This window comes from Phaenicophaeus curvirostris, chromosome Z, assembly GCF_032191515.1.
Source record: "Phaenicophaeus curvirostris isolate KB17595 chromosome Z, BPBGC_Pcur_1.0, whole genome shotgun sequence".
Classification (NCBI taxonomy): domain Eukaryota; kingdom Metazoa; phylum Chordata; class Aves; order Cuculiformes; family Cuculidae; genus Phaenicophaeus; species Phaenicophaeus curvirostris.
Window position 1 is genome coordinate 61,444,554 of NC_091431.1, and position 71,802 is coordinate 61,516,355.

Here is a 71,802-nt window from a genome sequence, read left to right on the forward strand (position 1 = left end):
TCTCACTTCCTCCCTATGGAGGCAGTGGAGAAACTCACAAGTTTCTTTATCACTTTTACTCTTCTAGTTCTCCTCCCTATCATACTGGGGCAGGGTGGTGGTAGTAGGAAGTGAACGTAGTTCTGTAGTGCTTAGTAGCTGGATGGGATTAAGACATGGCATCCATGTAATTGCTCTTAAATCTGTAGCAAGCCTTTATGCTGTGGGCTAGAATTCCTAAAAATTATGTCATGCCATACCCTTTGACAGGTGTTCTATTCTAGGCACACAAGACAGTCTTATTTTTTCTGCAGAATTGGGCAACACTAAGTATTTGATTCCTTATAGAGCTTTCCTTTTTCCCTCTTGTGCATACCAGCCCATGGATACAAGAGTAAAGGGATGCAGATTTAACACTTCCATAGCTTCCCTCAAATCTTATAAGTCCTGAAGAGTCAGATGGGGGTGTTTTGGATGAAAGCATGATAGGCAACTTGTTTGGTGTGGGGAGCATGTGACTTTAATGATCAAAAAATCCATGTCCAAACGTCCACCAAAAACATTATACAGCTTCAATATTTCTTAGTTTTGTAGTGTATTGTTGTGTGTACTTGGGGAGGGACAACTCAAATGGGTAGGGTAAGAATTTCAGTTGAAATTATCACAAAACAAATACAGTGGCAGTATAAAAAAAACCCACTTTATATAAAAATCTGGTTGATAGATTGTGCAAAGATATTTTTGGAGCTCAGATAGCTAAAACATTTAGAGGAAGATTCATTTTTTTCCAGTCTCCTGCAAAATATCTGGCAAAATTGTGTGAAGGAGGGGATTACTTATAATTTTGTACTGCTTCATTGTCTGTTCTGCACAGAAGGGGACTTGGTATGACAACTGTGATTCTTTTTGTGCAGACTAGAATTAATTCTATTTTAAAATAAGAATTTAATATTAAAAAGACTTGCTTTACATGCGTATACTCAGTCTTTGATTATTTTTAAATTTAGGGAACATGAATGGTTTAAGCAGGACCTTCCCAAGTACTTGTTTCCTGAAGACCCATCATATAGCTCTACCATGATAGATGATGAAGCCTTAAAAGAAGTGTGTGAGAAGTTTGAATGCACTGAAGAGGAAGTGCTCAGTTGTCTATACAGCCGGAATCATCAGGACCCTTTAGCGGTTGCTTATCACCTTATTATAGATAATAGAAGAATAATGAATGAGGCCAAAGACTTCTACTTGGCCACCAGTCCACCAGATTCTTTCCTTGATGATCACCACCTGTCTCGCCCTCACCCTGAGAGAGTGCCATTCTTAGTAGCTGAAGCACCACGTCCGCGCCATACTCTCGATGAGCTGAATCCACAGAAGTCAAAGCATCAAGGTGTAAGAAGAGCTAAGTGGCACTTGGGAATACGGAGTCAGAGTCGACCAAATGATATCATGGCTGAAGTTTGTCGAGCAATTAAACAACTGGATTATGAATGGAAGGTAAAAGAATAAAGGACCTTTGTAGCAGACAACAGTAAACTATTGTTTGAGCTGTGTTCTGCATAGCCTAGAAGTCTAGAACTATGTTCTCATGTGCTGGGCAGCTATCTCTTGTGCCTGTGCTGACTGCTTGTTTTACAGGAAGGGCTTCAGGAGAGGCTATTCATGCCGACAGTAATAAACTCTTGCTAATGTGTCTAATGTTTCTGTTGGGGCTGTAGGAATGTTTTTTGTTGGCTTAAAAAAACTCAGCAACACCAAACCCAAAAAGCGCAAATCTCTAATCTCTTAAGTCACTTACCTCGACTGAATTGAAATAACAAAACTGATATGCAGTGCTGCTATAGCAGTTTTGGTAACTTAACTCAAATCTCTTGTACTAGGTTGTAAATCCATACTATCTACGTGTTCGAAGGAAGAATCCAGTAACAAGTGCGTACTCCAAAATGAGTTTACAATTGTATCAGGTGGACAGCAGGACATACTTACTGGACTTCCGTAGCATTGACGGTATGTGAAAATGAATGGAGGGGCTAACAGAGGCTGGTTGTAATGCTGCTTGTTCGTGGGCATAGTAGGCTAAAACAGAATTACCTGCAGCCAGTGGTGTTAATGACAATGTGCTTAGGGAAGAATGTGGCATGGAAAAAGGGTTTACTGGAGCATGGCTGGGTTACAGTATAGAGTGGCTAAGGCTGTGTCTCATGACAGTTTAATCTGATGTGACTTGGCAGCGGCAGTGCAGTTCTTGCCTCATTCCTTCTGACAATACAAGTGCTTTCTTAGATCCTGTGGTACTTGATACAGGGGCCTAAACACCTTCCTGTACTGACCTACTGCACGATAGGGCAAATGCTGCCACTGTTGGAGGGGAGATGCCTTCTTTGGGCCGTGCAGCTTGGCGTGGGCAGCCTGCTGCAGTCCTGGCTTCAGTTCTTGAAGAAATACAACCCAAGGGTATGAATTTGCCATCTCTCTTCCAGTCGTGAATCTGATTTGACTTTCCTTTCTCTCCACCACAGTAAATTGTTCTCTGTTTTGTTACCAAACTGTAGTTTAAACTAGCTTTGATGGAGGAAGGGCAGTCTTTCTTCCTGTGTCCACTGATTTCTCCTGGAAATAACTTTGCTGATGCCAGGTGAAAGTCGAACTAATTTTCAGTATTTAAGAACAGAGATACTTTGGTAGAATATTACTTCTGAAATGAAAGTATTACCTCCTCATACTGAAGGTAAACTGAAGTGCTGAATGGGAAAAACTTCCAAAAGTGAAGGATAAAATAATGTAGGTGCTAGCAATTAAAGTAGCAATGTGTGATAATAAATTGTAAATGACCAAATATACAGAAAACATAGAATGAAAATAAAGTAGATCCTAGTAGAAAGCGTCTAAGAAATGTTTGAACTGTTGTTGGACTTAGGGTGCTATCCTGTTTTTGTTCTAGAGTAACCTAAGCTCAACTATTAGCTGCTGAGATTAGTTCATGAAAAATATGACAAGTGTTGATTAAACTAGATCTAAATGGTTCGGGAGCACAGTTCAGAGTACAGGAATAATTTGTGGAAGGGCACTTGCTTCTGTGTTACTATATATATATATAATCCTTTTTTTTTTGTATCAAATGTATACAGTTTGCAGAAGCTTTTTATTTATTTTAAAAACCAAGATTTTGAAGTGTGAGAAGAGGAAGAAGTCTGCTGTTCCTGTAACTGATTTGATACTGGTAACTAATATTCCTCCTCCCTGCCCTTGCCCCACAGATGAAATCACTGAAGCGAAGTCTGGGACTGCAACTCCACAGAGATCAGGTTCTGTGAGCAACTATAGATCCTGTCAAAAAGATTCAGATGCTGATGTGCAAGGAAAATCTGCAGATGCATCCCTTACCTCATCAGTGAGCTCTTCGCTTGATTCTTCTACAGCTGAATTAACTCCAAGACCAGGGAGTCATACAATAGAGTTTTTTGAGATGTGTGCAAATCTTATTAAAATACTCGCACAATGATTTTGAAGATGGGCTTATTTCTTCTGTAGCAATAAGCATGCCTAAATCATAGTCAGATGCTTCCAATTATAATCAAGTTTAAATTAAGGCACTGAAAAAGCTAGCCACAGAATGCCATTTGCATGGGGATTGAAATGATTATGGGCAGTTAACGTATACTATTTTGAAGCTGGAGTGAATTCTGATTGCTGTCCAATAGCATAATGCAGGTACAGGAAGACACGTGCCCTTGGGACAGTGTTCATAAATAACATTTGACATTGAATGCACGTTAGGCCGCATATAACATTTAGGTTAGGTGGACCTTGTTTTTTTCACTAGTAATGCATAGATCTGATGCACTATAAGTAATTGTACACTTAATAGTTAAGTGACCTAACTATGCTGTGTCGGTCACCATCTACAGTTGTGCCTCAGTTGGTCAGAGCTATCATCTAATAGTAAACTGCTGTGTTTCTTCCCCCTTATTTGACAGTAAATGATAAAGAATACTTTAATGTGTTGCAATGTGCTGCCTTTAACAACTGAAAATTTGATTAAACTCATGAAAATATAACCAGCTGGCAGTGTGCATAGGTACTCTGTAATGCAGCAAGGGTGGAATCTTGTGGGCTGCGAGTAGAACAATGGAGTCCACAACAATGGTGAGAGTCTTAATGCTGAGGGAGACTTGGCACCCCATGGGCTAAACCAAAATGTTGCTGTGTGAAGCAGAACTGTCAACAAGTCCTTGATCTGTGCATACAGCTTAGTGGGGTAGCAGCACAGCAGTTCCCTGCTGCTACTGCAGGATGAGAATCATTTTACTTGAACATGTGTATGTAGCTCTGAGAACAGCCTCAGGGCTGTTGCATGCTATTCCAGTCTGAAATTGACAGGTTTTTAAAAATGATGTTAATGCCTCAGTAGAGCTGATTATCAGGTGTTAAGTTAGCATATACTATATAGAATTCACTTTGCGGCTGAAACCACATAGATAGGTTCGGTATTCCAGGCCACCTCTGTAGCAAATACGGCTATTTAATTTAATTGTGAAATTAGATATTCTGGATTTTCATTTAAACAGTAAAAACTGACCATGACAACTTGAGTGCTAATAATCAAAAAGTTTTCAACTGTAGATCGCAATTACCAGTAACATAAATCCTTACGCATTTCTGTTTTTTGCAATGTTTCAGGAAGAAAACTGAATCTTGTATGTTAAAATCACAACTAGTACTTGCACAAAAACATTCAGTCTCTTGTAAGTTGAATATAATTAGCCACAGTTCAATTTTCATCTAGCACTAACAGACATAAGGAGTAAAGTGTATGCCATAAAATATTTAGTTTTTCATTCAAGAATTAATGTTCTCTTCAATGTAAGCTCATGACCTACTTGATTTCAAAGGTTGCTCTCCCAGGGAGAGACTGGAAATCAAGGCATTACTATGAACAGTGAAACATGAACTCTTAAAATTGATGGGGATACTTGCCAATGACCAACGAGTCTGAGCCTTTATCTGCAGAAAACTGCTAGCTACAGATAGATGAACAGTTTAATCCAGAAATTACTCTGTTACAAATATGCACAGAATCTGCAGAAACATAAAGCTGCTTTAAGCCCCAGAACTGCTGTAACTGCATCCTGAACTGGGCAATTGTGTGGTCCGTCTAGTATGTAGGCACAAGTTACAACTTCATTTGTTTATCCTCAAGTGTCGCACACGGTCCCTGTGATGCAAGTCTGTATTACTGTATCTCAGAGTTGAAGATTTTTCCTTAGGTAAAGCTTTGGGTTTAAACTCTTGAGATTAGATTGAGATGTTGACGTGAGGGACCAGCTGCAGATCCTATTTGTAAGTCCTGTTTTTAGTCGTGTAAGAATTGGTTCCGATGTACTAAATAAATTGGTGTGTTCATTTTTGCTACCCTTTTATTTTGAAATTGTTAAACATTGCACTTGTATGAATATAACAAACGCACAGTTTTTTTCTTTAATTGCAGTACTTCCTCATCAGGAATTTGTTTGGTATCACTCTTGTGTATGGTTAAAGTAAATATTTTAAATGATATCTGCTCCTGGCTTGCAAACTTGTAATGCTGACCACAAATGCAAATATATAATATATATGCCAGGTGCAGATAGCTTTAAAATTTTATATACTTTTTTGGCCCTCTTATGCATTAAGGCAGTTGTGTTTTTTTCCAGTGTCTTGGTAACTGGAGGTTAAAATAAGTTTCTGGCAGAACTGTACTGTATGTGTAGCTTTAAATAAAGTATATTTTTTTGGTAGGATAAATCAATTTTGATGGCCAAAAGTTTTCTGATTGAACTGAGGGGTTTTTTTTATGTGCCGGGGGAGGGAGAAAGAGGGATGACAACCTAGTTGAACCCGGAACAGCTGTCTATTTTGTGACTTCCCTATGCTTTGTTGATCTTGCAGCTGAAACAGCTTCTTCACATGTTGCTACTGACCTTGCAGACTTTTTTTTTTTAGCATCATCATAGTGTCTGCCAAGAGGCTGTGAAACAAAATTCACTGAGAGCTGCTAGGGCTGTAAGGAGGCAGCTTATGCAAATACACAGTTGTTTGAGTATGTTACCCTGTATTCCCAAGCTTACTCCTGTTGGAGTACATTGAATTATCTTGCCTTTCTATTGTAATTTTTTTCAAAACCATGGATGAACCTGATTGTCCATATGCAGTATAACTCACTCAGTAATGGATAAAAAATTCATTTTGGTGGTGCAATATTTAAAAAAAACAAAAACTTTCATGTTTGTCTTGATATGAGTGTTTAATACAAACTTGGAAATAAATTTTATTTTACCAGTTGATTACCAGTGTAAGATATGAAGTCCTGATCTAAACAAAGATGTGCCTATTTCCTATGTTAATTTCTTTTGACAAAGCTGAATGGCAAAAATGCTTGTTTATAACTGTGTAACTTTTTAAACTTTCAACACTTTAAGTAAACATAAAATACTGAACCATTGTGTGTGAAACTGTGTATGCTGTTTTCCAGTGTTACCTGTTATAAATTAACAGAGAAGGGCGATTACACTTGATAGGGAGCAACGTGACAACAAATCACTGCAGAATTTCCTGCTAGGCCGGCTGGGCCACCAGCTCTGGTAGCCTGTCCACTGACTGACTGACTTCCCCATGATCCTGTAAATCCTCTTGCTGCAAAAAGGAATTAAAGGGGGCACCCTTTCCACTGCCCTGTGCTGACACCCATTACCTCCTACCATCACCCTGCTCTTCTCATGTACCATGTATGGTTCAGTTCTTTTGACTTGGTATTTGCCCTTCTAACTAAGGAGTAATTTTAATTTTCCTTTTTCTTCCTTTTGGGAAAACCTCATTTTCAGCCTTAACATTAAGGTTGGGAAAAGACCTTTTAAGATCATCCAGTCCAACCATCAGCCTACTAAACCACGTCCTGAAGTGCCATGTCTATACAGTTTGTGAACACCACTGATGGTGACTCCACCACTTCCCTAGGCAGCCTGTTCCTATGCTTCACTGCTCTTTCAGTAAAGAAATTGTTCCTAATATCCAATGTAAACCTCCCCTGGCACAACTTGAAGACATTTCCTCTTGTCCTGTCACTTGGGAGAAGAGACTGACACCCACCTCACTGCTATGTCCTTTCAGGTAGGTGTAGACAGCAATAAGGTCTCCCCTCATTCTCCTCCAGCCTAAGCAACACCTGTTTCTTTGGCTGCTCCTCAAAAGACTTGTTCTCCAGCTCCTTCACCAGCTTCATAGCTCTTCTCTGGACATGCTGCAGGACCTTAATGTCCTTCTACTGAGGGGCCTTGAACTGAAAAGATTTGAGCTGCGGCCTCACCAGTGCTGAGTACAGGGGACAATCCTTTCCCTGGTCCTGCTGGCCACACTGATTCTGATACAAGCCAAGATCCCATTGGCCTTCTTGCCCCCTTGGGCACACTGCTGGCTCATGTTCAGTCGGCTGTCAATCAACACCCCCAGGTCTTTATCTGCCAGGCAGCTTTCCAGCCACTCTTCCCCAAGCCTGTAGCACTGCACGGGTTTTGTGTCCCAGGTGTGTGACCCGATGCTTGTCCTTGCTGAACTCCATCCCATTGGCCTCAGCCTATCTGTCCAGCTTGTCCAGATCCCTCTGCAGAGCTCCTGTACCCTCATGCAGATCCACACCCTCGCACAGCTCCGTGTCACCTGCACTTTTGGTGAGGGTGCATTCGATCCCCTCATCCAACTCGTTGAGAAAGACATTGAACGGGACTCGCGTGGCACTGCACGCCTTGAACCTGCTTCTCTGGGTGGAAGTGTTGATCTGCTGGAGGGTAGGGAGGCTCTGCAGAGGGATCTGAACAGGCTGGACCGCTGGGCTGAGACCAATGGCATGAGGTTTAACAAGGCCAAATGCCGGGTCCTGCACTTGGGGCACAACAACCCTATGCAGTGCTACAGACTAGGAGAAGTCTGTCTAGAAAGCTGCCTGGAGGAGAGGGACCTGGGGGTGTTGGTTGACAGTGACTGAACATGAGCCAGCAGTGTGCCCAGGTGGCCAAGAAGGCCAATGGCATCTTGGCTTGTGTCAGAATCAGTGTGACCAGCAGGTCCAGGGAGGTTCTTCTCCCTCTGTACTCGGCACTGGTGAGACCGCTCCTCGAATACTGTGTTCAGTTCTGGGCCCCTCACCACAAGAAGGATGTTGAGGCTCTGGAGAGAGTACAGAGAAGAGCAACAAAGCTGGTGAAGGGGCTGGAGAACAAATCTTACGAGGAGCAGCTGGAAGAGCTGGGGTTGTTTAACCTGGAGGAGGCTGAGGGGAGACCTCATTGCTCTTTACAACTAGCTGAAAGGAGGTTGTAGAGAGGAGGGTGGTGGCCTCTTTCTCCCAGGTGGCAGGGGACAGGACAAGAGGGAATGGCCTCAAGCTGCGCCAAAGGAAGTTCAGCCTGGACATCAGGAAAAAATTTTTCATGGGAAGGGTCACTGGGTCAGGAAGGGTCACTGGAACAGGCTGCCCAAGGAGGTGGTTGAGTCACCTTCCCTGGAGGTGATTAAAAGACGTGTGGATGAGGTGCTGAGGGGCTCGGTTTCGTGGCAGATTGGAGTGGTTGCACTCGATGATTCGGCGCCTCTTTTCTAACCCAGCGACTCTGTGTCTCTGTGGCTCCAGCCGCTCTCCCACGCCCCCTGCCGGCGCTCCCCGCGGACCCGCCCCGCCTCCCCGGCCCCGCGAGACCCGCTGCCGCCCGCCCTTCCGCTTCCGGCGGGGCGGGGAGCGCAGGTAACGCGGCGGCCTCGGTGAGCGGCTGGCGTCTGTCAGGCCCGAGGGGCTTCTCGGGGGTAGCGGGTCAGTCCCCTCGGCCGCGGGGAAGCCGATCAGCCCTCGGTGATGGACCGACATCCTTGGGGAAGCCGGGCAATCCCTTCCTGCGTGACTGACATCCCTGGTGAAGCTGGTCAGACCCTTCGGTGACCAGCTTGACGTCCCTGGTGTAGTTGGTGAGACCCCTCGGAGGCCGACTGGGAACCCTGGTGCAGCCAGTCAATCCCCTCGGCCACGGGCTGACATTGCTGGTGAATCTAGTCAGACCTCTGGGTGACTGACTGACATCCCTGGTATAGTTGGACAGACCTCTTAGTGACCGACTGACATTTCTAGTGAAGCCAATTGGTTCCCTTGTCGACTGACTGACATCCCTGGTGAAGCTGGTCAGTCCCCTCAGTGACCAGCTGACAACTCTAGTGAAGCTAGTTAATTCTTTTGGTGACCGACTGACATCCTTGGTGAAGCCAGTCAATCCCTCTGTGCCTGACTGGTCTTCCTTCAGTGACGGACTGATATACCTGGTGAAGCCAGTCAGTCTCTTTCTGACATCCTTCAATGACCAGCTGACATCCTTCAATGACCAGCTGACATCCCTGGTGAAGCCAGTCAGTTCTTTTAGTGACTGACTGACATCTCTGATGAAGCCAGCTAGCCCCTCTGTGCCTGACTGATAACCCTAGTGTCCTCATGGACCGTCCGATGTCCCTGATGAAGCTGGTCAGACCCCTCAGTGACTGACTGACATCTCTAGTGAAGATAGTCAGTTCCTTTGGTGACCAGCTGACACCCCTGGTGAAGCCAATGGGCAGATTTTGTGCAGTGTCTGTGTGTGACATACTATTGTCCTAGAATCTAGATAAGCTAGGTTTGTTTTTCCTTCTATTTCTTATAGCTAAATTACCTAACTGTGAAAATTCATTTTTCTCTAGTTCTCCAGATGGCTTCTTTTGGGTGGAAGAGAAAGATTGGTGAGAAAGTTTCCAAAGCTACCTCTCAGCAGTTTGAAGCGGAAGCTGCAGATGATAAGGATCTGTCTGATAGTGATGATGCTAACTGGGTGCACGCCACTAAGAGAAGAAAGGAAGTTCTCTTAGAAGACTGTGTAAAGAGAAGTAAGCAGCTGAAGGATGAAGGTGCCAGTTTGGCTGAAAACAGAAGGTATTAATATTATCTTCTTTTCACTGACTGCATAAGTGCTAAATGGTATTTTAATCCCTTTTCTTAGCAGTAGCTAATTTGCTAGCAGCTGCATTCATGTTTTTCCGTATTTGAAAAACTGATCATTCCTTTCATTCTAATCCTCTTGTCTGTTACTAAATAAGTTATGGCCTTTGCTGGTTTTGGTGGCTGTGAAATGAAGTCTGTATCTGTGATGGACTGATGAAGATGAGAAGCTGATTGGATCTGCAAGTTATGAGGGTAAATCAGATACAGTGAGATAAGCCACGCAGTAAGTCATGCTTTAGCTCCTCTGGTAGATTTCTTCTTTAAATGTGTCTTTTTGCTTATTAAGGGTAAACTTATTCGACTGTGTACAGTGTCTAGGGAAATACTGCAATTCAGGTAATGTGCTGGTAATCTGTCTAATGCTTTTGGGAAATCAGGTTCAGGTAAGTGCTCTTCTGATACGTCTGAACATCTTCTGGTAACAGCTCTGGGTCTTGAGAGTTCTGCAATTTTGGAAGGATACTGCAAAGATGGTTCCATTGTCCTGTTATGGTTCAAGCAGAAAGTACTCTTGGAGTAGGGGAGGGTTGTTAGAGGGGAAAAAGGGACTATAAGTTATGTGTTAACTACATAATTTGGCTGGATCTTCTCTGGAGGGGAACAAAACACTTGCAAGAATAGTCCCCTTAAAATCTTCAGACTACTTGACATCTGAATCTGTATCCTGACTTTACTGGTATGAGTGCCTCTGCTGCATTCATTGTTTCAGACTTGATATAACATCAGTTTCCTAGTAGAACCAATTCCATAGTAAGTCAATATGCGCTCCTGTGCTGTTAAAATATTTTGTGTTAAGAAATTTGATCCTAAAAAACAAGGTTCCTTGGACAATATGGGAAGAGAGAGCAACGTGGAGATAAAAGCAGCCAAGTTTCTGTATGATAATAAACACACTGTGTGGTCTGATCTGACTTAAAAATAATAAATAAATACAAAAAGTCTTTGAAGAAAGCCTTCTGGTGAAATATTCAAAACCGGTTTCCTCTTTTTACTGGTCAATCTAATGATGACACTGTTCAGGGGTGGAAGTGATTAATTTCTGTATATCCTTTTGTGTTCCTGAATTCTGTAGTCCTGAAGAAAATTTCAAAGCCTTTAAAGTTGACTTGTACTTTAAACCTGTCACAGTTTAGCTAATTTTTGGCAGCTAAAACCCATGTAGTTGAGCTTCTGAAATCCTTCCCCCCTGCTGCCCCTCAGTGAAAAGGGAGAGGGAAATGAGTGGAAAAAGACTTACAGGTTGGAAACTTTAAGTACAGCTTTAATGAAATGATAATGATAAAAACAACAACAATAATGATAATAATAACAACAACAACAATAATAATTGAAAAAAAAGTATAAAAATATATGAGATCGTGACCCCACTCCACCCCTTGATGATCATAACGTCACCACAAATGCTGCAGAGCAGACATGAGGGCATGGGTCCACAGCTAGGAGGGAGTTGGACTCAGGAACTGGATTCAGGAACACACAAATCTGGGGTCAGGAACAACCAGACAGGCAAGGTCCTCACTGGACATTGGCCGTTGCAGAAGAGTGAGACCCTTGTGATCTCTCAAGTTTAGACTGAGTATGACATATATGGGATGGAATACTCTGTTGTTCAGTTTAGGGTCACCTGCCCCATTCACCCCTCCTCACAGGTGCAGCTCCTTTTCTGCCAGCTTGAGGATAAACACTGGCCTCTTTGCATACCAGTGCCCTGTGTTATCACTTTGGAGAAGAACACTGTCTCAAAAACCGTGCAGCTAGTGTTAAGAAAAATGCAAGTGCAGCAACTGAGTTAGTCACAAAACTGACTCTAGTTTACCTCAAACTGCAACAAAACCAAATTAAGCTAAATAAATTTTAAGCGTATTGCCATTGTATTACTAAACACCTTTAAGGCAGGAGTCATTTATGTTAAAAACTAAAACCGCAGAATACAGAAATTAGGAGTCTACCGACATTTTTGTTTTTAACACTTCAAATAAATCATACAGTGATCTACAGAAAGGTAGGTCTGCTCTGTCCTTTTCAGGATATAGAGATTGTGGTTTTAAGCTTGAGAAAGCAGAAGTATTTTTAAGTATTTTCATTCTTCATCTGATAATTTAATAATCTGATAATATTTACTGTACTTATACAAATTAAATAGAGATTGTGTTTCATTTCTGTCTGATCTTCCATTCTGCTTTTGCCTTCCTTGTGTTTTGCTTTGGATGTTTTATATCATTTTGTATTTTGGTTTTCCTTTCTGATATTTTGGATTTTTTGTGTATTACGTGAAGTGCAATACATCTCTTTAACAGCAACAAATAATCTTGTGGTTTAGGACAGAGAGATGCAGACTGCTACATACTTACTTGGAGCAGAACGTAATTTTTGGTGCTTTTATTATCTTAAGTTGGTCTTAGAGATTGAATTTTCCTTCATCTGTCAGTTAGAAAGCAATACAAAAGCTTAACCTTTCCATAAGCAGCAAAAAGAGGTATTCTTGTGAATTTAGTGAGAGCTATCACTCATCAGAGAGTGATCATGAGAGCTACTGAGAAACGCTGAACAGCTTTTAAGAATATGAGAATCAAGTAACAAGAAATAAAATGCATCTTTTGGAAGGTTTGTCACACTCTTTCAGAAATATAGCAACCTTATATCCGAGATTTAACAGAAGTTCTAACTTGAAATTGTAATTTCCATCAAGTACTGTGACACACTGTGTACAGTTTGGGCAGTTATCATAGAATCACAGAATCATTTAGATTGGTAAAGACCTTTAAGATAATTGAACCCAACCTTAAACCTGGCACTTCCAAATTCATCACTAAACCATGTCCTTAAACACCACATCTGCTAAAAACCTCCAGTGGGCAGCCTATTCCAATGCTTGACAACCTTTGGGTGAAGAAATTTTTCCTAATATCTGATCTAAACCTCCTCTTGTACATCTTAAGGGCATGTTGTCTGATCCCATCCTTTGTTACTTGGGAGAAGGGACCGACACCCACCTTACTACAACCTCTTTTTAGATTTGTGTAGAGAGTGATAAGGTCTCCCTCCAGCCTCCTTTTCTCCAGGATAAATAATCCCAGTTCCCTTAGAAGCTCCGCGCAGGACTTTTGCTCCAGACTCCTTACCAGCTTCCTTGCCCTTCTCTGGACATGCAGCACCTCAGTGTCCTTTTACTGAGGGGTCCCAAACTGAGCTCAGCATTTGAGGTGCAGACTCACCAGTGCTGAGTACAAGGGGACGATCGCTTCCCTACTCCTGCTGGCCACACCGTTTCTGATACAATCCAGGATCCTGGGCTCACTGCTGGTTCATGCTTAGCCAGCTGTCCACCAACATCCCCAGATCCTCCTCTCCCAGGCAACTTTCCAGCCACTCCAAGCCTGTAGTGTTGCATGGAGTTGTGATCCAAGTGCAGGACCTGACAATTGTCCTTGTTGAACCCCATACCGTTGGCCTCTGCCCAATGATCCAGCCTGTCCAGGTCCCTCTGCAAGCCTTCCTACCCTCATGCAGAAAAACACTCCTGCCCAAGCTAGTCTCACCTGCAAACTTAATGAAGGTGCACTTGATCCCCTTATTGAGATCATTGATAAAGATATTAAATGGAACTGGTCCCAGCACTGAGCCTTGAGGAGCACCACTTGTGACTGGTGACCTGGTGGGTTTAAGTTCGTTCACCACAATTCTTTGAGCCCGCCCATCCATCCATCCATCCATCCATCCATCCATCCATCCATCCATCCATCCATCCATCCAAGTATTTCCCCAGCAAAGAGTTGTATGGAAGCTAGGGTGCTGTTGGGGCATGTAGCTTTGAGGCAGCTCTTTCTCGTAAAAAAAGATCTCACATAGATTAGAGTCTTATCTCACAGTTGGAGGCTTTTATTCCTTATACAGGTGGAATAGCTGACATGCCATTACAGGGAACTTGAGGCAGACTGAAAGGAATGTTGATTCTCTCTGGTGGAAAGCTGTTTCTGGAATTATGTTTCAGATTTTTGTTGTTTATTTCTTGAATGTACTTCTGTACAGCCTGGGCTGACTCAGGTAGATTGTTTCCTGAAATATCAAAGCACAATAACAGTTAAAAGAAGATCTGAATTGGATTGTGTTACCATTTAGGTAAAAAGTAGTATCTCTTCCATTGAAAAACCCAGAAGGAAAGTGAAGACAGATCATGAGGGGGTATGTAAGGTTGTATCTTATTTGGTGTTACTTGTGGAGTGGAGAGAAGGGGATACTGAAGGAAAACCTGTGTGAAGAAACAGGCTATTAAATAAAAGAGAGAATGGAAAGCAATACATTCAACTTTACTTCTTAAGGAAAACAGACTCTGAGGTAATGTGCATGGCAAAATTAATGTGATGAAAGATGAATTTTATAAGAGGATCCACTATTACTTGGTTAGAATAGTGATTTCCACCTTTATGCTTGGTGAGTCCATTAGCTTATTTTTCCAGTAAGGGAAGGTAGTGATGGTGTTACAGCCACACCATGGTTTTGTTAGTCTCTGCGTATATAGTAACTTGATTTCTGTGGATACGTGAGCTATGAGTGACATGTGCTTGTAAAGCGAGTCTCGGTGCTTCTTGAGGAGAAGGAATAATGAACCTCTTGGGGGTCAGATTTTGTACAGCTTGCTTTCTTTGTGCATTGACAAACTCAGGAGTGGCATGGGTGAATTGTTTTGGAGGTGGCAGCCCTTTGTGGGTTTTATGCTTTTGTGGGAGCTGTTTGAGGAGTATTTGTATGTACTGTAATGTGTATGTTAAGCAAAGTTCGAGACACACACAGAATAAAAATGGTGCTGAAGGCAGTTTCTGATCCTTGTTTTAATGTTTATGCGGGATGGGAAGAAAGGCAATGAGATTACCGGAAACAGGTGTTGGACTAGGTTGATTATCCCAGTGGGTCTGTTATTGTGAAAGACATGGCTTAGGACATTCTGGCCTAGAAGCTTGGTCAGTGGACAGTTATGAAGATGACTTGTGAATGAGTGATCTCACAGTTAAAATGAAATGAAAACACAGGTACATGGGAGAAGCATCACATTTGTGTGGTCTTTTGATGTGTGGGGAAGAGGAATTAAACAAACGTGCTAGCACACACACTGTCTTTTGGGAAACAGAATATTGTCTTTTGATGGAAAGAATGGAGAGTATTCTGGAAAAGAAGTTCATTTTGCTTGTATAAAACTTACCATGCTGGCAATTTATCCAACTCGAAATGCTAGTATGGATGTGCCCACATACACTGGAATTAAACAAAAAAACCGCAACAAACGAAAAACCAACAACCATAATCCAGATTAGGTTTTCTGTGTTGATAGTACTACACTGTTTTAAATCCAGCACAGTCCAAAAGGATAAACGCTTATGTGCTCAGCCTCTGTATTTGGAACATTGCAGTTTGCAGTTATAGTGTGTTTTGACTGGTAGGTAGGTAGTCAGTCCTTGGCTGTGGACACAAGCTTAAGAACATATTTAGGTGAGTTTAAACAGTGAAATAGAAAGTCCTTAAACATATGACACATAGAGAGCTAAAAGCAAGGAGAAGTCAGACTAGCATCTTCAATATAATTGCATTGCATATTGATATAGATAGCTTTGCAGTGGTTCTGTGCTGTTTTCAAACTGAAAACACCTTTTTAGCTGTTCCAGTAGGTGGAGATAGAATTCTTCTAAATGTACCCTGAAGGTGTGCAAGAAATGCTAATTGAAATACTTAAATATCTTTTGCAAGTAGACAGTGTTTGGTTTAAGTTCTTATTGATTTACATTTAATATTTCAATTTTGCTATGTTAAAGTTAGTACTGCTCTTGCTTCTGATGATGTTTATTGTTCCATATTACACTAAAAAATGTCCATCTCTAAAGCTGGTATTGGTTTGGGAAGATGAAGTTTTCGGCTGGAACACTCATATTTTGGCTGAGCTTGTAGAGATTCACCTATGTTAAAATATATAGTTGCATCACTTTGTCACTTGACGTCACTTTGTCACTTACTGCATAAATCGGACTGATTAAAAGGTTTTGCTGTTTCTTTCCTTTAGCTTTTGCAGCAGCAAATTAAATAAGCATGTGTCAAAGTGCTAGGAGCATACCACGTAATAGGTTGATTTTGTGAAAGTGTTTGATTTTCTAGAGGAAATCTTTGACAATAGCTTAATTTAATTTTTTAATCTATTAAAAAAAAAATACTTCTGTGTAGAGCTACTTATTCCACATTTTAGCAGTCGAGGCCTTTTTCCCCTGATGCTTATAGGCCGGTGTTACTTCAGCATGTGTAGTTTGTGAGACTTAGCTGTGTAAGCTGTAATTGAGTTTGTATTTCTCACTTGACATTGTAAGTTGTCAGTGTTAGATGATGAGTCACACTTCTTTAAAAAGTTTGTTTAGTGTAGTGGTAAGTCAAGGGTCAGTAAAAAAATAGTTGTTAGGAGATGGAGCCAAAGAATAATACTTATTTAATTGAATTGGAAAGCCTTTCTGTCATGTTCTAACAACATTTGTGTTTGTTTACCTGTGTTTTTCAGGTTTCAATTATAGTAAGCATTTCATTACGAATGAGTTGTGAAAGTGCTAAAGTAACAGAATTTGACTGTAGAGGTTGTTGTTATGGAACCTTTCTCTGTGGGTGAGGAACTTCTTTCTATTTCTAGAGTCTACTTTTCATTTTGTTTCACTAGTCCATGTGTCTTTGGTTGAATGCTTTGGGTACAGAAAAAGATGTGAAAAAATGAGCAGTCTTTGCTCTACCTTCTTGCCATCTCTGCTAATTGACTCCATTTGAAATAAAGATTTATTTTTAAAGTTAGAAAATTAAAAGGATTGATTCAGTAGATAATATGGGAATCTATAAATCTAGCTTTTATTTCTGTCTCCTAGAGTAAATTCTAAAATTCTGTTAGACTGCTGATTTATTGCATTGGGAATGTTGACTATTCCATAAGATTTATCTGAAAGCCTTACACAGTTTGATTTTGTAATTAAGTATAGAAGAAATCACTGGAAAATGTGTATGATGAAACTAGGACAATATAGTAAGCATTCACTCCTACTTTTCCTTGTAGATTGAAAATAGGTGTTCGATATGAGTTGTGGATGTAATCTGCATGCCAGGTATAATTAGCTGTTCCATATAGTGCTTACTTCTTTCAGAGTAAATGACCAGTACCAATATTCTCCAAATAAAATGAAAATTCTTACTCTTGGTAGTTATTAGATTTGATTATACCAAATGTTTTCTAAGGTAAATCATGCAAAATTGCAGAGAAAATAGGTAGCTTATCACTCTATGTAAGATTGTATAGTATGAATAGGGGTTTGATTAAAATGATCATGACTTCTAATCAAAATAACTGATTACTTTTAATATTTTTCACTGTTTAGCATTATTGTCTATTGTGTTCATATACAGAACTCCCTTGCTGGTCACTTCCTTGACAATGCCTTATGCATGATATGGTCACTAAAATGAGACCCAGGGTCCGTAAACTGTAACTCTTGAGTGCAGAAGAAGTAAGCTGAAATAGTAAAGACTCTGAACGACTATGGGCTTCTTACCTCCATTTTTTTTTTTTGGAAAAGCACATGTTGTAGTTTCTCTTTGATTAGTCAGGGCATATGGTTTTGCTGGCCTTGTAACCCTTCTATGGAATTGAAAAAAAAAAAATGCAGAGAGTTTTTTACAGTGTTTAGCACCCTGCTGTAAAATGCCCTATGTAGTACTGTTCATTTTTGTCTTGAATTTTTTTTTGCCAGCTTTATTGTTTTTCCTCATTTACTAATAGAGTCGTTTCTTCCTGGTGATACCTATACTTATCTTCTCTCATTGAGGAGTTCTTTGCAGAATGCTGTTTTTAAGTAGTTCCTGTTGTTTAAGATGCAATTTATCTTTAATTTAGCTGGTTTTCTTTTGTTCTGGCAAAGATTTTTTCCAACAACTGGTTATTATTTGTTAAAGTGGGAGTTCCGTTTTGAAATTGTTACTCATTTAATGCATATTTTTCTGAGTGTGTGCAAGAAGGATTGTACACTACTTAAACTGTATACAGAGTATCTTTTTGTTAAGATTATTCTTACTTCAGAATTCTGTTTTATGACGTTGTAGTGTCCTTCTGTATTTGAATGTGTACGTACTTATCTAGATATATGTTTGTAAGTGTAGACTGTGGAAGCATTTACATACGTGTTTATGTTTTCCTTAAGTAGAAAGCATAATTTAATTGATGGCTATATATCATCCTGTATAACTGTAGGCATTTAATGGAGGCAATGTAAGGAGGAACAGGTATCAACACAGTTCAGTCTTTGGATTTAAGGTTAAAAGGTCTGTTCCTTCTATTAATGAAATATAGTTTACAAAACTTTATAAGTGAAAGGCTAATTCATTCTCTGGAAATGTGCTATGTATTGTTTTCTTTTTAAATGAACTCTGTGAAAATGTGTCTGTTTACTTAGAACCCACATATACTTAAATATGTAGCATATGTTACTGGAACTGAAGAAGTTTAAAAAAAAAGGTACTTGAGAGTTTGATCAGTATATATTAATTTTTATGTATATATTAATATCTCTGTATAGAGGAGTCATGCGTAACAATCACTTTCTCCTATCCTTCTTAAGCATGTGCAGTTATTGCAAAATAATGAATTCTTGCCTCTGAAGGTTATGATAGTCTTTTTGTTGCTAGTTGCTTCTGTTACTTCATTTTAATTCCTAGCACATTTTCCAGACAGCTTTTTTAATGACAAAATAGAATATTTGTATTTATTCCAGAAAATTTGATAGTACTAGTTAAGGACCTATAAGGAACTATTAAAAAAAAGGACTTTAAATAAATAAGAAAAGTTATATTAATATTTTTTTTTTTGTTATTTTTGTTATTTATTATGACAATTTTACATTTAATTTTTATCACTTATTATCACAGCAGTGCTTTAAAAATTATTAAAAAAGCATGTGAAAGCACATATGCTGGCATATTTCTAGCCCCGTACATCATACACAAGTAGAGTTACTCTAGTTACTCAGCCTTTGAGATATTTTTCCTCAGCAACATTTACGACCTTTTGCTGCATGCAGGGGATAATAAATGAATACAGCAGAGTGCACGTGGTGCGTTTTCATTTCCTCTAAGTCTTGTGTCGACATGAAGTACCCCACTGTGAGTTTGTCTCACAGCTGGTTTGTTTGTTTCCAGAGCTGGTCTCTGAAACTGTTTTCATTCCTTTTTCTTGCTGCATATTATTGTTATAAACCGGCTTGGAAAGGGACCATCTTTTAAAATGTAGACAAAGTAGCAGCAAAACCAGCACCATCTCCATCCTGCGGAAACCAGTTTCTGCTGGCAGGTCTCTACTGGTAGATGGTGGCTAGAGGTTCATGTACATACTTTAATGCAGAAGTATGCCTAGCAAGTTAAAGAACGTGTGTCTTGCTTGAGCTAAGAGATTTTGCCCATAACTTCAGTGACACATTTTAGTCATGCAACTTTTAAATGTAGAGAATTCTATTATATACATACTGTAACACAGCTCAGCGAAAACAGCTCAGCTTAATAATCTAAGCATTTTTTACAGAGAAATCAAATCTGAGACCTTTTCCACATCCTTTGCTTGACAGGCACTGGCAAGAGTTGCTCTGCTGAAGTTCTGCTGTCATGGTATCCAGGATTCCCTGTATTAGTGACGTTATGTATTGTGGTTTGGATACTGTAAAAAAATACTGATGCTATTTAATTTTTTAAAATTACGGTTTTGTGGCTTTATTTATTGTCCACATCTACTGTTAAATACACAAAGTTGCTTGTACTTGAATAATAAAACCTTTGTGTTTAGAGTTGATCGTTTAATAATATTCTTTCTCTTCATAGGGGAAACTGCTGGGAAAAAAATAAAGCAGTTTCCTAATTTAGTAACTTTGTCCAGTTGCTCTTAAACAAGGCCCAGTTGTTGTTGCTGACAAAGATAATATTCTCCTTCCCCCCATTTGTTTTAACTATCTTTATGGTTCATGAAATTTAATTTTGAAACAGTAATTCAGTATCCCTTGCATGATCCTCACTGAGCATGATGTTTGCCTGTTTTCTGTATCTTCTGACATTAAAATGCACTGATTTTCAGGGATCACAATTGCCCATCATCATTTGTTTCAAGAGTTTTCTGAAGAAGTAGGATACAACAATGTGCTTTGTTGTGAAGATCTTAGTTTATATATGTCAGCTTAGTTTCTAGTTCTCTAAATAGCGTCTTCCACATCTTACAGTGTATCATGAAAGTATCCTTAAACTGGAAAGGAGATTTGGTGGTAAAGGCACAGAATAAAAACATTTTAGGAACAATGTCGTGTTCAGTCATGCCTTTTGAAGGTTTAATTGATATAGCTGGTGGGAAAAATCAAGAGTGGTACATACATAATCCAACCCAAACCAAGGTCTGATTCTATTTTCTTTTTCCTTTGTGGAAATATTTGATGTTATAGGACTGCTAATTTTTTAAGAATTGGCTTCACAACATAATGTACTACTGCAAGAAATATTACTTGTAAGGGCACTAACATATAGTCATCAAATTAAAAAAAATAATAGTTTATTGTGGATCTTGATTTTTTCCTGTTTTTTTTCCCCTGTTCATATGTTTACATGGGAGTTAACCATTTAGTAATTCTGTAGACCACTGTTAAATTATATCAAGGGTGAGTTAATTGAAAGCAAGGGCTGGTATTCATGCTCTCTAGCTTTGGTTGTTTACAAGCCAAATATCTAGTCAAAGGTTGCAGTTCCATCACTGGTTAAGCTGATTTCTTCCAGAGTCAATGTGTCCTCTTGTTTCCTCCCTTTTGCAATGATCTCATTTATTTGCTGTACCCTGGGGGTGTCAACTTAGAGTTGTCTGGACTGGGAAAGAAGCCTGGCTGAAAAAAAACATCTTTCAGTTGGCTGCCTCTGATCTGGTTCACGAATGCTTTTGCCAAAATAGGTACGAGAATGGGTATTAGAATAAAGGCCACACAGTGAGGGAATTGGAGACAAGCTCTTTCATTTATATGGTGTTGCCTATGTGTTGCTGTTACTGTATTGCACTTAAAGTTTGAAATGGATATCTGTGGATATATTTTCACTCAGAGGCCAGGCGTTATAGTTTTTATACTTCTTAAATGTTTGTCTCCTTCAGAATGAATCCAGTTCTTTTCTCACTTTGTCACTGGACGTTTAACAGAAGTACTTTTACTTAGCTTATAAAGAAGTGTGCTAATGTGTTAAATACAGAACAGTTATTTTTTTAGTGTAAGCAGTACATAACTGAAGTAACGGCGTTTTTACTGGGGTTAGGTGCAGAGAGAATCATAGCTCAACAGAACTGTTAACGCATTGCAAAATACTTCTGGTAAACAGTGTGACATACCTAAAATAGGTGATAGACATTGTACATTTTTCTTATTGCAATCATCTAGGTGACCAGTGCATATACTCCAATCTCAATAGAAGAATCTTGGTATTTATACTATCATGCTTGATTTTCTGTTATGGTGTTTAAATACTGTAAGTTAAGCATTTTAGACAGAGAAATATACCTTCCTACCTCTGGATGGTGCCTTGCACACCAAAGCCATATAGTGAGAGGTAACAAATCCCTTCCCTCTTTCTTACTTTCTGAAAAACGATCATAGATATTCTGTTTTCTTGTGAAGAACTGAAGTTTGCTATTTTGAAGCTGGTTCCAACATAACTTTTTCAGGCAGCCATTCTTAGTGTGTATTGCACATACTTTCAAACCACCTTCTGGAGTTTTACTGGTCCTGGCAACTAAATGGCAAATCTTAAAAAATAGTTTTTGTTTTGTCTATGACCTGTCAGCTAGTAATAGAAATGTAGTGTATTAGACCATGACTTAAGCTTTTGGTTTTGTGCAAAAATTAAGAAATGACAGTTAAGACAAAATGCAGTTAATTGCTGTACATTTTTTTGTATTTTTAAACTAGTTTCTTTGGGTAAGAGGTCTTGGTGATGAATAGTGTCTTGTACTCATCTGGCTCCATAATCCTATTTACTATTTGAAATGGAAGACACCTGTTAAATATGTTAAAGAGCATAAACTTGCTGAAGGAGTTATGCAGCTTAGGCTTCTCTGTAGGAAATTGTATTTGTCTGGAAGTTCTTTTCCTGGCAGTTGGCTCTTGTGATGATGATAAATTCACTCTCAGTAAATTTGGATGTGGGCAGAAGTGTTTTTAATTGTCTTTAATCTAGCCTGTCAGTGCAACTTTTCTGTTGTCAGAAGGTTAATTTTCTCTTGTATTGCTTAAGCATAACTTATTTTTCTGGACATATCATTTGGAGTATTGCATGTTCTAAAATAGAATTGTAGTTTAGAGAAGCAGTTCAACTTCAGTCTTCAAAGAGCATTTCTGATCTGAATTTTATTAATATTTCTTCAGACTTCAAAAAGGACTTAAGTGGAGGCTTAATAAAGAAGAGGTTTGTATAAAGCATTCTGGGAGGTAGGGTCACAGTTGAGATTGAAATAAAATTTTCCAATATAGAAAATAAATTTTGTCTTAGCCCGTATTAGACCATCTTTGTCTCACTGCCAGTTTGAAATATCTGTTTGTAGATCTCTCGGTACAAAGACGGTAGGAAGCTATTTGCTAAAGATGCCATTTCATGCATTCAGTTTCATGACTATCACATTTGTCTTGTTTAGTAAAGTAAGGACTGTGAACTTGTGCAGCATACAAACATGTACTTCGGATGTTAAAGTTTAGCTATCACGTGAAACCATTACAAGATAGTCATGTCATTGCTGCCTAAATAAAGCTCTGCTCTTTGTGTTCGTGTAGCCAAGTGGAGAGTTTACACTGAGAAGCTGCTTGCTGTTTTAAAACAAACTAATATTTGAACAGGTTATGTTGTTGACTTGGCTTAAAAAGCAAAAGCTTTTATATCGGTGCAAAGCAGGGGCAAGAAAGTAGACTGAGATGAGGATAGTGCGGAACGACATTTGAGACTCAGTTAGAGTGACCCCACACATTAATACTAAGACATTTGTATTTCCCTTTCAAAAATGTGGCAGAATTCCAGTATTTCTGTGTTGTGGGTGGAAATGAATGAACGAGGTTTCAGAAATTATTTATTTTCGTAGCTGATTTCGGAGTGAGAAAGGAATTCCAAGCAATACTAGAAAAAATTTAGAAGTGTTGTTGACCTACAGAACGGAAAAAAACCCCATGAAAATTGGAATTGTCAATATTAAAATGTCCTAATTATTTTACAGAATAAATAGCTGTCATAAAACTTAATGAAGTTTTATATGAATTGTAAGTATAAACAACCATTATGTGGAACATTGTGTAAGTATGAGGAGCATCTATAACCTGGCTTTTTTTTCAGAGTAATTTATAATTTTTGAATGTATTTTAACTGATTATGAGGGTTCCCAAATTATTTAGTTTTAGATATCATATTCTGGTAATAAATAGAGATAAGCAGAGAGAAACTTCTAGTTTGTAGACAGATAATAAGGCTTTTGCAAGTCAGACTTAATGTTTCTTTAATCAGTGGGACCAGCCTAATATTTAAGGAGAGGAGGTAGTAAGGATTATAAACTAAAAGGCTTATTTTTATAATTAATTAATAAAATAAGTTTTATAATTAATTCACATGAATCCTTTCTCCCCATGCAACACCAAAGCTATCAAGCTCTGATTACCTCCCTCTTTTTTCCCCAGAAGGGGTGTCTTCCGTTACACAGATGCATTACAGCTGGGTGCATTATTGCAACAAACTAGTGTCTGTTGTCTCATTTGCTTTTTCGAAATGTGTTGTAAATTTATGGGTAGTTTAATGGAGAGGGAGTACTTCCAGAGCTCAAAACATTCTTCGTAGATGTTCCCTGGTGGATAGAGCATAGGATTTGAGCCATAAGAGGAAGAATTACTTTTGTAAGTTAGAATTCAGAAGCATTGGATAGTGTGGACTAAATGGCTTACATATTCCTATGCAGTAATTAATGTCAATAAAAGCATCTGAATTATTAATGTTATGTTGAATCTTTAATGTTTTATGTTGCATCTTGTGCTATGCTGCGGAAAAAAAATGGAGGGAGATGGTTCAAACAGTTCTTCCTGTTCTCTTTTGATAGGCACTGTTAAATGTGTATGCAAAATTCCACTGCCAACAGAAATCTTCAGTTCGGATCTATTCGTTCTTGGAAGGTTCCTTATCAGTAGAAGCATAAAGTTATCACAAGTGACTAAATGGCTCTATCATGGAAACTGGAGCACAAAATTGATATTGCCTCATCTGTCCCTGTATAGAACATTTTTGCCTGGTGACACTGAGGCTCAACCACTCCTTGTCTTCTTAGTGCTGATAGTAAGAGGTCCTGTTCTTGCCACTTCTATGTGTATGATTTGCATGTTAGTCATTTGGGGATTTAGAAGTGCTTGATACATTCTTTTACTTCTGAATGGTGAAATACAGTCTTTATGCAATCTGTATACATCCATATCATGTCGTTGTAGGTAGGTCGTGCTGTTAATTACAGATCTGTATTTCTCTTATTTCAGGAGACTTGGTGGCTTTTGTTGGCTGGTATTTGCGTTGGTACTTTATAATCGTTTTGCATCAATAGTTTATAATCATTTCAGCTATGTAGGGAGGTTTATAGGGTGTCTGCCTACTTAGCTTATTGCTACTTCTATGAAAAAGAAATTAAAATTGCCCTTTAAGTCTCGAAATGCAATAGAGAATTACATGTTTCCTCTGTCTTTATCTCTTTCTCTCTGTTTTTACTTATAACTTCTGTCATTATTACTCTGTGATATTGACATCAGCAAACATTGTAAAGAGGCCAGAAGTAATGAAAATGGAGAGGAATTACATTATTTAGGACAGATAACAAAAGCATGTCAGCTAGATGAAATAGAACTGCTCAGAATAGAACGTAAGCGGGCTTTGTGTTCTGAGTGTTATCTCTCCCAAAATGTTTTGCCTTGTTAACACCTGACCCTGGAGCATCATATTTTGGCAATAATTGATACAGGTATCTAAATCCTAGGAAGACTTTTGGTGCTGTTGGCAGGTTTTAACTTCTTGCTCTGGTTTCTGTGACTGATATTTGAGAACCAGCAGGATCATAACATGAGGTAAGAGAGACAGAGCTGTCAGCAATCTGTGGACAAATAATTAAAATGTTAAAATTATTAAATGCCTTCTTAACAAAGAAGAAAACAGATGGTACTCATCATTCTAGCTCTACTTTCATATATTTAAATGCTATATGAACAAATAATTCTCAGGACTGGACTATGACCTCAAAATTGCTTGAAATGCAGCATAACAGTTTTTATTCCACATTTTTCTTTCTGCTGCCTTCATAGAAACTCCTGTTGCAACTATTTTGAGGAGCTAAATCTTTGTATTTAAAACTTCATTTCAGTAGTAAATACACATTACTTCTCTGTGGATACTTGACATATTGTAACGGTTCTAGTAGTTGAATTATGTTATTTGAGGCTATTGTTCAGAGTAGTAAAATAATGAATTGGTTTTACTGAAACTATACAATTCCTTCTCTTTTGAAGCTTGTTAGGTTATGTTGATCTGTTCTTATTGCTTAAATAATGAAATGACATGTTCAGAACTTGTATTCCTGTTCTTGAGTTGAATTTCCATGTGTAAACCTCAGTTCTGCTCCTATTTGCCACTGTTTATTTTGGCTTCCTACAGAGCTCTCACCCATAAAATGGCAGTCAATATCCAGTTTCAATTATATTATGTTAGATTACAGGGTTGGGATTTAACAAACTATTCCATGTGATTATAGGTGGTTGCTAAACAGCTTCTAGATCCTATTCGGGGTTACTTAGATGTTTTCTTTTTTTGCCAGTTGTTACTTTATCTGACAGTACTGTTGAAGATGAAAGCATTTGAAAATGGATATTTTGTTTTCAGTTGTATGTATGTAATTAATGTGTTTTTTACAGCTCATAAATGAGCAAAGTAGTTTTACGACATACTAAATGTTCTCCTGCGTGAGAATATTTCTTAGTGGTGTGGAAGGTCTTGACAATTTCATTTCTTAAGCACTCTAATACAACTTACAGTATTCCTGAATATGGCTGTTATTTCCTCTGTATCAATAATACTGTTGTTAGACTGCCTATAAAGAAATTATTGTTCTACTCTGTGTTTAAGACAAACCAGGTATGTTACTTGCAAATTTTCTTGTCTCCTTACAGGTAAGTATAATATCTGACTGGAGTAGACCACAAATCAGTTATTCACCAGAGTGTAAAGAATGGTTTAAGTCAAAGGCAGCAGCACAAAATGTATTTGTGAAGGACATCTTACAGCAAATTTTCAAGTGTAAGCACTGTTAACTCATTATGTAGTGCTGTATTGCATCAGCTCCTCTGTCATTTGTCATTAAAATTATTTACTGTATCTCTTCCATTCCTGTTCCTCAAAAAAAGAATTGTGAAGTATTGGTGAGTGACTTTTTTTATGAGATCATTTTTTCATATTGTATGAAAATTAAATGTAGGAAATTAAATGTTATTTCCATGTCAGAGAGGATGTCACTGTCGAAGGCAGTACAAGAATAACAGAACCCTGATGTTGTGGATTTTGTTTCTGGGTGTTAGTTATGAGATCATCTTTCTCCAGTGCTGGATTTCAAACCTTTTCTTTGACAAAGGTAATTTCAAAACTGCATTTGCCTAATAGATGTAAGGATAAACAGTGTTCATATTTACCTGTGTGGCTGAAATAAAAATTAGGAAAATGGCAGGTGGAACTTACGTTAAAATCTTGGTCTTATAGTTTAGTATGATGATAGGTGGTAATTGCTTTTGGCATGCGATGATATGGCATTTCCCATTTGTTCCTATGTGGAAGTGAGATAATTATCTTTGAAAAATTCATGTAGCTATTACTTTTATTATTCAATTGATTTATTTCTAGCAGAACTTTTGTATTTGCTGCATAGAAAAAGATTCTGCTGTATAAATGCAACTTTATAGGGTTTATAGGTTTTATAGGTTTATAGGGTGTCTGCCTACTTAGCTTATTGCTACTTCTATGAAAAAGAAATTAAAATTGCCCTTTAAGTCTCGAAATGCAATAGAGAATTACATGTTTCCTCTGTCTTTATCTCTTTGGAGATACTAGTGTCCAAGTGTCAATGGCATGATATTGAGGGGTCTAGTATGTGCAAGAATAATAACTCTGGTGGATACTTACACTTTGAAATCCTGTGCATTAGCTGTGTGCAGGCTGTTTTACCCCATGGTAAATTCGGTATAGTTTAGCTACTCAAAGGACAGTTAAGTAAGTTTGTTTGTGTTTCCCTCTCCTTTACTGTGGGGCAAGAACGTGTATCATTGGGTGCCACTGAAGAATTACCATGCACCTCTTTACCTGTGGTGATTAGTGTGGTTATACCTAGGTCAGCTTATTAAATTAAAATGTTTTATTGGAATTTTTAGTAGACTGAGCAGTTGGTTTTAACTTTCTCCCTCTATAATCAGAAGTAATACATGACACTTCGTATACTACAAAATAGCCATGCTTTTGAGCTACAGCAATGATAGTTTACCAAAAGTGTCAGAATTGTCTGCAATAAAAAAAAAAAATCCCCCAAATTGTAGACTTCAAATTGCTAAGGCTTCAAAAAAACCCCATTTACTATTGTACTTCATGTGTGTAAGCACCTAGCAATCTTGTGAAGGTTACCAGTGAAGTTACTTGTGCTGTCTGGCACTAACTCTGGACAAGGATTGTGTGCGTGCACTTAAGCAAACAATTTCCTTTTGCCTGTTCCTGCCCACTGTTCTCTAGGTGCCCACTGTTCTCTAGGTGCTTCTGTGAAGTGCCATGCACCTTCCTCTCCACCCACAGCAGAAGAAGTATTTTACTGTAAAAACCTAGCTGGGTGGCAGGAATCTGAAGGTTTTAAAGACAAAAGAGCCGTGTTACATTCATTCTTTTTCATGACCTCCTTCACCTGTTGTTTGAGTCTTTTCTCCCACAGTTCACCCAAGCTTGAAAAGGGAAGTCTGTTCCTGTAATCAGCCTCTGCTTTGCTTTTTATTTTCTTTGCCTTTTATGTACTCTGTATAATTACTGACTAGTGTTCTTTTTTCTAGCTTCCACCAAAGTCTGAATTTGTTGAAAATCTTCTAACTGGTGTTCTGGTGGCCACAGACCATTCTTGTTCATCCTCTATAATATATTTGACAATTAGCCATATTCTTTTTGAAATGTTTTTTTTTCCTCTCCCTTCCTTAGTTCTAACTGTTTTTCCTTATCCTCCTGTTACATGTAGTTGTATGAGTGTCCCTCTGAGTCCCTAAAAATTCCCAGGAATTATGTTGCTTCATCCCTTCTCTTTACAGTGTACTCCTGTGATCTGCCCCTCTCCTGCGGATCTGTCTCATTTTGTCTGAATTTGATAGCATCTCATCTTTTCAGTGTATCTCAGATACTGCAGTGTGACTCTGAGTATGCCTTGTCTTAATCTGTTTCTGAAGCATCAATTGTGGCAGCCTTCTCTTAGCAGAACTACAGGACTCTAGATCCTGCGTGATATATATATATGTATATGATTAAAAACCTTTTCACAATGTAACTGGAAGATTTGGTATTTTTTTGGAATTAAATGTTGTTATGGAAATACAAATTTGTTTTAATGATTTTGATCAAGAGATCCCGTTTTCCCAGAAATGGTGTTGAAAAAGTGAAGTGTAAGCATGAGATGTTTGTTTCAAAAGTTTAGCAAGCTGTAGTAAAATGTGCCAAGTCTGTATAGTTCCCAGATGGTCAATAGCACGTCTGAAGAGAGCAGTTTTAGTACTTTAAGGGGGTGATGGGATTTCATATGCTGTTAAATTAAGAATTGGCTAGATCCATCAAATATTCTACACTGAAGCTGTCCCAGATGTATCTAGTCCTCAATAATTCATTCTTTTTTATGACATTGCAATAAAGAAGAGAAAATGATAATTAAGTTCTGGTTATAATTGTATGTGTTTTTGCAGTGTGGTGTGCTATTTTACTGAAATCTCGGTAGGTAGATAAAATTAAGTATGCTGTATCTTTGTACTTACATAAAAAGTAATTCAGTACTTCAGAATATGATAATTTTTTTCTTAAAAATGCTTTCTATTTCTGGAGTTTAGATGCTTAGTTACAATGGATATATAGATTAGGGCTTCTTATTAATATTCTGAGACTTCTTTACTGCTACATTATGTAAGTTTTTATTGTAATCCCAGACATCTAAAAATTAATGGGTCTATTTATAAGACTGTGTTTTGCTTAAAATTTGTTTTCATCTAGCCAAGAGATAGTCATAGTCCATCTTAAATCCTGTATTACTGAGCTTGCTGATATCTTAATATCTTACAATCCTAAGGATGTCCTGGAGATTTTCTGCTCCAGCGTCTGCTCAGTTCAAAGCCAACTAGGAAAGTTGCTCAGGACATTGTCCAGTTGGGATTTGAGTACCTCCAACAATGGAGATACGCTTAAGCAGAACTTCCTGTGGTTTGAGTGTATTGCTTCTTGTCCTGTCACTGGGAACTATTGTGAAGAGCCTGGTTCCATCTTCTTTACTCCTTGTTCCCCTTTCATACTCCCATCTCTCTCACTCTCGCCTTAAATGACAGATGCTCCAAGCCTGTAATCGTCTTTGTGGCCCTTTGCTGGACTCATTCCAGTATATCCATGTCTCTGTTGTACTGGGCAACCCAGAACTGGATCCAGCGCTATAGATGTGCTCTCACCGGAGCTGAGGTAGATTACGTCTGTCTCCTGGTGACGCTAAGGCAGCCTAAGATGCTGTTGGGCTTCTTTGCTGCAGGGCACGTTTCTGGCTCAGCTTCATGTCCCCCAGGACCTCCATTTTTTTAATCTGTAAAGCTGCTTTCTAGTCCGTGGGCCCTGCCAAATGGTGCTTGGGATTAATCTCCATCTTGATAAATATCAGCAGTTTCTGAAGAATCATAGAATGGTTTGAGATGGATGGGATGTTAAAGATCATCTAATTCCAACCCCCTGCCATAGGCAGGGACACCTCCAGCTAGGTCAGGCTGCTCAAAAAGGTTTATAGCATTACCAGTGGATGTATCTGCGATTCTTTAGTCTGATTCTTATTTCTGAGATGTTACTTTTGATAAAACTTATTTCAGTTTTTGAAGTGCTAGGTTTCATAGCCCTTTCTTCTGAAGAGACACAAAATTCAGATGCGTCAGCAATGCCACAGCATGTTTTCTGAACATGTCTGCTCTCTTTCCATATCAGGTGTATCAGAAGAAGTTAAGGTAGGCCTCAGTGGAACAGCATTTAGCTAAAATCCATTACTTCACTTTTCCTAGCTGTGACGTGGCAGTTTATGCAGCTCAGCCAATGCATAAAGGCTTGTTACCTACTAGTGACTCAACTATATGTGAGCTTATTTACTTGCTAAGAAAATACATGGGAGTAGTGAATGGAATGACGATTAAATTTGTGTTAATTAGATCCAAAGCAGGTGACATTTTCCTTTTCAAAACTAGTTCTCTGTCCTTATAATGGTAAGTACAGTTCTGCTTAAAAGAGGTACTGAGAGACAGTAAAGTGATCTTATTTTTAATTATTTATTTTACAACACTACTTATGTGTGTTAGCTCACTTCTCATTTCAACCAAGGTTTATGGTTTTCATAAAACATTTACTGGAACATTGGCTTTACAACTGTACCTTATATCCACAGGCAGCGCTTTCAGAGAGGTGTTAGATACAGTATATAATCTTTTCCTTCCAAAGAGCTAGGCAGAAAATTCTTTGAACTATCTTTACAGAAAGGAATTTTTTACTAAATTTAAATTACTAGAGCAAGCAACGTGACTCAGATTCTAATAGTAAGAACAGTGTCCTTAGTTTTTCCAGGAACAGCAATGGTAACATCTGTTTTCCTGAGTATTTAGAAGAATAGAACTGTCATGTCTTACCAGACTTTCTTCTTAAGGAAATGTATGCGCTGAAAAGATCAGTATTTTACAGCCACCTGGGTATCTCCACAGTGTAACCTGTTAGACAACACTCAATCTTTTTGAACAGGTAGTTCAGCATGTAGCTGCAGACAAATCTTCCTTGTGCAGCTCTCTTCTATTGTGTTCTCCATCCTGGGAAGTGATTCCAGCATTCTGTCATCACTTTTCTTGGATCATGCACTCTGGACCACACACAGCACATTATTTATGTGAATGGACAACCTCTTTTCCCTTACCCATCTTTATGCTGTTAGACTGATGACAAATTAGCATTTAAAAAGGCCAAATGCTGGGTCCTGCACTTGGGGCACAACAACCCTGTGCAGCTACAGACTAGGGAAAGGGTAGCTAGAAAGCCGCCCAGAGGAGAAGGACCTGGGGGTGTTGGTTGACAGTGACTGAACATGAGCCAGCAGTGGCCCAGGTGGCCAAGAAGGCCAATGGCATCTTGGCTTGCATCAGAAACGGCGTGGCCAGCAGGTCCTGGGAGGTTATTCTCCCTCTCTACTTGGCACTGATGAGACTGCTCCTTGAATCTTGTGTTCAGTTCTGGGTCCCTCACCACAAGAAGGATGTTGAGGCTCTGGAGTGTGTCCAGAGAGGAGCAATGAAGCTGGTGAAGGGGCTGGAGAACAAGTCTTATGAGGAGCAGCTGAGAGAGCTGGGGTTGTTTAGCCTGGAGGAGGCTGAGGGGAGACCTCATTGCTCTCTACAAGTACCTGAAAGGAGGTTGTGGAGAGGAGGGTGCTGGCCTCTTCTCCCAAGTGACAGGGGACAGGACAAGAGGGAATGGCCTCAAGCTGTGCGGGGGGAGGTTCAGACTTGACATCGGAAAATAATTTTTCACGGAAAGGGTGATTAGACACTGGCAGAGGCTGCCCAGGGAGGTGGTTGAGTCGCTGTCCCCGGAGGTGTTTAAAAGACGTGTGGATGAGATGCTGAGGGGCATATTTTAATAGGAATGGTTGGACTCGATGATCCTGGGGGTCTTTTCCACCCTAGTGATTCTGTGTTTCTGTGAAACTGGCAGCAAAACCCAACAGGATATAGTGGAATATTTGCTTATATTTGATGCTCCCTTTCAGAAGTAGCATGTTTTTGCTCTGAGTTCTTATTCTGTTCAGATTGACACTTTGAGTAATGCTGCCTGCTGCACATAAGTAAAAATGAAGATTCCTGAAATGCCCTTTTGTGTCTTTCTATTTGCAGAATGCCAGTGTTGTTCCTTCCTTTCTAGTAACTGATGTTACTGTATTTGCACTGTTCTCCAAAATAATATTTTTCTTAACTCTGTAGCTACTTTCAAAATACTGTGACTTGCTGGGCACAGAGGGCACATTGCAGGGCGTGATCTGACTGAACTGAGGACTTCCTTTACTCATGTAGGATTTGTTGTGCTACATCTGCGCTAGGTCTTGAACAAAACGATAATCTTCTAATCAAAAAGTAGTTTTGCTAACTAAATCACAGCTGAAGGCTTCTACTGACATAGTTAGAAAATTTGATGTTTCCTTTAGTGCAGACATCTGCCCATGGAGAGTGAATGGAGGTGACAAATGTGCAGCTGGTAACTAAACTTTGAGGAAATGTGAAAATTTTTGAAACAACCTTTAATGTTTAATTTGAGTGCTAAACATAATTAGCAGTGTCATTTGTATGCTAGCAGTACCTGTATTACAATGAGAGTTTTACTTCAGTTGCCTTGCTTTTGCAATCTGTTCTCTTCCAAATTGTTTCAGAACTTTCTGAAGCCTTCATATGACCACTTTAGAAGACCTGGGGGTGTCATACAAGCAAGAGGACTAAAAAATGGGGAAGGGAGAGGAAAGGAAGAATGGGGGATATGGGAATATAAAATCTCCTTGCATATGAAGTGTGTATGAAAATTACACTTACCTGTACTATATTAAAATTGCAGAGTGTGTGTCCAGCAAGAGTAACTGTTTCCGTACCTTTGCAGTGAAATTAATATAAATATAGGAGTCCCTAAACAGTTCCATAACACTGGTGGATTTTGAAACAGATTCAGAGAACCTGTGGCACCCCACAGACTTCTTAATTTTACTTTGAGAACACCTTTAAGGCTGAAAGGCTACACCCCTGTAACTGCATCTTATTATGCCGATACATTTCTTCAGTATAGTTCAAAATCGTAGTATGTGTTTGTCCAACTTTTAGCTCTTTGTTCAAGACAAAGACCTGCTTTTTATTGGTTTTGGCCAACTCTTCTTTTTCTGTTTTCTATGGAGGGGCAGCATATTATGAAGCTAGTGTGTACCTTCCCAAAGCTGATTTCAGAATAGCTATTTACTTGCATCTTCCTTCTTATATTTATATACCAAAGTAACTCAGACATCTTCAGTTTCTTACAGTATAGAAATGCAGAAGGGGAACTCCTATGTTTCAGCCTTGTCAGAGTGAAAACAAATTATTAATCATGGCTGTAGCAAGGCATGTAGAGTTCAGAATGTATTTCTTTATGCCTGACTAAGGATTATTTTGGCAATGAGGGGAACTGGACTAATATTAAGATTTGTAATTTTAAGTCATTGCTTTTCTGTAGATTTCCTGTGTGACTTGTAAATTCACTTGAGGCCAGTTGTACAGTAGCACTTAGCATGCGTTTGGTCAGAAGAACAAATAGCCAGTTCCTGAAAACAGTTCAGCATGTCTTATAGGGAAGTGGTAAGAAGAGATGTTAATACTAATGAGATCCCATGGCACTTTATTTAGGATAGTGTCACGATATAAGTAGAAATATCCAATATCTTTAAATATAGTGAGACTGTAATATTGTTTTAACTACAGGTACAAAGAGGCTATTCACAAGTGGGATGAAGCACTTCAGTTAACTCCAGAAGATGCTACGCTTTATGAAATGAAATCGCAGGTAAAACATTGCAATTCTTTATCAGTTTAGAAATTAAAAAAGAAAACAATGTGTTTGTGAACAGATACTGTGCAACGTTGTGTTGTTATATGCATAAACTACTGCACAATTTAGGTTTTTCATTTTTCCCAGCACAACAGGGTATCTTTTAACAGGATTTAAAATAATATTATTATCACAACCAGTTGCCATAAATGCCTTTGTTAGGATGTGAATTAGGATGTTGCAGTGTGGAAGAGGCAACTGAAATATTTACGGGTTGTATTGGGAGGAGCAAGGAAAGCCTTACTGTGATAGATTAGCAAATTGACCATTAAAATCCTGCCTGGTCTTTCTGAAGAGTTGGCTTAATACTATCCACATTAAACTAGGACACTGTATGCAAAAGATACAGTCCAGTCTGTTTTCATATAAAGTATTATGTAGATAAATTAGTCTCGGAAAAGAGCATTAAGTGGAATATACTTTTGGTATTTGTTCATCTGAGCCTTTATTTTAAAGCTGTTCTGAGGAAAAAAGCATACAGCCATCAACGCCTCACTAAAGTTAAGAAATCAGCTTGTAATTTCAGTGTGTCTTTGTGTGGCTTAGAAGGCATAGGTGCCAGGATCCATTATTTAGTTTGGATTGGGAAGCTTTTGTCTTGATCTGTATGCAAAGGTGCAAAAATACATTTTTTTTCCTTTATTAAATAAAAATGGTCTTCTCCAAAAATGTATTTGATTTGGATTGAGGACGTGAACAAGAAGTATATGGCTTCTTTCAACCAGCTGGAAAGATGGGAATAGGAAAAAATATTTTTAGGATGGTAGCTACTCAAAATATGGCTGATAAAATAATTGTTTAAAGTTAGGAGAAAGGAAAAAAAGTAAAATCATTACTTGGTCAAGGTGTTATGTAACTTTTAGGAAACTTGCTATATTGTTTAGTTTTAAAATCTTTGTTGTTACTGTAAATCTTTTCTTGTACAAAAAACCAAAACAAGACACCCCTCTCAAGAAGCCCCCCACCCAGCAAAACTAAAGAACCAAAACTGGCTATTTTCCAAGGTGTGGTGGCAATGGTTACTCTTTTTTGTTTACTGAATGCTATCAGGTCTCCTCCCCACAGTCATGTTATTTGTGAAGTGAGTAAAGCTTGATTCTGCAGAAGAATTAATTCAATAATCATAATCTCATTTCAATACAGTAATGCTGAAGGAGGCTTTCTTTTTATGTAGCTGCAGAAGGTTTAGGTCTTATTTGGGTTATGCATTTGATTTGAGAATTAATTCATAGCTTTGAAGTTTTTTCTTCCTGATTTTTATTTTGAGGGAGTGTATTGTTGGGCTGCTTTCTCAACATATCATATGTGTACAAGGGATCCAGATAGACTGTGTTAAGAAGAACTTGGGGAGGGATGTGTATGAAGGGTTGATTTCTGACTTGGTTTGTAAATTTGAATAGTGTTAGTAATAAGATGAAGTAATTGTTTTTACTTTAAATCACTGAATTCTTCTAGAGCAGTTCTCTCCCTCTGTATCCTACATGATGCTGAAAAGTGAGCAATTAATTCTCCCAGACTTGTTAAGCATGTAAATCTCCATTGAATCTTTAGTTGTATTTGGATATCTTTACATCAAATGCTAGCTTAGGTCCAAGATGTGTCTAACCTAGCATCCTGACAAGTTCCAACAGTGAACGGCTGGGAAAAAGTACAAGTGTATAGCAGTACCTCTCCCATGATACTTTCCACAGCTTCCAGCAGGCATTAGCCTTGGGGCTGCTCTGTGCTTAGAAGTGCTTGAAAGATTTTTCTTCGACAAATTTGTCTCATTGCTTTCTGTTCTCATGTAAACTTCTGGCGTCTGCAGAGCTATGTACCCAGGAGTTCCAAATCTTAATTACGCATTATTGGAAAAGACAGAATAATGTAATTCTGCTTTAATTAGTAGCTTCCCAGGTTGCTGTAAAGGTTATTAGTTTAAATAGCTGTGCATTTATACTTTTAATTTTTAATTCCGCTACTAAAAAACAATCTGCTAAGATATGAAAATCGTTTTGGTCCCATCATTTTTTTTACTGTGGTTTAAAGATGTAACTATTTTGAATAAAATATTGTCTCCTTAACACAGGGTGTTTTTGAAGTAGCCTTTCTTTTGCACTTATAATTTTTTTTTTGATTTAAAGTAAAGAGAAAGCTATTGAAAAGGACAATTGAGCTCAAAGGCACAAGGGACGAATTAGTGAATATTGTTCTTGTAACAGTTCTTTGTTGTGGTCTTATGTGAATGCAGGAATTAAGCTAGCTCTCTGAAAATACTCTTATTTAATTGAAATAATACTGAAATTAAATATTTTCACTGTGGAGATAACAGGAGAACAGGGAATTATGTTAGCTGACCAGGATCCAAGCTATGATGCAGTGACTGGTGCAAATGGATGCATACTGCACCATCCTCAACCAGTGCCTCAGCTGCAATCCCTAACACTGAGGGGTGGTTGGCTTATTCAGCACCCCAGTCCCTGTATTTCAGGTAAGTGGGAAAGGTGTGTTGAAAGAATAAGGCGCACAGCTTTGCTGCTACCAGGATACTGTGTGACTCTGATTTGTCTTGTGAAATGTCTTTGCCTGTCTAATGAAATCATTGGACAGTAATGAAAGCTGAAAGAATAAAGGAACTCAAACATCTGCTTCCATTGTGCTGTTGCTTCCTTTCCTGAAGAGGAGAGCAGTGCTGGGCAGTTGCACTGTTTCTCTTCGGTTTCACTTTCTGACATTGCGTAATACCTCTGTTAAACTGTGAATGAGAACACAGAAAAGTTTATGTACAAAATATTATGCATTTATGAAGTTATTTCTTGAATCTTTTTAACAAAACCTCTGATCTTTAAATCGGTGACATCTCTTCAGTGCACATAAATAATTATTGCAGATGTTTTTTGCGGTATGACTTACACTTACTGGAAGCTGATTAGTCTAATGCGTAATCTGATGCCTTTCTACTTTTAAAGGCACTAATATGAGCTGTAAAATCCTGTTTTGGCAAAACAGGAATACGTAATTCATTCCAAAAATACTGTGGTTAATATTTAAATGATACTATCCTAGAGCTGACTGTGTTATTCCAGTCCAGAATACCAGCACAGCTATTGCAGCTGTTATTGAGTAGCTAAACAAGAAAGTTTTGGTAGCTCCTCATTTGGAAGAACTATACACCGACTTCAGTAAGGGCTTGACCCATACTGGGTCTATGAAAACCTACCTGTCTCGGTATGTGAGTCATGTACTAGAGAAGGTGATTCATATTTAGAATGGCTTTCTGCGAAATGCAAACATTCTTTATAGTCTGTATGAATTCTCTTTCAGTATGGAAAAGTCTCCTCATGAAGTAATTTCTTTTGAGAATTAACATTGGATGGAGTGTTTTGCACGGGCTTGAATATGTATATATCCTGTTACACTTATTGAGATAATCTTATGTTGGAATGTTGGATTATATGGCAGCTTCCCGATACATTAGTATTTTATTTTTCAGCAGCAAATGTAACGTTTTAATTACCCTGTTGTTTAATATGCAGCTCAGATAACTATGCTAATGATACAGTGGGAATCCGTAAATATTTATGGTAAGTTCTTAAAATTCTGTATTTTAACAGATGTAGGGCAAATGTCTTTTGGTAGTTCTGAAGAGCGGAAATAGTGTTTAAAGTTCCCATTTATCAATGACACTTGCAGTAAGTGTGTTTCCAGAAAAACATATGGGATTGTGGAATTGCTCAATTGCTTAAAAAACCAATAAAAATAGCTAAGAATTTTTTCCACTGTTCTCAGCTACTTTTTGATCCATTTAAAAACAGATTATTATGCTGTGTGCAGAGGTTAGGGGCACACTCAAACTGTTCTTTGCATGCAAGATCTGCAAGTACATATACTTGACATTTCATAACCACCTAAACTGCTCCCCCATCGTAAGAACAGTGAGAGGCAAGTGAATGCTTATGCGGACAATTCATTTCTATATTTTTCTTTAAAAAAAGACTTTAACCCCTGCCCACTCCCCCAACAACAGCGTAGTGTTGATTCTAGCATTAAATAAGTAGTATTGTAAGTATAATCAAAGGAGTGTATGAAGACTACCTATATTAATGCAGTCACTAGGACTTCTTGAAGTATATTGTTGGCCAAATTCATTAAACGTTGGCTGTTCATAAAACGTTCATTCATAAAACGTTATTTTGCTGTTGCTTTGAATTACAAAAATGGAGGAACAGACCTGAAGAAATTCTTTGAATTAGAGTCTGAACTGTGTGCTGGACCACGTGAGATTCCTTCTTGGGTGAAGAGACATATCAGAGGACTTACTACATCATGATATGTAGTAAACTCACTTGGGGGATCAGGCACTCTGCTAACCTACACATGTCCTGGGAATGTGCCTGGTTCATGTTCCTCAACCAGTGGTACTTCCAGCTCAGATCTCACGTAACATTGTCAAATACTGTGTTACTATGACAGGATTCCAAAAGTACATAGTACAATTGTTTATAGATGTTTATAGAAATAAGTAAAACAAATGTGAAGAAACAGTCAGGTTTATCTCCATTTAACAAGCTTTTTGACTCTCTCACTAGCTGTCTGAGGATCTATTTTCTGTACAACCCTGCATCCTCAGTTTTAATTCATTGAATGAAAACAGTGCCAGCATTTCAGATGTAGGTCTCTTTTTTCTTTTCTTTTTTTTTTAATAGGCCAAACCCATCATATTTGTATTCAAGTAGTTAATTTTTGCCTTTCCTGAAGTTTTTTTAATCTTGAACTCCATGAAGAAATATAAACTTCCACCCATCCCTCTTCCTGTTTAAGAAATGATAAGATTCCTAAGACATGACCAGGCTCACAATCCCAAGTTTAGGTTCTAACAAATCAGCTAATAATTGTAAATTATTTTTAAATGGGTTTTGTTCATTTGTTTGTTTTAAAACTGGGATGTAGGGAGAAGAGTTTGCCATAAAACGTTTAGATGAACTCCAGAAAGATCTCGAGCAAAAAGCATTGTTGTGTGGTGCAGTGGTAATTGCTTTACAGCACTGATAATTTTAAATTGCTTATGGGTAGGAAGAATTTTATTCATCAGTGTTTTGAAATGTTTCTGGATGGAAGAGGGAATTGGGTGAGTTTCACTGGACTTGGAATGTATCTATATATAGTGATTCAGCTTCAAGCCAGTGAGCTTGTCTAAAACCAGGACTTACTCAGATTCATAACACTTCCAAAATATTGTGGGTAGGACAGGATGGGTCATTGTACTGCTTAGGTTTCTAGTACTTGGACAGTCTCCTGATGACAGTTGCTATATTTAATTGGGTTTTTTTGCCACTGAGTTTTTCTAATTCCTCTAATGTCTCATTTTATTTTTTTTTTAAAGCTAGATCTGTTAAACTAAGTCATTGTGACTTGGATGTTCTTTGTTTTAATGCATGTGACAGTGCTAAATCTTTGATGGAATAATGTAAGTTCTGAAAATCCACCTACTGAACATCTTTATAAGACATTTCTGTGTAGTCATTTTTAATATATATGTGCATTGGAGTCTTGAATTTTTTTCTGCTTTGTAAAGGATTTTTTCTCTTAATTGTTTGATTAGTTCTAAAATGTTTTCTAATGAAGTGCTATTACTATTGGAAAATAAATACGCAATTAGATTACTTAAAACTTGACTGCCATCCTGCTAATGAAATTTACAGAAGGAAATTAATCTGAGAAATTAATTTGAGAGCAACAGGAAAAGAATAGAGTCTTAGTGTGTCGGCTCTTAAAAGGGTGTTCATAAGCACACACATCCTCTTCTTTACCTTAGGTGGTTGTGGCAAAATAACCCTTCTTGTCATCACTTGCTTCAAAATAAACTAAAGACCTGTTTTGCTGCTAGGATTGTCTCTTTTATGAAGCAAAAGCTTAATATATTCATACTTTCAAATGACAAAGTTAGGTCTTTGCCTTTTTCTTAATGTATGGCCATCTAAATAAGTTGATGCTAAAACATTGAGGACGGGAGATTTAAATGGAATTTTCAGTGATACATGGTTCCCCTGTGAAGCTTCATGCTATTGGTCTGATTGGTGAAAAATACTTTACTACAACTGAATTATTAATAGTTTCTTTAAGAAGTAAACATCTGTTTGAAAAAGAAGTGCTCCGAATACTGTATTAGAATGATTTGTGTACTTTTTAGAAGAAGGCTTGCTTGTTCCTGTTTTTACTAGTAATCTGAATGTTTTGCAAGAAGTAACTAGCAGAAGGTGACAGTAATCACTGCTGTCAAAAAAGCCCCACCAAAACCACATTGGAATTGGTGTGAATGTACTTTGAATGGAAAGAGACCACACAAGGTTACTGATGAAGTAATTTAATTGTATGCAGGTCTGAACTGATGCTGATGATGGCTTCAGTTTAGAGTCAGTTCTACTGAAGTAGGCCATAAAGGATTAAAAGAACGTCAAGAGTTTGTTGTATTAAGTACACCCAACATGAAACAACCCCCCCCCCGCCAGAATCCACTTTACTGTTTTGATAGGAATTCATCTGAATCAAAGAATGTGTTTATTACAGAGGGAACCCTCAGAGGCGTGTTCTATTCTATGTTCTATAGAACAACTATTTCAAAACAGTTAACAGAAGAGAAATGTCTAAGTATAAACAAATTTATAAAGAAAGAGACTGTGACAATGAAATAAAATTGAGCAAAGATAAAAGCAGCAGCCAGCATTCTTCTCAGATCGAGTGTAGGGACTTATGCTTGTTTCCAGATTCATCTTTCAGTCACCCGTCTGAGTGAAGAGATAACAGCTTTCTGATCAGCTCAAGTATTTCAAGCATATTGACTGAAATGAAAGAAGACCTGCAGGCCTCTTTGTAGGACGCCACATTGGAGCTGATAAAATAGGAGTAACTTTTTCAAATAAGGGTAAATAATAGGAAATAAATTCTTGAAACAAGAGGAGAAAATCCGGTTGTTTGCAGTAGAAAGTGCGAGCAAGACTTCGAACAAGACATTCGTTAAGTGTCCAAATTTTTATTAAGTCAAATGGATTTTGGTCCATTATGGTGTGATATGTAGGGAGCAAGGAAACATAACAATAAAGAGGATATAATCAAGACAATGAGAAAAGTTTTGCAGATAGCAACATAACCTTGCTCCTAAACAAGGCATAAATGTAAACTAAATTTATGTGAAGGAAGTAAAAAAAATGATAATGTTATAGTAATGACAGCACTACAGATTAAAGAAAGTAAGATGGTTTCTGAAGGAGGCAAAGAATTCAATTCTAGGTATGTTTAAGTTAGTGATGAGTTGTGCAAGAAGACCTGAAATGCAATGGAAGTAGTATTTCAGAGTAGTTGCCTTCATGTCACGTCATGTTGTATCATTCACATATGTATAAATATTCGAGTACATACTGTGCGTGAAATACTGTCTCTATAATGGGTAGTTTGATTGTGGGCTTTTGTTAGACTGCTATGTTAATTCAGGATGAGAAATCTATGTTTTGATAAAGGCCACAGGTATAATTCCCTTAATTTACGAGAATAATGGCTTCCCCCTATTTGGACACTCCGTAAGGGGCACATGTGTAAGGAGTGGCAATAACCCTTTAGATACTGAACAAAGTTAGTTAGACCACACTACGCTGGGTATTATCAAGGGATGATGTATATAAACAGAATTGGTGCTTGATGTGCCACATGTTGAGCATGTGACAGGCATGTTGTACAAGAGAGGGGGCTGCAGCACACATGGTTCCCGTGTGGCTTCTGCTAATCCATGTGGCCTACCTGAGTGAAAGGACTGAGCACTTCTTCTCAAATATCTGCAGAAGAAAGCTTTATGCTAGTGATGGGTTTTATTCCTTCACAGCATGACTTTCCAGATGTGAAATAACTGAGTGTGTCACAGAAACATAGAATCGCTAGGTTGGAAAAGACCCCCAGAATCATTGAGTCCAACCATTCCTATCAATCACTAAACCATGCCCCTCAGCACCTCATCCACATGTCTTTTAAATACCTCCAGGGGTGGAGCCTCAACCACCACACTGGGCAGCCTGTTCCAGTGTCCAATCACCTTTTCCATGAAAATTTTTTTTCTGATGTCCAGCCTGAACCTCCCCTGATGGAGCTTGAGGCCATTCCATCTTGTCCTGTCCCCTGTCACTTGGGAGAAGAGGCCACCACCCTCCTCTCCACAACCTCCTTTCAGGTAGTTGTGGAGAGCAATGAGGTCTCCCCTCAGCCTCCTCTTCTCAAAACTAAACAACCCCAGCTCCCTCAGGCACTCCTGTAAGATTTGTTCTCCAGCCCCTTCACCAACTTGGTTGCTCTTCTCTGGACTCGCTCCAGAGCCTCAACATCCTTCTTGTGGTGAGGGGCCCAGAACTGAACACAGGATTCGAGGAGTGATTTCACCAGTGCCGAGTACAGAGGGAGAATAACCTCCCTGGACCTGCTGGCCACGCCGTTTCTGATGCAAGCCAAGATGCCATTGGCCTTCTTGGCCACCTGGGCACACTGCTGGCTCATGTTCAGTCGCCGTCAACCAACACCCCCAGGTCCTTCTCCTCCAGGCAGCTTTCCAGCCACTCTTCTCCTAGTCTGTAGCACTGCACAGGGTTGCTGTGCCTCAGGTGCAGTACCTGGCATTTGGCCTTGTAAAACCTTGTGCCATTGATCTCTGCCCAGCGGTCCAGCCTGTCCAGATCCCTTTGCAGAGCCTCCCTACCCTCCAGCAGATCCACACTTCCACCCAGCTTAGTGTCATCCGCAGACTTGCTAAGGGTGCACTCAATGCCTTCATCCAGGTCATTGATAAAGACATTGAACAGGGCTGGACCCAGCACTGAGCCCTGGGGAACCCCACTTGTCACTGGCCTCCAGCTGGAGTTAACACCATTTCCCACCACTCTCTGGGCCCGGCCACCCAACCAGTTTCCACCCAGGAGAGTGTGTGCCTGTCCAGGCCAGAGGCTGACAGTTTCCTAAGCAGAATGCTGTGAGAAACTGTGTCAAAGGCTTTGCTGAAGTCCAAGAAGACACATCCACAGCCTTTCCCTCGTCCAGTAGGAAGATGACCTTGTCATAGAAGGCAGTCGGGTTACTTAGACCTGCCTTTCATGAGTCTGTGTCGACTGGGCCTGATCACCCAGTTCTCTTGCATGTGCTTCACGATAGCACTCAAGATCATCTATTCCATGACTTTCCCCAGCACTGAGATCAGACTGACTGGCCTGTAGTTCCCTGGATCCTCCCTGCGACCCTTCTTGTAGATGGGCACGACATCAGCCAGCCTCCAGCCCAGTGGAACTTTTCCCCCATTCAGCCAGGACTGCTGGAAGATGATGGAAAGGAGTTTGGCAAGCACATCCGTCAGCTTCCTCAGTACTCTTGGATAGATCCCATCTGGCCCCGTGGACTTGTGAGTGTCTAGCTGGGCAAGCAAGTCTCTCACCTCTTCCTCTTTGTTCATGAGAGATTTGTTCTGCTCCTCTAACTCCTGGGTGTGTACACACAGGGAACAACTTTCCTTACTATTAAAGACTGAGGCAAAGAAGGCATTAAGGACCTCAGCCTTGTCCTCATCCTTTGTCACAGTTGTTCCATTTGTATCTAATAAGGACTGAATATTCTCCCTGGTCCTCCTTTTATTGTTAATGTATTTATAAAAAGATTTTTTGTTTTCTTTCACCAACTTGGCCAATCTGAGCTCTAGTTGATCTTTAGCCCTCCTGAATTTTCCTCTGCACAATCTCACTTCCTCCCTGTAGTCCACCCAAGACGTCTGTCCCTTCTTCTGAAGTTCATAGACATTCCTCTTCTTTTTGATGTCCCTCAAGATCTCCCTGCTCACCCAAAATGTTTTTCTTCCCTGCCGGCTGCTTTTCTGGCACATGGGGACAGCTTGCTCCTGAGCTGCCAGGATTTCCTTTTTGAGGAGCACCCAGCCCTCTTGGGCTCCTTTGCCCTTAAGGACTGTCTCCCATGGGACTTTATCAACCAGCCTTCTGGACAGTTCCAAGTCTGCCTTCTGGAAGTTTAGCTTGACTGTTCTGCTAATTCCTCCTCCTCACCTCACCTAAACTGAAAATTCTACCATCTCATGATTACTTTGTCCCATGCATCCTCCAACCGTCACATCCCCCACAAGGCCTTCTCTGTTCACAAAACAGCAGGTCCAGGGCACCTTCTCCTGTTGGTTCACTCACCAGTTGTGTGAGGAACTTGGATCCACACACTCCAGGAACCTCCTAGACTGCTTCCTTTCTGCTGTATTGTACTTCCTGCAGACATCCAGAAGATTGAAGTTTTCTATTTGAGTTTACAAGTACCAGTGGTGTCTATCATGCGGAGGTATTTTATTGCAGTGATACTAATGTCATGGGTAGTGTAACCCAAGGCAAGGCTGCACATATTCTGCTCTGACATTGTATGTTCATTCTGAAGATTTTATTCACCTGAAAACAGAAGTGTAGGAGAATAGTTTATTATGACTGAAAAGTGTAGCTGAGTCAATTTTATTAATAATTGAAAAAAATACCTGTGCTGGACAAAATGCGTATAAATTCAGATTTGTATTTGTTTGAATGTGCCTTGAGAAGCTGATGCCGTAGTTATTAGGAGCAGAGTAATTACCACCCTGGTCCAGAAGAGCATTTCTAAAGCAGCTGTATAAATTAGTACGCACGACAGTCACAAATAGGTGAAAGTGGAATAATTACCTTTTATTAGTGAGGTCATAATTCAGTAAACAAAGCAGTTAAAATCTACAGAAGATTTGCCAAATACTTTTGCAGATGTTTGGGATTCTTCTGCCGTAGAAAGTACTGGTAGGAAATACTGAATGCTCAGGATGCATAAAAATGTTCAGGTGAGCATATACTTAGATTATTTTCTCTTATGAGAACAAACACACTAAGAGTTTAACGTAAAACCTAGCTGACAGGTGCAGAATCACTTGGTTTTGATAGGCTGTGTGCCTGTCCACTTATAACAGTTTGATTAAATTCACAGATCTATTGCAGGTGAGAGGAACAGCACACAAAAGTGCAGTTGAACTGAAACTTTTGGAAAAATACATAGTATTCATTGTAAACTTTGTGTGATTCAATCAGTGATTGAGACCCGTTGGTGGAAAAGGGAGGATAACATGACATACAGCTGTGCATTGTTTTTTAAAGATTTTTAGGTATTTGCAAATTCCAGTCTACAGCCTGGAATTGAATGGAATGTAAGAGAAGCCACAGGAGTAGTCCTTAGAAAAATTTGGCCTTATTAACACAGCAGGAGTGTGGATCAAAATGGTTTAGTGAAAGCTATGCTTCCTGGTTTGCTTAGGTACAGGATTATTTTTTTGAAGTAAAGCTGTTTTTTTTTTTATTTTGGGGTTTTTTTTAACTGAACTCACCCCAGTGTTGTGCAAGTACTTTACGCTAATTAAAGTAAATAGTCAAGATTATTGTGTTTGAATCCTCCTCTACTCCACACTCACATTTATGTGTTTAATATAGCATGGAACAGTAAGGTTAAATAAATGCCTTTTGCATGTCAGCAGTAGTCCTAATATGTTTTAATATTATTCATCATGTTTGCAGGTCAGTTGGGATGAAAGTGGTTGCCCACGCATGAGTCTTACTCTTGTGGTTGACATTCTCATCATAGCGTAAGAATGCAGTTGTCGTTTGTTCCTTACACTGGTATCTATCACCATAGCATGTGGGTGTTTGAAATCATGATCTCAGAGTGATGCAGGTCTTCAGGTAATGTGCCAGTCTCATGGTGGTCTTGGAAAAATACAGCAAACTTTGAACCGTGTTATGTACTGTTAACTATGATTTATAGGCTTAGGTATGGGGATTGAATGAAAGGAGTAGAATACTGTGGCAACAGGCTGACACTAACCTGTACTGCTGAGTGAAAGAGATTTCCACATTTGTAAACCACTTTTTTTTTTTTTAAATGTAGCTGATTTCATGTCTAAGTTAGGCTTTGCTATTGCAGAATACTTGCTCTCCAAATACAGCAGTCATTGTTAAGGGCAGTTTCCATGTCGAATTACAGGAATTGTTTCTATAATTATATCATGTGCACTGCAACTTCATTTGGTAGATTCCACTCTTCTATTAAAAAGAAAACATACAGTCCAGGAGTTTTTTAACAGTACTTGTTTATTTGTTGTGTTTCTTTCTCAGGGTGTTTGTCCCTCGGTTTATTGTATTATGCATTTACAGAATATGTAAGGAGGAAGAGCGATGGAGGGACATCTTCAGAGGCAATTAATCTACTTCTAGTAGAGTTGCTTAATTAATTCAGGTGAATCATCTAGCATACCTGTTTCTCTCCGTGGGCTATGCAATGTGTATGGTCACCATGTGAGATGAGTAACTTTTAAACTAGAAAAAGCTAGGTGAGACGAACCTGTCATTAGTTACTGAAGCAATGGTGGTTGCCTGGGAAATCGCAGAAAGCTTAAATCTGTTTTCAATTTTGCTTACTCTTATTTGTCTTATTTTTATTTTTCTGTCATAGGTCCTGATGTCTTTACATGAAATGTTTCCAGCAGTGCATGCAGCAGAAATGGCTGTCCAGAGAAACCCACGTTCCTGGGATGCCTGGCAGACACTGGGACGTGCGCAGCTTGGATTAGGAGAGATAGCACTGGTAGGAAAATGGACAGCACTGATGTGCTAAGCTTGTAAACCACATCCTCTGAACTGTGTATGAGAGAATGAAAGTAGAGAAATACCAGGGTAGCTGAATATTGTTATGTAACCTGAAAGCAATCAAGGAAGAAGTTGTTATTTACCTCCAGTATTCCCTCTACTTTGTTGTTTCTCAGAAATATTTCCTGTGTGGTTTTCTTGCTGGGCTTGTGGAAGACCTGCTTAGCTCAAAGGCTTTTGTGTTATGTACTGTATTTACCTGATAGCTTTATGAAATAGAATAATTAAGTTGACAAAGTTCACATACTGCATTCTGGGTACTATACTGCTACAACGCAGCTTACCGTAGTTTAAAGATGAGGATACTGTGAAGTCCTAGGTGATACTGTGAAGTCCCAGGTGATGTTCAGGCTCAGCTTTCTACATGCCTGCTAATAAAATTTTAGTATCTTGTTTGCCCTGACTCCTACTCTTCTGCACCAGGTGCAGCAAATCATGTGTGCTCATTCATGCTTTCCTCTGGCTCTTTGGCCCCAAATGGTGGCTGAGGTTGGTTCTTTAAGACAGTGAAAAGGCTGCTATCCTCTGCAGTAGCTGGAGTGCATCTCTCCTCTGGCTGTAGCTTTATGCCGTGGTGCTATCTTGGCTACACTGTGATGCAAAGGGAGACTTTTCCTTCATATCAGATCACTCTCTGCCTACAGGCTATACACCTGTAAATAAGGTCACATATACAGTGTACTAGTTTTCTGCTAGTACAGAAATGTAATGAGTGAACTTTTAAATACAGACACATTCACAAAAGCATGTGAAAAAAAATTCATCATGAGCTCTCAGATAAAAAATAATTCTCGTTTAATTTTATTTCTAATAGAAGTAGCTAGTGCTGCTTTGATTTTGTTGTTAATTTAGAGTGTTTTTTGAAAGTTACCATATATGGATAGAAAATTTTCAAGAATAAAAAGAATAATTATTATTTTTTTGAGGGAGGCTAACAGATCCTGAAAACTCAGTTTCTTTCTAAAGTGTAGTAACGAGCAGTATTAAAAACAAAACAAAACAAAAAAATCCAATAAATGAGAATAATGTAAGACAAAAGCTTTGTGTTGCAGATATGTAGTATGCTACCTTATGTTGTTGCGATGTCTTAATACAGAATCCATGCATATCTGCATCACATCACATAACTGGTGACATTCCATGGCTTTTATGGTGTAGAAAGTAAGTCTTTAGTCTAGGAATCTTTTTTTTTTCCCTTCTATGATGTGCCTGAAATTGTAGCTGTAAATTATGTCTGAGATTTTTAAATGCATTAATCTCAGGAGATTCAAATTTTTATTTCCTGAAAGAATCCTAAGTAACTGATGCTGCTTATTCTATAAAATAGTGTGGTTACTGTAATGTGAATTATAGATATAAATATACCAGTACTACTACAGTTATACCACCAGGTCTGCTCACCAGATTCTATAAGCATCATCTGTCTACATCAAGTCACATCACACCACCAGGAGTGGAAATCTTGAGTTAATAGTGCTGGAGACCCAACGTCTACGTTACGTTCAGTTTGTTTGACTTCAGACTAGCTCTGCTCTTTGGAGCACTTCATGTGCTCTCTTGGACTACATTGCTGAGCTTAATCAGAAAGGAATCTAGTTTATGTAGTCTCACACCATTCCATGATGCAAACAAAAGCATTTTAAGTGCGAACAATTGGAGATATGCATCAAAGCACATTATTCATCTGAAACAAAACACAGGTGCTCCTGTAATTGTTATGGTGACCTTACTGTCTGTGAATAGAAAGGGAAGAGTTATCACTGGGTAGTTTCCCCTCTGAATGTTTTTGTCTGTCTGTTTTGGTTTGAGCTAAAGTAGAGTCAATTTTTTGACTTTGAGTAAGAAACTGAGGCGTAGGTAAGCTTCTGTTGGTGTTTCCAGTGCTTTAGTAGTCTACTTTTTTGCCATTTACAACTTGGGGAGTTTTTCTAAAATTCAGATAACGTTCGCTGTATATTTTTGAACCAAGCAATTCATAAAAGGTTAAATGATTTAATAATCATTAAACCTATGGAGGCTTCTTGACCAGGTAATTGAAGTCATAATTATCCTTTACCTATTAGCCTTTAATCTTCTAGAAAAAGTAATAAAACTTTTATGTCAGGGCTTTTTTATAATGCTTGAGATTTGACAGTTGGAGCCCTTTCCTCAAAAGGAAACCAATGGTTGACTTTCCACTGGAAAGCAATTAAATCTGTGTCAATTTAAGGGGATAAATAGCTGAGATTTTATTTTTATACACTTACATGAGATTAAAATACTTGATTACACTGCTGTGGTAATCTTACTTCTAAGCACAACAAAATGTGTAGATTCTTTTATAGGGATAGAGTATGCAATACAGGCTGGGAAACAGTGTGATTGAGAGGAGCCCTGCAGAGAAGGACTTGGGGATGCTGATTGATGAGGTCGACATGAGCTGGCAGTGTGCACTCGCAGCCCAGAAGGCCAACCATGTCCTGGGCTGCATCAAAAAAGCGTGGTCATCAGGTCGAGGGAGGTGATTCTGCCCCTCTGTTCCTCTCTTGTGAGACCTCATCTGGAGTATGGTGTCCAGTTCTGGAATCCTCAGCCTGAGAAGGATATAGAACTGTTGGAACGGATCCAGAGGAGAGTCACGAAAATCATCAGGGGGCTGGAGCACCTCCTGTAGGAGGACAGGCTGAGAGAGTCGGAGTTGTTCAGCCTAGAGAAGAGAAGGCTCTAGGAAGAGCTTATAGCAGCCTTCCAGCACTTAAAAGCAGCCTACAGGAAAGCTGGGGAGGAGCTGTTTATCAGGGAGTGTAGAGGTAGGATGAGGGTAATGGTTTTAAGCTGAAAGAGGGCAGATATAAATTAGACAATAGGAAGAAATTCTTCATGATGAGGGTTGTGAGGCACTGGCACAGGTTGCCCAGGGAAGTTTTGGATGCATCTCCTGGGAAGTGTTCCACACTCGGCTGAATGGAGCCTTGAGCAGCCTGGTCTGATGGGAAGTGTACCTGCCTACGGCAGCAGGTTGGAATTGGATTTAACTATGTATTAGTGTAGTTGATAGTTATGTGCTTAAATGAAAAAAAGGCAATGTAATTTAAAAAAATTGTTATTTGGTTTATAATTTTGGCCTAGAATTTCTTGTTGCTCCATTTACAGTTTTTGTATCACACTAACTGGTACTGCTTTCCTTGTCAGGACTTGATAATAGACATTTCTTTAGAAAATAAAACGTGATAGGGCATATTTATGTCCTGGCAACTCCATCTTGAACTACACTCCAGCAACATGCACATTCTAGTGCATAGTGTTCAAGAAGTATTATGTCAGAGAGAAAATAAAATGCTTTATCTGTTGAAGTGGGGATCTGTTACATTCTTTTCAGTAGCTTTAAACAGTCCCAGTTATAGGTAATAGCCGGTAGTACTAGCTCCCCCAGAGGTCCTTTGTTAGTCCTGCAGTCTTCAGCTGCTATGGTGTATTCCCTTTTTTTTTAACCTCTATTGGTAGTCATAGGTATATTTCGATAACCCACTTAAGGATCTTTTTTTAATGAATGAAAATATCTCATACTCAGAGATAATTTATATTTCTAGTGAAGAAAGCAGAAGGGCAAGGGAGTCTCCAAATGTTTAAATGCCATTTTTGCTACATTTCTAGCAGAGGTGCTCAGTTCTTGTGAGATGTTTGGCAGTTTTGAGGCTTTAACTGTGATGATGAAGTCCTCTTCTCAACATTTAGACCTTGTAATCAAAAGTGTTAGCAGAAACAGATGCAGAGCATATGACAAACTGGGATTGGGGAAAAAGTTGTTTTGCCATTATTTTAAAGTTCCTTGTCATAATTTTAGCAGTATAAGTCGATAGTAAGGAAATAAATGTTTTCTGTCCTGCTGTATTTTCCTAATTTGCAAGTTAAGAGCACACATATCACTTCAGGCTTTTTTTTTTTTTTTGCTAAATACGTAAATTTTTATGATGGGATAGATTTTTTTCATTCCTTCAATCATCATGGATTATGCCCATGTCTATAATAGAGTATAGTGTACAGACCTATGGGTAGGGACAGCCTGAAGCAGTGACTTCTGCAGAACATGCTGCAGTGTCTTGCAGGGATGCTTGCTGAAGTGTAAAGGCAGTGAGGCATTAAGTGTTCTTGAGGAAGGAGGGTTGGGAAGAAGTGAGTTTGTGCAAAAGGAGATCTGGGATATGAAGCAGAAGAATATACAAGAGGAGGATAGAAACTTCTTCAAAATAAGAGGAAGAAGGAAGCTGTGGAAGTGAGGAAGATGCACCTTGAAGAGAAACTTGAAGTGGACGCAGTGGCTGCTCAGCTCTTTGAGGACGTCCAGGAAGCAGTAGCAGCGCACAGCCGTGCCATATCTGATCTGTGTTACTTTGGCCCACATGAGAAGGCTTATGATCCAGCTGCTGCCGGCCTCCCTGGGCGGGTGCATAGGGGACTTTGTCCACCAGCTCTCTTACACCATCATGTACTGATGACTCATCAAGGCAACTTCTAAGCTTATTAAACGTTACCTTATATTTGATTACTGTGTTTAATGTTGTGCATGAGTATAACTATATAGACAGGTTTTAATTAGGGGGCCTCTTTCTTGGAAAACTTAAAAGCAGATGGCATTTGTTCATATTTTGTTTTCAACAGAAATACAAAAAAGAGCATTTAGTCTTCTCTTGTAGCTCATCCATCCCTGGAAATTAAGAGCTGGAAAGCTGAAAAAAATGACACTGTTTTGCAAGAATTAAACTGTACTCCTCCTTCTGTTTTAAGTTCAGCATGCTCCTACACTTCAGAGTTGGCTATGGACCAATAATAAGTTTTGGGTTTTTTTTTTCCTGGAACTGAAAGGCTTCCCATTGCAACAGCAGTAATACTGATAGCATAATCAGCATTTATTAAATCTTATTTGTATCTCCTTGTCTGCTGAGTTTGCGTCACATGGAGTTTGTATATTAATCTTTGCCAGCAGAAGGATGAATAGGTAGTTTCTATTAATGCAGATGAAAAGTTGTGATTTTTCAAATTAATTTGCATGGTTTAAGTATTTATAAATTACAGCAGAATATGGAATTTGATGTTTTTTTCATATGTCTTTGAAGTCTTTATATGCAAGTTGCTGGAACTCTTCCCAAATATAATCCAAATCTATATCATCACTGTTTTCCTACCCTACAGGGCAGCTTCTATACATCATCACACAAGAGTCTGGCCACTCAGATGGTCATTTCCATAACAGACCATACAGTCATAAATGTGAAACACACACGTGCCTGAATGTACATACACGAGTCTGAGTAGGTAAGGTCAGTCTTGACCTTTTCACTGTTAATGTACCTATAAACCAAGTTCAGTTGTAGTTCTTGGTCTAGCACTTTCCCAGTACTGTAGCAATCTCTTCATATTGTCAAATAACACATCTACTGTATTAGATGGTCAGCTTTGTTATATTTAACAACTTCTGTCTTGATTATTTGTATTTTTGGGACTTCCCAGTTGAGCTGAAAGACAGGAGACATAGTATCAACTAGCCTTACTTATATTAATATCACATCGTTTGTAAGATTACAGGAGTTCTTTCTTAGAGCAACTCTCCAAGTTGGGAGTTCATTTGTCTACTTCTGCCTGTTTAGGTAAGTGTGTTTGCAACCATAAACCTGTTCTGGAAACTGCTTATCATGCAGCTAGAATTACTGTAGTGTTAGGTCTGTATGTGAAATGACTACATGCTAATTTAAAAGCAGCAATATTAGTGATACTGCAAATCCCAGTCATCCCTTTTCTGTATTTGTTTAAACCATATCTATCTGCTTTTGCCTTCCTTTACATTCTCCTCTCAGGAGAAAAGTGGGGTAGAAAATTATCAAAACAAAAAAAATTATTTTTGCTTTTCCATTTTTAATTGCGATATTATTTTTGACACGTCTTATGTTTTGATATTATAGCAGTATTATTAAGACATGTGTCTTATTTGTGCCCTTGTTGCCAGGTGCTTGATCTGTTCATGAGTTCTTAGTACTTTCATACGCCTGGACACACAGTTGTTTGGGAATAATGCTGCTGTTGAACTTAGAGCTGAGGGAGGATTGTTCCACTGAAGACAGACTGGAGTAAAATCAGTTTTGTCTTTGATTGAATGATGTACATTTATGTTTCTTTGTTAATTTCTATGTTGAGATATGTGAAATATATAAGCGTTAAAATTTCCAATCCTTATTTCTTCCCTATTTTGTTAATAGGCAATCCGAAGTTTCCAGGTATCCTTACACATCTTTCCAATGAACCCTGAAGTATGGAAAGAGGACCTTTCCTGGGCAAGAAAACTACATGAACAGCAGAAGGCAACAAAAACTGAGGCACTGCAAGCACTGGCAAAAGGAAAAGAGCTTGGACAAGAACCAATCCCAGACTATGACTTCGAAAGTGATGAAATTGTGGCAGTCTGTGCTGCCATTGCAGAGAAGGAGAAAGCTCTTTCAGCAGCTAAAACGGTAGTGATTGTTTCTGCTTCAGGGACAGTGGAGACTGTTACTGAGGAGAGTTGTCCTACAACTCCTGATGAAACCCTTTTCATCAGAGCCCGATAGGGCAGCTTTATAGGTTGCCACACTGTTTTAAGAAGTAGCGTAATTTATTGTATTGGGCTTGCCTTTTTTTTTGTTTCTTAAGCAATGGGAGAGCTTACCAAAGTTAGAGAATTTATGTTATTTTACTTTTGTAAATTGAAAAAGCAATGACCTGAGTTGTTGTTCCATCTGTATTTTTCAAGAGGAAACCCAAGAGTTTATTCTAAAAATCTTAAGAGCGAATGTAATGCTAAAATACTTAACTAATTTCTAACAACTGCTTTCATCTTTATATATTTCATAATTTTACAAGTTATCGTCTATGTTTTCCCAGTAATTAATAAGCTTTCCTTTAAACTGTAAAAGGGATCTTTTAAAAATATATTTCAATCCTTATTTGTTATTTATCTTCCAGAACTGTTGTCTGTTATCAGAATTCTTTATTTTTCCTTAAGATTACTTTTCTGTGATGAAGTTTCCTATGAAGCGCAGATGGATTATTATTTTTCTTGTTTGTGTGTGTGTCTGTGTGTGTGTGTGATAGGTCGGGCATCTGATTTGTGGTCAAATTAAATTGGTAGAAACCCTTATGTTACTTTTATAGGTGATGGGTTAAACACTTTCTGATTAGATGAATGGAAACGCTCTCCAAAACAAGCACTTGAATGCTTAGTTATTACTGATGTTTTGCTGGAAGAAAGATCAGCTGAGACTGAAACTGGCCTTTCCTTATCTTGAGTGCTGTGCTACAGACATCACCAAAAGTAAAATTGTCAGAGTTAGAAATCTGTGGTCTGAAGTGTATTACATCTAGCCTTTTCTTTCCTGGTGAGAGTAATCTGATAAAGGGAGTCCATTTGTTTTTCCTAATTCTTACAACCTTCCTTTTAAAGAACGTTCTTAGTGGACCAGGTTTTCAGGACAGCATTACCTGAGTCTCCTGTTTTTATCTTTTTTTTTTTTTTTGTGGTCTTGGGTGCTGTATTCATATTGTATTAACTTAAGAGGCATAACATAGGAGATTTGTTTGATGTTCATCTTTCCTTAGGGGAAGGTAGCTGTTGTTACCTTACACGAGCAGATTAGAAAAACAAACTCAGGCTGATTCTTTGTGCACTGTGCTGAAACTGCTCTCTCTTCATTGTCTTGGAGACATGGTAGAGATGGTCACCTCATAACTGAACTGGACAAAATAGTCAACACAAGCATTCCTGGGGAATTCAGAATTAGGAACATATAGTTTCTACTTGGTTTTGATAATATTTTACAGAATAAAAATGTTTGAATAATGGTTTTGTAGACAAGTGAAACCTTTTAAAATCAGTCATCTTTGCATTTTTCATATCTGATTTCTGTTTTCAAATTGACTCATGTTAAAAGGAAATAATGTTGCTCAAGAAGTATAGTGATTTTTGCAATAGAAAATGTATTGTAGAAAAACTATTTTGATCTCAGATCACGCGTCCAGCTGAATAGCTTTAACAGGACACTTACAGTCTGTGCAGAAATTAATTGTCCTTTTCAAAAACTTATTTGTCATGTTTTATTTACTAAGTTTTCATTAATTTTTGCAAGACTCTTCCTGAATATATTTTTGTATATATGTAAGTTTTTAGATCTGTGCTTGCACACGCACACACAAAACATTTACAGTTTTTAACATCTCCTGACTATTCAAAATAATTCCAATTACAGCAACTAAAATATATTAGGAAAAGTAAAACAGCATCATGCTACTTTTTTATCTTTTCATTCAGTTCAGAAATAGATCTTAAATGCTTACTGAACAGGCATTGAATAAGATATGGTTTGATAGGGAGTTTAAATTATCCTAGCTGAAGAATTTTTTAATCTTATTTTTCCTAACAACTTAAATAATACAATCTTTTCAGCCATAGGAAAAGCTAGTATGAGAAGGATTTGGTCAGATTTCTTCAAAAAGGAGACATTCTCTGTTTAGAAAAGGAAATGTCCTAGTGGCTTTAAAGAATGTTTTAATTTTGAAGGAGCTCGGCTCTAGTCCAACACATCTTTTCTTTCTTTGCGCTTTATACTTGTGTCAGTGTTCTGTATTTACTGATGCAGGAAGGACTGCGTCCCTCCTTTCATACGTTCATGTTATCACGAAGTCTGTTTCCACTGAAATGATCTAAAAAATTCCTATTAACTTCAGCACTGCTGGGCCAAACTGATGGACCGGTGTACATCTACAGCAACTGGCAGTACACCCATGCCAGGTTTGAGAGGTGGTTGTTTCCATCCTCTGTACTAAATGTGTTTTTTTTCTGATTAGATTAGGTTATAAATTCTAGTTATTGTCAGGGCTGTAGTGTTTTGTAGAGCAGATAAGTTCTTGTGACACTATTATTGTCAAACTGGGAAGAAGTTAAAAAAATGATGATTTCAACATGGTTTTTTTGTACAGCATGCCATGTTTTGCATGTGTGGGGCTTTTTGGATCTGTTTGAATAAAATATTGACTTCTCTGCTGATGAGTAATGCCTCTTTATTCTTTTGGCTTTAACAAGAAAAAACATTATCATTGACTGTTTTAGGCTGCTACTCATTAAATTAGTTGGCTTCTCTCTTTGCCGAACATACTAATGTGTTAGCATAAAAAAAAAAGAAAAGCCATCTCAGGAGAAGTCTTTCATAAAAGATAGTGCTCAGTGATTTTAAAACTCTCAGGAGTATGTATACAAATGTGAGGAACTCAAAGGAGAAAGCCTGTGTTACCCACTATAGGATATGTGTGAAGCACACTGTCACTTTGCTACTGGTAATTTATTTTTATTCTTCTTCATCACTAATGGGAGTGGCTGCTGTAGCTTCTGTGTTTTTGCCTTCCATATGAATCGTGTTAAAATGCTGAAGTGTTGCAGCATTGCTAAACAGGAAATCTCAACAACAACAATAGATTAGGGGGAGAGTAGCTTTGAAGAGAAGGACTTGGAAGTGCTGGTGGACGAGAAGCTTAACATGAGCTGGCAGTGTGTGCTGGCAGCCCAGAAAGCCAAATGTATCCTGGGATGCATCAAAAAAGTATCCTGGGATGCATTATGGCCTCAAGCTCTGCCAGGGGAAGTTTAGGCTGGACATTAGGAAAAAATTCTTCACAGAAAGGGTCATTGGGAACTGGAACAGGCTGCCCAGGGAGGGGGTTGAGTCACCTTCCCTGGAGGTGTTTAAGGCACGGGTGGACGACGTGCTAAGGGGCATCGTTTAGTGTTTGATAGGAATGGTTGGACTCGATGATCCGGTGGGTCTCTTCCAACCTGGTTATTCTATGATTCTATGATTCTATGAAAAGAATTGTGACCAGCAGGTCGAGGAAGATGATCCTGGCCCTTTGCTTTCATGAAACTTCATATGGTGTTTTGTGTTCAGTTCGGGAGCCCTTGGCACAGGAAGGACATGGATCTGTTAGAGCGAGTCCAAAGGAGGGCCGCAAGGATGATCAGAGGCATGGAACATAGGCATGGGACACCTGCCCTGTAAGGACAGGCTGAGAGAGTTGGGGTTGTTCATCCTGGAGAAGAGAAGTCTCCAGGGAGACCTTACAGCAGCCTTAAAAGGGGCCTACAGGACAGCTGGGGAGGGGCTCTTTGTTAGGGAGTGCAGTGATAGGACAAGGCATAATGGTTTTAAGCTGAAAGAGGGCAGATTTAGATTAGATATTAGGAAGAAATTTTTTACTGTGAGGGTGGTGAGGTACTGGCACAGGTTGTGTGGGAAGTTGAGGATGTCCCATCCCTGGAGGTGTTCAAGGCCAGGCTGGATGGAGCTTTGAACAACCTGATCTGGTGGAAGGTGTCCCTGCCTGTGGCAGAGAGGTTGGAACTGGATGCTCTTCAAGGTCCATTCCAAACCAAACCACTCTATGATTCCATAATTTAAATATATTTTTTTTCCTTTGAATCCCTTTATATCCAGTGAAAAGAAGTACACAGACTCAGCCATTCATATGCCTTGTGTTAGGTAAGTATCTTAGAATGAGTTGAATCAGCCTCACAAGGTGCCATATTATTTCCATTGTTTACAAATAAAGTTCAAGGTTACTGACTGGCAGTTAAATTCAGATGCTGAAACAGGACAGATTAATTCCACGCTAATAGACAGAGATAAGTATCTTTAAAGACTTAGATTATACTGAGAGAGAACAAATAATTTTTGACAACACTAGTGGGTAAAAATGTATGGATCAGATAACACAACAGTGACTTTAATTTGATGATAATGTAAGAGATCGGCTGTTAAAAGTAGTTACAAAGGGGGAAAAAAGCAAATGTAACAGTTCCCTCTACTCTCTTAGTTAGTGAAACGTGTATTGAATATATGTTGTTGTTGGTTACCAAGATTATAGAGGTAGCATTGGAAACCTACCTGGTCATCAAGGTAGGTGCCCCCTAAATTCCAAAACCAAGGGGAAGGAGGTAAAAACTAATGTTGAGAGCTGGCAGTCTCTTAACTTATTTTGAAGTTATGTAATAGCTAGAAATGTATACCAAGTGTAGTTAGGACTGGGGCACAGGAAAGCAGGTGGTTATGGGCTTGGTTTATTGGCAGGTTACAGCACCGTGTATTTATTGTAGGCTGGTATTGTTAACATTATGTTTTTGAGTGGGTTGGAGTTCTTGGATTGTGGTATCTCCAAAAAGGTCTAGTTCAGAGGTGGGAGGAGCTTATAAATGTGGATGATTGCTAGATCCTTCCAGTTGTGCTGGCCTAGTGTTGAGAGCTGATTTTTCAAGAGCCACAGCTCTAGGAGACCTAAAGGTTCTAGAGGGTAAATGATCAAGGGGGAAGATTAGAGGTGGAGAATGAGTTGACTATTTGGGTTCAGAAAGGACGTGATGTAGGCTTCAGTTGGTTTCCAGATCTGGTAAAGCTGGCACGTCTAGAACAAGGCCTAGGAGTGGAAAGGCCTGGTAGTATTTAACTTTGTAGAAAGCTTCTTGGTTAGGATGATGGCTAATGCCATTTCAAGGCAGTGGGTGACACTGGTTTTGTTAGCACTTTGTCATTGCATCTATCGCACTGGTTTGGGTCAGGCAGCGTTACCATTGCAGACAGCAGGGATGTATAAGCTTGATTTAAAATGGCATCCTACAACCCACCAATAGTCTAAGCCCACTGTCAGTATATCCTACACCCTAAACCTCGGCCAAATCATAATGCTAACTTGTATTATTGATCAGAGATTCAAATAAAAATACAAATTTTCACAGAAATCACTGCCTCCTACAGATACTGGCTGTCATCCTGCCTGTGATGAGTAGATTCTCTAGACCATGGCACAGGACAGGGGCTTAAATTGAGTTAAGGCTGGATTTTTGGGGTGTGGTTAATGGGGTGTGAGGTCCAGTGGTGTCTCTGGATGCAAAGGATTCTGTGTAGTGGTGGAGTGGGACATGTGGGCAGGACAAACTGCTAGAAGTGAGAGGATTGCCAGTCACAGGGCTAGCAGAGCGAGTCGAGGAGATACAATTTTCGTATGGCAAATTTTTGAATGGCAGAGTGCATTTTCTGTGAACACAGAGGACAAGGGAAAGTGGATACAGATGTGGAAGACAGGCTGTTTTGGGTTATATGGATCTCTGGGATCTGGGAGTGGAAGGGAGCTGTTATGTGTGAGAAGGGAAGCCCTTTGGAATGTATGGAAGCTGCTCATAGTACCTAGCAGGAAAAAAAACCTTTTTAACTTCCATGTGGCAAATTAACCTCTGTAAACTTGTAGCTTTATTTTATGAGACTTGTTATACCTGGGGAGGCTGATGAAGATAATTCAGTAACATGTTTGTGGGAGGGTGCCAAAGCTGAGTGGGACTGTCAGGCATGTGATGGGGACAAGTCTGTCACCCTAACCAAAGGCACGCGTACCCAGTCCTTTTAGCCAGGACTGCCCATCTCTGTTTGCACCTAGGCAGTAGAGATGCTTCCTTTTTGTCTTTGTGCACTGCCATTGAGTCGTGGCAGGCAATTCCAGTACTGCTCAGGAGACACTGGGAGCAATAGCCTGCTTGGGACTTCTCAGCTTCATTACTGAGGTGCTGATGATGTGTGCTGTGAGTCCAGTCCACTACGGACACACCAGCAGTGCTGTGGGCAGGAAGAACACCTCAGGCTTATTGTACGTGTTTGCTAAGGGGAGCTAGAAGGTCAGCTACTTAAGATGGTCTATTCTTGCTTAAAGCTCCTCCAGACCAAGTGTATTTCTCATCAGTAATGCTGAAAAGTAATAACAATATTAGTAAAGAATAAAATAACTTCCACTTATAATAAGCCTTCACTTATCTAAATACTTATTATACACTTAATATATCTAATTCCGTTATTGCATACAGTACCAACAACACCGGTGTGCTGCTTCAGGCCAGCTGCGATGGTGCAGTCCAGCATTGGGGCAGGTGGCAGCCCTGCCTTCCTGCGCTGCCAGGTACTGTCTCATGTCTTGGGAAGTACGATGAGTGTTTTCTATTTGTTGGTCACTGGTAAGCAGCAGACAAAGTTAAGTGAAGTGGTTTAATTACAAAGAATTCAGGCAGATCTTTATCTATAGCTGCTGTAGGAATTTAAGTAATACTGTTCCCCAGCTTAACTGGTCAAAAAGTGGCTACTGCTGCACATATTTGTGTAGAGATTTAGCTTCAGTTTCTATGCTGCTCCCCTGTTAAAGGAAAATAATGGAGCCAGCCTGAGGTTTAACTAAGTATAGTCTTTTCACTTTTTTACTTGCTTGCATAAAGAATTTCCGTGACTCTACCTTGGTGCTCTTGGGGACATTTTTGAAGACAGCTGCCTCTGGCTGATAGCGATCATTCTGCGGTGTTTTGGAAACTTACAAAGTATGTTTTGTCAGCAGGTGAGTGCAAACCATTCCAAGAAGGGAGGTGTGTTAAGGAGAGGAGTTAGCACTGTCTGGCAGACTCATACAACCTTCTGAGATCAAGCAGAACATTTCCATTTAATTGTGATCTCCAAAATTACTCTGGTCAGTACAACTGCTTAAACATATCAACTTAAGGCTCAAGATTACAATAAAGCATTTCACATGAAAACACTTCAAGCAGCATAACATGCTTAGTATTTGACAAACACCCTCCAAACATCTGTACAGGATTGTTTTGATAAACAGTGTTTCTGGAACAAGACTTAACCCTTACAACATAAAACATAGAACTCCTTTTTGTCAGTGGTTAACAGCTGGTTTTGGTGATGTGTTTACTGTTAAAACTCTAGGAACAAATGATTTGCAAGGGCTGCAAAATCAGGAGACGCTTCTATATAATCTATACCTTTTAAATGAAGATTCTGCTTCCATGGGTTTGTACATTTATTTGATGGAGTATCAGATTACACAGTCATAAAATTCTATTTACTATTTAAAGTAAAATGATAAATGTTATGAAAAAATACCTTTATTACATCAGTGATGCTTTAACTAAAGTGACTATTAAGACTATTAACCAAGGGTTGAAAGTTTTAGGCCCTGATACTGAAAGCACTTCTATATGTCCTTAACTTTACATGTAAGGAGTCTCCCTGGCAGCAGAGGGACTACTTTGATGGGTGATGTTAAGTGTGTGCCTAAGTGTGTGCAGACTGTGGGCCAAAGTACTCAGAGAGGCACAGATGCGGTACACAGAGAAACATCCTCAGCACATGAATAAAATCTGACTTTTTGGTATGTACATATACTGAAAATGGATATTCTTAACTGAAAGGATGTGTTTTCTTTTTCTCTCTTAATAGCACAAATATTCCCATTTCACTCAGAAAGTGCTTATGTGTTCTTAGCTAGAGATTCACCTCATCAGCTGTGAACCTAGTATGGACAACAAAACTAAACCAAGAATGTCTTATCAGCAGGAAATACTGGGGGAAAAGAAGGCTGGAAATTGTTTCTATATACCTTGTATTAGTAAAAAACCTTCTCATAGAGAAGAATAGACTTTTAAATATTTTCAATCCTGATATATATACAATGGTAAAAATTCACATTTTCATGCTTTAGTGAGACACTTTAAAATCCCGCCCCAGGCAGCTCTCAGAATAGCTCTGTCCAGTTCCTAGCAGCTGCCTCACATTCAGCTCTAGTACCAGAAGCTTAAACTCTTTTAGCTGAGCAACCATGGGGAAAGAAAGCACAGTTCTACCAGATTTAGAAATGAAAAGAACGAAAAGAAGAAAAAAAAAAAAAGTGATGGGTCTTTCTATTTCTAGAGGCCCAGTAGGTCTCCTGTGTCACCAAACAAGACAAGGCAGTTCATATTTCCAGTCCCATTAGACCTGCCTTGCACCATTTCTGACGGCAGAACCCAGGTGCAGTGTCTGTTTCACACAGTCCTCAGTAGTCTAAGAAAAATGTACCCATCACACGGCAAGAGGAAAATAGCCCTTTGGAGCACAGCTGAACCCCTCTCCCCTCAAATAGGCAAAACACCTAACTATTGCACCAGTTTTTCCAATGTACCAGGAAGTATCCCCAATGTTGACGCCTTAAATGGCGATCTATATACACTTTTCTGATAAATTCAATGTCTCTGTTGGGAAGGTGACCTGGAGAGGGCTGCCCTTGGATGCAGAGCTGGCCCCGCAACCAGACCTGATCTCATTCACCAGCAAGATGCTTTCGGAGTCCTGGCCCTGAGAAGAGTCCGAGGCCTCCGAGCTCCGCAGTGTCCTTACTGATGTGGTGTCAGACTGAGCCAAGCTGGCACTGGGGCCTGGAAGCAGCACACGACCACCGATGCTGCTTTCGCTTAACTCTGGAGGATAGAGCAGCGTTTGCGAGGTGCTGCTAATCTCCCTCAGCTCGCGGGAGATGAAGGAGGGTGACTGACTTGACATGCCAGAGGAGATCCTGCGGCCATCCACGCAGTTAAAATTCCCCCCCGAATGCTGCCTCCGAGCCCCTCCAATGCGGCAGAAGAGGCATTTGATCTTCTCAATGGCTTTGCTGAGCACAGTCTTGCGAAGAAGGATGTAGACCCATGGGTCCAGAATGGGGTTCACTGAGGCAATGCGGATGGCTTGCAGGTCAGGGTTTTGCCTCACATCCTGCACTGATTCTGGCTGGTACAGCTGGTTCACAAAAACACGAACCTACACAAGGAAATGGGGGAAGAAAAACACCTAATTATACAACTATATCAGGAAATCAAAGTTTACATTTCAAAGCAGAGATCTAGATTTGCTACTGCAAGCTATAACAAGAGAAGAGGCTGGCAAAGCCAGGCATCTCAGACTGGCAGTGTTGTTTATTTTTGGAAATAGCAAAAAACCCAGAGATGAATCTCTATGTAAATTTGCCTTCTTTGTTACAGGTGGGAAAGGAATGGCTCTTTCTCTCTCCTTCCCCTCATAATTAATCCTTGAGCCTCCAACTTCTGGCTGATGTGTTGTAAAACTCCTTTTTCTAGATAGAACCTAGGAGCAAAGATTTAGACCTGCATCATTCTTTCTTATATACCTTAACTCCTATGCTACCTGCAAAGAGATATCTGACTCCACAGAGGAAACCTGGCCAATCAGTTTCTCTAGCAAAAGTCTAATAATTGTTTAGAAACAAATTGAAATAGATTATAATCCAAATACGCTAGACGCTGGAAACAAGTACAGCTGTCGATTCCCAAATTTAGAAATGCATTTTCCTGGCACCTGTCCTTACTGAAATTGTTTGTATATCTTCAACTGTTTGCTTGCTGTGGCATGATTTGGAAAACAGAAATGTTATAAAAAAAAAAAATTAAAAAAAGGAAGGCCCTCCTATTAGGAGATTTTTAATAGGACATGATAATGAGAAGACTGCATCACTGGACTCTCTGGAGTGCTCTGCTCCTCCTACATGAGCCAGCATTTTGTTTCTACTCAGAAAGGATAAAAATACTGATGAAGTGGTCAAGAATTTAAGATGTTAAAGCTGCTCCATAATATTTATTTAATTAATTTATTTAAATTAAATATTAAATTTATTTAATTAATATTTAATACTATTTAATTAGCAATTTTTGTTTATTATCCACAAAACTGAAGACTAAAATTTCTGTTTAGAAGACAGGATCCGTCTTCTTCAGCTTCTTCCTCTGAATCTGAGAAAAGTCACATCAATGACTGCCTGTATTTTCTTTCTCAGCATGTTCTTCTAGGTTTATGAGCAACAAAACCTGCCCGTGGAATTAAAAAGATGGAAAAAATCAAATGTATACAGCAAAATAATGGTGCAAGTTTTATTCTTCGTTACTTTCCTGATGATTTCTAACACCACAGATGTCTGTGTGATGGCTGAGTTACTGCCCTCACTATTCTGTCAATCCAATCATGACATTCAAGCACCCCAAAGAGAATCCCTACACATACTGAATTTATTTTTATGGGTTTTTCTTTTATTAAGCTTTATGTTTTTGTGTCATTATTTATTTTACAGCAGCCCCCTGTCCCACACCCGCGGCCCCGTGAGCCCCGGTTCCCCCGGCCCGGAGCAGAGCCGCCAGCCCCGTCCCGGGGCCCCGCCCGGGCGGAGCTCGGTGCCGCCTGTCCCGGCAGCGCCGCTGGGTGGCGCGGCGGCCCCTTCGGAGACTCCGTCCGACCGCCCCTGTCCCCCGCCAAGCCCCGGCCCTCAGCGCCTCGACTACCCGTCTTTTAAATACCTGCAGGGGTGGTGACTCAAACGCCTCCCCGAGCACCCGGTTGCAGTTCCCGGGAACTCTTTCGGTGAAGAAACCTTCCCTCGTGTCTAACCTGAACCTGCCCCGGCACAACTCGGGGCCTTTCCCTCTCGCCCCGTCGTCTGTCATTTGGGAGAAAAGACTGACACCAACTTCACTACAACCCCCTTACAGGTAGTTGTAGACAGAATCACTAGGTTGGAAAAGACCCCCAGGATCATCGAGTCCGACCATTCCTGTCAACCATTAAACCATGTCCCTGAGCACCTCATCCACCTGTCTTTTAAACACCTCCAGGGATGGGGACTCAACTATCTTCCTGAGCAGCCTGTTCCAGTGCCCAATGACCTTTTCCATAAAATTTTTTTTTCTGATGTCCAGCCTGAACCTCCCCTGGTGGAGCTTGAGGCCATTCCCTCTTGTCCTGTCCCCTGTCACTTGGGAGAAGAGGCCAGCACCCTCCTCTCCACAACCTCCTTTCAGGTACTTGTAGAGAGCAATAAGGTCTCCCCTCAGCCTCCTCTTCTCCAGGCTAAACAACCCCAGCTCTCTCAGCCGCTCCTCATAAGGCTTGTTCTCCAGCCCCCTCACCAGCTTCGTTGCTCTTCTCTGGACTCGCACCAGAGCCTCAACATCCTTCTTGTGGTGAGGGGCCCAGAACTGAACACAGGATTCGAGGAGCGGTCTCCCCAGTGCCGAGTACAGAGGGAGAATAACCTCCCTGGACCTGCTGGTCACGCCGTTTCTGACACAAGACCAGATGCCATTGGCCTTCTTGGCCACCTGGGCCACTGCTGGCTCGCGTTCATCCAGCTGACAGTAAGGTGATGAGATGTTGTCTGGCATCAGCTAAACTTTGTTCTTGAAAAACCTACTTTAGTGTAAGATTGTTTTTTCCCCCCCTCCAAAATGACAAGAAGTCAAATACATATATGTACACACATGCAAAGGCCAAATTTCCCCAAAGAGAATTTCACCTATGCCATTAAAACATCTCTTTTGAAATGCTGCTTTTCTTTTTCTGCACTGAGATTTCCTCATGCAGGGGAATACCCCCTGGAAGAGTGTAAAGTGCTCGTCTATGTGTTTGACCAGCTGATCATTGGATGGGTACAGTGCCTGCAGAGCCAAGAGTTCAAAGGACAGTGTTGAGGGAGTGGAGTCCTTATAGCAGGTCATATAACTAAACACAGTCGTTAACAGGAAGATTAGAGGCGTGACAGGGAGGGGTATTTGCTGGTGCATTCATTTAGATCACAAAAGCAGAAGCCACACTTTGAAGATAGATGGAGAAGTATAGAGTCCAACTTTGTAGACCTGACTATTTTTTAAACTTGGAGCTATAGTTATACATCAGTGGTTTAATAGAGGGATTGTTCTTTTGATAACCAGTATACGAAATTGAGGTGCCTATTTCACCTTTGCCTGTCTACCTGGCAGACTTGATGGAAATACAAAAATGTCTTTAAGTTCTGACTCTGTGGCTGCAAAGGACAATTGCTAATTGTGTGGTGCAGATTGCTTTACGTTATCTCTGCATACATTATTTCATTTTGACAGGTATGCAGCACATACAGGTTAAAGATTCATGAAATGGATCTATTTAGTGAAAACTTTGGACTGCACAGAACTGTTTCTACTTCCCTGAAAGGTCTCTTCATTATTTATGTCTTTAATTAGAAGCCGCCCAGAATGTCACATGCATTTATCAGTTCAGACCTGCTGCTGGGTTTACGCCTTAATCACGATATGGTAAAAATTAATCTGTATTGGAATGACAGTTTTATCATTTCTTTACACACTGATTAAACAGCATTTAGTAATGTATCATCTTTAAAAAGAAATACAAATCAAGAGATGTATCCTGTTTTATCTAGAATTCTTCCGCTGCAGGAGGTAGCATGAGAAAGGATATTGCCTCAGATCTTTTAAGTGCCAAGTAAGTGGAATCCACTACTAAATTAGCAAATCTGATACTTCAATTTGTGCAATTTGAAATCCCAACCAAAGAAGCAGACTCAAACAATTCAAATTGCAAAAGAATACATTTTGTATGTTAGCTTCATAGTGGTAGAATTCAGGCAACATACCTTTTAAGTACTAGCAGTTTATTAGTAATTGTGTTAAGAACCACATAGCTCCAAAGTATGTTGCGTTTATGCTGAATTGATAGGTACTTGTAGGATGAGAGTCCTCTGAGCTGTTTTCTACCTTCCCTTTTTACTTGCTACAGATGCAAATCATGATTTACAATCCTATGAAGTACTGTAAAGTGACTTCTGTAGTTACAGTCACACACTGGTAATTGTCTTCATAGCTTCCACCTGTGCTCAAAATCTTCCCACATACCAAAAGGATAAATCTAAAAAGGGTTCGTTAGTAAGCAGGAACAAGTTTTTCAGCTGTAGAAGCCAATAACCTTTGCCCTTCAAGGGTGTCTTGAAGGTGTCTGCTTGGTATCTAATCTGTTGCTCAAAAAATCACGTCTGCAGCCTTGCTGTCGGCTGTGGACAGTCCCTGATATTTAAAGCAAAACATCAAAACCAACCAAGCCAAAAGAAACCCCAAACTTGTAGATCAATCAAACATTAAGTTAGAAACTGCTGACGACTTCATGCAATCACCTTAAGACACTGGATTTTATTTTTTTTTATTTTTATTTTCCACTTCACCGTAACTTAACAACAATGTTCAGCAGTCAGGGTTAGAAAAATATCACGCACTTAAAAAAATCTTCAGAGTATCCGACAGACTTCTGGAGTGATTTACAGACTTTCAGAAGTGCGTGCCTATTTACTCTTGAAAGACTTGGGTATTTTAAAGGCCAAATAATAACTTCTATTTTTATTCTTCACAAAATCCCTCCAAATAAAACTTACTCCCTACTTTAAACTCTATCCAATTCTATATTCTAAAAACTCATGATATTTCAGAAGGCAAGATAAGCAATGTGGAGTGCAGACAAGAGTCAGAACATAATTTATGTTGTTTTCCTTATTTAAGTTTTAAACTATTGTCAGATTCTTCTTCATGCCTTGCACATCCTTTTCTGCAAATTTAGAACACGTCAGGTTATACCAAAAAGCTTTTCACTAATGTTTTTCACTGAACTTTTCTTTCCCTGACAAATTTTAATAGTCTTGAGTTCTGTCAAGTTCATTCAGCATTTTGCACAATCCTCCATAATTTTGCTACAACACTTGTCACTGTAAACTTTTGCTGATTTTATGAATAAATCATTAAGACACTAAACAACCCTACTTGTAAACTGAGTGCTGGAGCATCTCACTATTAAAAACTGCTGTTCTCTGTGACTCAGCTCCCTGTTCTTTAACCACTTCTTAAACCAATGCAAGCCTTTGCTGATTATTTCAGGGCTATTTGATATTTTAGGACTTGATAATTTTTTTGTTAAACCCTAATAAATGTAGCCTCCTGGACTGTCTCTGCCTGCTATGTTATTACGTTGTGAAAGTGTATATCCTAAAAAATATTAGAGGCTTATGTCTCTCATTCAGAAGTTGCTTTGCTTTGACTTAAGAAATTATTTGTTCAGCTGAACTCATCAGTAGAAAGTCAACTCCTCAGAAAACTTCAGTCACAAAGCACTGTGTGAGCTTGCTTTGTGCATCTGCATCATGCTGCCACCCAGACCTTACAGCTTGGTGTTCTTGGTAACTGCCAGGCTGTCCTGTTATAGGCGAACCTCTCACTCGGTGATGGCTCCCTAAAAGTTGGGTCATGAAAATGTACCTCTGTATTAGTGATCCTCCTATCTCTCCCTGTGGCTCTGTCTAGGGATTTGTACCATAAATCATGCACTTTTCTGAGTTTATACCTGAACCCTTAACCTCAATTTATATGCAACCAGAAGGCAACATGTGCTGCACTACATCATGGCACAATGAAGCTTATAAGGCTATACCTCATTCCCACAGGGGGAGGCTAATGACTTATAAAAGCTACTTAACAACAAAGAAATTTAACCACACTGGACACTGTGACGATGTGTATATATGTGGTGGCTGGTTTGCTTTTGTGTTTTGGTTTTTTTTTTTATATAAAACTTCATTTTTTTCTTAGTCATCTATCTAAGTGAAATGACAGTCTCTTACCTCATATTAGATACAGAAAAGATCTGTTGCTTTAGCAGGGAACAGCTAACTTACGTGAACACCAACAAGGTAACACTGTGCCATTCCAAGTAGTGAAATCAAGGTCTGAGAGAGCTACGCAACTTCATCACCTGCACCTTCACATACCTTCTGCTATATACAAGTTTTTCACTAGCTACTGTTTAAATAATAAGCCTTCTGCCCCACCCAGTTCCATTAATTTTAACTGTCAACAATCCAGTTCCTTTTCTGGTAATACCTCCCTCTTGATTTTTCCCTCTTTTTTTTTCCCCTTAATATTCTGTAAAAGGCTTTCGAGCTCTAAATTGATATGAACAATTTCCTTTTGCATTTTATGTTCAGACTTCTCAGCCTTCCTCCAGCCGCTCCTCCACAGGATAAAGTTTGGCTTTTTTCTGAAACTGCTTAAGTCCCTCAGCCGATACCCTGTATCACATTACTACACTGTATTTAATTACCAGAAACCATTCTTTAAATTTACCACCTTCTTTTCTGAAAACAAAGCATTAGTTTTTTTGTGAAGTAGCTGTTATAATAGAAGATTAATCAAATTAAGTACTGTCAGCCCACGTCACTGTGGAGGTTTTGGCCACTCCGTGACCTGGTGGCTCCTGGTGCAGCAGGTCGGTTTACCTGTGCAGTTTCTGGAGCAAGACTGCAGGGCAGGTTGTGTGCAGCTCCTTCATCCAGCACACGTGCACCTCTCAGAGCCACTCTGCCTGCAGCTCAGATGGCACCTCACCACTTCACCCAGATGTCAAGCATTGCACTTGGTCACGCCACAGCACGGTGCAAAATGAGAAAGCCAAACGACGGGAGATGGCCTTCAGCGACAACTGAGGTGCTGATACTCCAGCACAGCCACACTTCACTGGCTTCTGTTTATGTCAGTAATGTGGCAAAACTGGCCTTGTGATTACAGCTGCTCTGACCTCTCCAGTCCTGTTCACATGTACTTCTCAACTTCCTTACTGTAGTATACACTGTTTTGCGTCCCCAGCTGTATTTCACACTCACTGGAGCCCCTCTATGACAGAGGGATCGTGCTACCAACAACAATAAACCCCCTTAAGACAATCCTTCTAAAACCACCTTCTGTCTGACAATCACTGTTTGGCTTCCTACGCTGTGTTTTGAAAGGTGGCGAATAGGGCAAGCCAGCGATTTGTTTAATGTCTCTGGGCCAGAAATAGTTCGCCAACTTTTATTACAGTGGGTGGCAAGAAAGAACTGAGCCTCCAGCTGGTGGGTTTGTTGTTTTTTTCCTTTTGTCTTCCTTGGAGATAAGGTGGAGGAATAGCAATAAGTGGATCCTGCATATTAAATTCCATGTCAATAATTGTATCAGCCATTTCAGAAAATTAGCAAACCATTAGTGGTAATGTTGTCTGGCATTTTGTTATGATCTCTAGGTTTATGTGGGTGAGATTCCTCCAACTCTCATTTAACTGAGAATTACACCAACGAGTAGTTACACTCAGTTTACTCCTCCCACAGTGGGGAAGCTGCTGGAGGGATGCAAGTGCACGGGATCCATGCCAGAGGTGGTGGGTAAATCCCTCAGAAGGGGAAGCCTGGCTCAGGTTCTGGGTGTGAAGCACTCTGCGCATTGGTGGTGCCAAATGAACAGAGCTCTCTCCTCCTTCTGCACACCAAGGACTGCTGCACCCTTCAGCAACTGTGTGCAAGTTTCTGAAGCACAATAAACATCCAAAAATGCAGGCCAGACCCAAGCCTCACTCATCACAAATTCATTTGGGAAGTGAACTTTAAAGCGCCTTTAGCTGTCAGTAAGACTTCTGCTGTGTGGATTCCAGTTAAACAGTGGAAAAAACAATGAGAATTTCTGGTGCTGTATTTCAGCCAATCAAAGGAGCCCATGTCTTGAGCTAGGTTTGTTTCTTTTCTTATAAACGTAAATCAATACAACCTTCTCTCACTGTGCATATGTGCTAACAACCTTTAAGTTATTTTAACAGTTTACAGCACCAGCTAAACAATACTCTGTCCTACAAGCACAAACTAGGAGGAGAAAAGACTCATCAGTGCCGGTGATGGAAAAGAAGGGTTGCACAATGTTACTCACCACCAGAGGAATGGAGCAGATGACCACCACCAGGGAAGTGGCAATGAGCAGAATAACCATCTGGATCTCTGCTCCAGCCATCCGACGGAAGCTCCGGCGTCTGCGAAAGTCAGATAAACGGCTGGAAGTAGTGTCTGTCCCCAAGGACGTGCGTCGCATGAACTGGCGGTGCATGCGAATGAGGGCCACACACACCAAGATGTTGCAGATCACAGTGACCATGATGAGGAAGGAGCTGAAGCCGGCGTACATGTAGGAATACGCTGCATGGGTGGCCTCCTTTGTTCGCCAGTCTATGAAACACCAAGTGCATGGGTACTGCAAGGTGGATTTGCCAAGACCCATGCTGGGGAGAGCGCAGAACAGCACGTTGGAAGCGTAGATGGCAAAGAGCGTGAGCCCCGCCAGCTTCTTGTCTACATAATGGTTGTAGAAATAGGCATGGTTGATGGCCAGGTACCTCTCTATAGACATGGCACAGATAATGCTGAGGCCAGAGAGTCCAAAAAAGAGGAGGATGAAGGAGCTGTACTCACACAGTGCTGGTCCTCCTGGCCAGCGGTTCTGCAGGTAAGTGGCGATGGTGACTGGGCTCACCAGGCAAGTCCCCAAGAGATCGGTGACTGCTAGCCCACAGACCAGCGTGTAGAAAGTGGTCTCTTTCTGCTCCTTCCTGGACTTGCAGAGCACCACGATGGCCGTGAGGTTGCCCACCACACCGAAGATGAACATGATGGTGGGGATGGTGGGGGGCTTCCCACCCTCAGTCCCGCCGGCCGTCCCGTTGGCGGAGCCGTTCGCAGGTGGCATGAGGGTGGGGTCAAAGGACATGATGCTGGGGAAATGAGCAACGGGTCTGGAAAGAGGAGGGCAGGATAAGGGAGAGGAGGGTGAAAAGAAAACTTCAAGCAAGGGAGAAAATAAAATAAAAAAAAGAAGAAAAAAGAAAAGCAAGAGTGAAAGTAGTAAAAAATAAAGTAAAAAAGAAGTGAAAAAATAAAAAAAAGTAAGAAAATTATAAAACAAAAGTGAAAAGAAGTAAAAAAAGAAAAATAAAAAAACAAACAAAAAAGAAAGAAAAAAGAAAAAAAAAGTAAAATAAAAAAAAAGTAAAAACTAAACTAAAAAAAAAAAGGTAACAGAAGCGAAAAAAAGAAAGGGAAGAGGGAAGCGGGGCGGGTGGCGGCGCCGGGAGCCCCGCGGAGCCCGTCGGAGGCGCGGCGGCTGCAGGTGCCCCGGGCGCGGCTCCCGCCCTGCCGCGCGGAGCTCGGAGCGCGCGCCGTCTGGCTCCCCGCGGCGCTCCCGCCGAGTTTCGCCGCGGAGGGCGGGGGCGGCCCCTCCCCGCCCTCGCGCCCCATTGGCGGCGCGCGCCCCGGCGCCTCCCCCCGGGGCGGGGGGCACCTGCGCGCGGGGCCGGGGCGGCGCCTCCGCCCGTCCGCGAGGGGAGCGCGGCGGGGCTGGGGCGCAGCGAGGGCTGCGGGGGTTACCACACACGGGAAAGGGCGTGTGAGCGTCCGAGGGCAGCGCTTGTTTGTTTGCAGAACTTGTTGTGTCTTGACTGCGAGGCGGTCGCCTGCGAGTGTACGTGCGAATGGGGGTGTTGATTGACAGCCGGCTGAACACGAGCCAGCAGTGGCCCAGGTGGCCAAGAAGGCCAG

At 39.8% G+C, this 71,802-nt stretch overlaps 3 protein-coding genes across 3 annotated transcripts in view; 2 read left to right on the forward strand and 1 right to left on the reverse strand.

Annotated features, from left to right (window-relative positions):
- PRKAA1 (protein kinase AMP-activated catalytic subunit alpha 1) overlaps positions 1 to 6,300 on the forward strand; it is a 23,277-nt gene extending 16,977 nt beyond the window's left edge. The window contains exons 7-9 of the mRNA XM_069880111.1: positions 987 to 1,473; positions 1,857 to 1,983; positions 3,234 to 6,300. Of these exons, the coding sequence (XP_069736212.1) occupies positions 987 to 1,473; positions 1,857 to 1,983; positions 3,234 to 3,478 (859 nt within the window). The 3' untranslated portion in view covers positions 3,479 to 6,300. The remainder of the gene's footprint in view (positions 1 to 986; positions 1,474 to 1,856; positions 1,984 to 3,233) is intronic.
- A 3,410-nt stretch (positions 6,301 to 9,710) lies between these two features.
- TTC33 (tetratricopeptide repeat domain 33) lies at positions 9,711 to 55,747 on the forward strand. Its single transcript, XM_069880132.1, has 4 exons — positions 9,711 to 9,952; positions 33,865 to 33,946; positions 46,505 to 46,636; positions 52,929 to 55,747. Exons 1-4 carry the CDS (start codon positions 9,732 to 9,734, stop codon positions 53,274 to 53,276), a joined length of 783 nt encoding a protein of 260 aa, XP_069736233.1. The 5' UTR covers positions 9,711 to 9,731; the 3' UTR covers positions 53,277 to 55,747.
- Positions 55,748 to 60,009: 4,262 nt separating this feature from the next.
- On the reverse strand, positions 60,010 to 71,029 carry PTGER4 (prostaglandin E receptor 4). The gene is made up of 2 exons (XM_069880240.1): positions 70,145 to 71,029; positions 60,010 to 62,360 (listed from the first exon to the last, which is right to left on the reverse strand). The coding sequence occupies exons 1-2, from the start codon at positions 70,973 to 70,975 to the stop codon at positions 61,767 to 61,769; spliced, it is 1,425 nt and encodes a 474-aa protein (XP_069736341.1). The 5' UTR covers positions 70,976 to 71,029; the 3' UTR covers positions 60,010 to 61,766.
- Between the last annotated feature and the right edge of the window lie 773 nt (positions 71,030 to 71,802).

Bases quoted from the DNA above. Each gene is read 5' to 3' on its own strand.
- TTC33 (XM_069880132.1), top strand. From the start codon at position 9,732: ATGGCTTCTTTTGGGTGGAAGAGAAAGATTGGTGAGAAAGTTTCCAAA. The intron at 9,953-33,864 runs GTATTAATATTA...TTTTAACTACAG, and splicing joins AGTTTGGCTGAAAACAGAAG to GTACAAAGAGGCTATTCACA. The intron at 46,637-52,928 runs GTAGGAAAATGG...TTTTGTTAATAG, and splicing joins GATTAGGAGAGATAGCACTG to GCAATCCGAAGTTTCCAGGT.
- PTGER4 (XM_069880240.1), bottom strand. From the start codon at position 70,975: ATGTCCTTTGACCCCACCCTCATGCCACCTGCGAACGGCTCCGCCAAC. The intron at 62,361-70,144 runs GTGAGTAACATT...TTCCTTGTGTAG, and splicing joins TCTGCTCCATTCCTCTGGTG to GTTCGTGTTTTTGTGAACCA.